This window comes from Triticum urartu, chromosome 3A (genome assembly GCF_056163025.1).
Source record: "Triticum urartu cultivar PI428250 chromosome 3A, HENAU_Tu73, whole genome shotgun sequence".
Lineage (NCBI taxonomy): Eukaryota > Viridiplantae > Streptophyta > Magnoliopsida > Poales > Poaceae > Triticum > Triticum urartu.
The window spans coordinates 566050263-566121448 of NC_141875.1; the positions used below are offsets into that span (position 1 = coordinate 566050263).

General features: G+C 47.1%; 4 protein-coding genes across 4 annotated transcripts; all 4 read left to right on the top strand.

Annotated features, from left to right (window-relative positions):
* The first annotated feature begins 28544 nt into the window (after positions 1–28544).
* Positions 28545–34520, top strand: ZIGA4 (ARF GAP-like zinc finger-containing protein ZIGA4). The gene is made up of 13 exons (XM_087547731.1): positions 28545–28979; positions 29709–29770; positions 30483–30570; positions 30660–30721; positions 30827–30923; positions 31091–31522; positions 31636–32505; positions 32602–32733; positions 32836–32952; positions 33369–33446; positions 33707–33836; positions 33944–33989; positions 34058–34520. Exons 1-13 carry the CDS (start codon positions 28884–28886, stop codon positions 34107–34109), a joined length of 2262 nt encoding a protein of 753 aa, XP_087403857.1. The 5' UTR covers positions 28545–28883; the 3' UTR covers positions 34110–34520.
* A 2184-nt stretch (positions 34521–36704) lies between these two features.
* Positions 36705–41005, top strand: NUFIP (GATA zinc finger protein). The gene is made up of 6 exons (XM_048709001.2): positions 36705–37277; positions 38025–38358; positions 39048–39150; positions 39617–39707; positions 39802–39864; positions 40064–41005. Exons 1-6 carry the CDS (start codon positions 36720–36722, stop codon positions 40775–40777), a joined length of 1863 nt encoding a protein of 620 aa, XP_048564958.1. The 5' UTR covers positions 36705–36719; the 3' UTR covers positions 40778–41005.
* Positions 41006–47365: 6360 nt separating this feature from the next.
* LOC147980552 (ethylene-responsive transcription factor 3-like) lies at positions 47366–47746 on the top strand. The gene has a single exon (XM_087515659.1). It carries the CDS (start codon positions 47366–47368, stop codon positions 47744–47746), a length of 381 nt encoding a protein of 126 aa, XP_087371785.1.
* A 3004-nt stretch (positions 47747–50750) lies between these two features.
* LOC125545231 (uncharacterized) lies at positions 50751–52765 on the top strand. The gene is made up of 3 exons (XM_048709122.2): positions 50751–51310; positions 52100–52177; positions 52426–52765. Exons 1-3 carry the CDS (start codon positions 50758–50760, stop codon positions 52545–52547), a joined length of 753 nt encoding a protein of 250 aa, XP_048565079.2. The 5' UTR covers positions 50751–50757; the 3' UTR covers positions 52548–52765.
* The last annotated feature ends 18421 nt before the right edge of the window (positions 52766–71186 follow it).

The window sequence follows — 71186 nt, forward strand, 5'->3', positions numbered from 1 at the left end:
AGTGCGAGGGCTGCCAGTTCTACTCCAACATGTCGCACAAGCCAGCATCAGCTCTGAGGACCATTCCACTCGTCTGGCCCTTCGCTGTTTGGGGACTGGACATGGTTGGTCCACTGAGAACAGGCAGGAGCGGATTCACACATGTGCTTGTGGCAGTCGACAAGTTCACCAAATGGATTGAAGCCAAGCCTATCAAAAATCTTGCTGCTAGCACTACTATCAGTTTCATCAGAGAGTTGATATTCAGATATGGGGTCCCGCATAGCATCATCACTGACAATGGGTCAAACTTCGATTCAGACAAGTTCAGAGCTTTTTGCGCCCCTCAAGGCACATGAGTCGACTACGCGTCAGTCGCGCATCCCCAGTCAAATGGACAAGCTGAAAGAGCAAATGGTCTGATTCTCAAAGGACTGAAGCCTCGACTGATGCGTGATCTCAAGAACGTAGCAGGCGCCTGGGTCGACGAGCTTCCGTCAGTTTTGTGGGGACTGAGGACCACCCCAAACCGGTCAACTGGGAGAACGCCATTCTTTCGGGTTTACGGAGCTGAAGCCGTCCTACCGAGTGATCTACTTCACAACGCCCCCAGTCGAGCTTTATAACGAAGACGAAGTAGAGAAAGCCCGGCAAGACGCAGTCGACCTCCTAGAGGAGGAGAGGGAAATGGCTATGATCAGATCGACCATCTATCAGCAAGACTTGCGTCGATTCCATGCCAGAAATGTGAAGAGCCGAACCTTCCAAGAAGGAGATTTGGTCCTCCGAGTGGATCAACAGAAACCACGCAAACTTGCTCCTACTTGGGAAGGCCCCTTCATCGTCACCAGAGTCCTCCACAATGGGGCATATCATCTCTACAACGTTGATCGCCGGATCGACGAGCCACGAGCTTGGAATGCGGAACTACTCCGCCCATTTTACACTTGAATTCTCACTCGGATGAGGTGTAATAAGAAAAACTTCTGTAGTTTATTTTTTATCAAAGACAAGAGTGTCCCAGTTCTTCCTGTAATTGCTGTCACTTTTGTTTACGTACGAAATCCCCCAGTGGGTAGCTTAGCTGTGAATCCGTTTCGCCTAAGTTTGCAAAAAAATCCTACCGAGTGGTGAGCCAGACTCCCACTCGGGGGCTTAGCTGCAGCCCAGTGCTCGCCTAAGTATATAAAAATCCTACCGAGTGGTGAGCCAGACTCCCACTCGGAGGCTTAGCTGCAGCCCAGTGCTCGCCTAAGTGTTTGAAAATCCTACCGAGTGGAGAGCAAACCTCCCACTTGGGGGCTTAGCTGCAGTCCAAGCACTCGCCTAAGTATTTGAAAATCCTACCGAGTGGTGAGCCAGACTCCCACTCGAAGGCTTAGCTGCAGCCCAGTGCTCGCCTAAGTGTTTGAAAATCCTACCGAGTGGAGAGCAAACCTCCCACTCGGAGGCTTAGCTGCAGCCCAGTGCTCGCCTAAGTATATAAAAATCCTACCGAGTGGAGAGCAAACCTCCCACTCGGGGGCTTAGCTGCAGTCCAAGTACTCGCCTAAGTATATAAAAATCCTACCGAGTGGAGAGCAAACCTTCCACTCGGGGGCTTAGCTGCAGTCCAAGTACTCGCCTAAGTATATAAAAATCCTACCGAGTGGAGAGCAAACCTTCCACTCGGGGGCTTAGCTGCAGTCCAAGTACTCGCCTAAGTATATAAAAATCCTACCAAGTGGAGAGCAAACCTCCCACTCGGGGGCTTAGCTGCAGTCCAAGTACTCGCCTAAGTATTTGAAAATCCTACCGAGTGGTGAGCCAGACTCCCACTCGGAGGCTTAGCTGCAGCCCAGTGCTCGCCTAGGTGTTTGAAAATCCTACCAAGTGGAGAGCAAACCTCCCACTCGGGGGCTTAGCTGCAGTCCAAGTACTCGCCTAAGTATATAAAAATCCTATCGAGTGGAGAGCAAACCTCCCACTCGGGGGCTTAGCTGCAGTCCAAGTACTCGCCTAAGTATATAAAAATCCTATCGAGTGGAGAGCAAACCTCCCACTCGGGGGCTTAGCTGTAGTCCAAGTACTCGCGTAAGTATTTGAAAATCCTACTGAGTGGTGAGCCAGACTCCCACTCGGAGGCTTAGCTGCAGCCCAGTGCTCGCCTAAGTGTTTGAAAATCCTACCAAGTGGAGAGCAAACCTCCCACTCGGGGGCTTAGCTGCAGTCCAAGTACTCGCCTAAGTATATAAAAATCCTACCGAGTGGAGAGCAAACCTCCCACTCGGGGGCTTAGCTGCAGTCCAAGTACTCGCCTAAGTATTTGAAAATCCTACTGAGTGGTGAGCCAGACTCCCACTCGGAGGCTTAGCTACAGCTCAGTGCTTGCCTAAGTGTTCAAAAATCCTACCGAGTGGAGAGCAAACCTCCCATTCGGAGGCTTAGCTGCAGCCCAGTGCTCGCCTAAGTGTTCAAGATTCCCACCGAGTGGAAAGCAAACCTCCCACTCGGGGGCTTAGCTGCAGCCCAGTGCTCGCCTAAGTTCGAAACACGTCCCAATCCACAAGGACGGCTAGATGCGAATCGACTGCTACCTTTTCCTTCGGAGCTGCACCACAAATACGAAGTTATTTCGAGTGAAGGCCAAGTTCCACTCGGCAGATAATTCCCGAAGATATTCAACGATAAATCAAGTTCAGATAAAACCCAAAGGTCCAAGACCTCAGATCAAAGTACTCGAGCCCTCGGCTCGATAGAGTTTAACGGTTACAGAATCCACTCGGCATTCCAAGGCAAATTTAAAGTGAAGCATAAAAGTTTTTCATTCCTCAAGCGGAGGACTGGAAGGGGCGACGAACTCGTCCAAGTCGATCCCGTCTGCAATACGAGTAGCAGCAGCAATGAAAGTCTCCATGAAGTCTTGAAAGCTGTGCTTCCTGGTATTGGCAATTTGGATGGCGGCCAGCTTTTCTTCTCGCGCCTCCTTGCAATGGACGCGGACCAGAGACAGAGCGACATCAGCACCACATCTAGCAGAAGATTTCTTCCATTCCGCCACTCGACCCGGGACTTCATCCAGTCGAACCATCAGGGACTCGAGGTCGTTCTGAAGCGTCGTTCCAGGCCAGAGTGATGTGTCGATCCGCGACATCGCAACCTTCAGCCGAGCAAGATACTCAACAACGCTGGTAACACGAGACTCCAGTCGGAGCACGTTCATAGCAGCTTCGTCCTTCACGAGAGAATTGGCAGGATCCAAGCCTGGCTCCACTCGGCTGGTTTCCTCTTCGAAGCTCTGGCAGAATTCTGCAAACACGATTCAAGAATAAGACAGTGGCCTTACGCGGGCTTGGTAACTGCAAGACAACCGGGTCGGAATAATTACCTTTGAGCATGACGAACAGCTTCTTGGCGAGTCCACCGAGATAAGCCTCCAGATCGTTTACCTTCCCCGCTAGCTCACCCGCCTGGTCCTGCAGAACCATCTTGTCTTTCTTCAGTCGGCTGACCTCTCGATTAGCTGTCTCGAGAGCAGTTTTCAGTCTGGAGTTCTCCTGTTCAAGAGTTCTGACCGAAGTCAGTTTCTCTTCTGCAAGCTTCGTTTTGCTCGAGGCCTCCTTATGTGCTTCGGCAAGATCTTGATCCTTCTTCTTCAGAGCTTCCTCCAGTTCATCTACAGAACGTCGAGTGAACTCAACATCAAGAATGGGCAAGAAAGGGAAGTCACTCGTTAGGAATGAGAGACCTCGCCAGCCATACCTTTGCTTCGTCTCGCGCCTTCTGCAGGTTCTGTTGAGCGAGCTTCAAGTCAAGGTCGAGCTGGATCTGTTTGTTCTCCAACTCAGTGTAGAGAGCCACAAGTTCACAAGATTTCTGCAAAATTCGGTCGACAGAGGTCCAAGATAAGTTGCTTCCGAGTAACCAAGATACAATGATGACGTTTCTAAGACTACAGCTGAATCAAAAACATTCAACAGTAGTCTCGGGGACTACACCCAGTGGGTGCACTCAGCGTGCCCCCACTGGTTTTGAAAAAAAAATCGACTGCCCGCAGTCGACCGGATACAGTTTCATTCGACATGGCCTGGCCAGACCGAGTGAAGGAGTAAAACTACAGCAACGCAATATAAAGACTACAGTCGACTGCCAGCAGTCCACCGTAGTCTCGGGGACTACACCCAGTGGGTGCACTCAGCGTGCCCCCACTCGACCAAAAAACTTAACAGAAACACCCAGTGGGTGTACAGATTTAAAAGATCTTCGGAAAAGAGATTCTTCAGACAGCATACCCTAACAGAACAAGCAGTGAATCGACTGACCTGGACGTTACTCTGAAGAGCTGAACTCGCGTCATAAGCCGCTTGGCTGGCGTCTCGAACTACCTTGACCTGCTCCATCATGATGCCTGCCTGGCGTATAGCTTCCTTAGCTGCACCCACTTGGTCCTCAGGGACGTGGTGTGTGGCGAAGAGCGAAGGCGGATTTACGGTCGACGTCAAGGGCCACGCACTCGCCAGAGGATTGGCGAAAGTCACAGAAGCCCGGGTGGTATCGCCACCGTCTCGAGCTACGGCCTCAGGCGCCGGAGTGGATTGTGGAGTCTCGCCAGCCGACGCTTTCCTGTTCCGCCTCACTCTCAGCGGCGCTTCGTCCTCGTCGTCAGGAAGGCTAATAACATGAGGAGGAGCTACGAGAAAAATTCAATCAACCAGAGTTATAAGAAATCGTCAGTCGATTCAAAGCAGAACATCAGTAATCATACCAGGGTTGGAAGTAACAGCATCTTCCATCTCTTGATCATCGTCCTTGGCGGAGATCTCGGAAGTAGCAGCACTGCAAGTTTTGAAAGACCGTCAGTCGGCTCAGTGGATCGACCAAGGATCCGTCCACGGTCGACAAAGGAGAACAAGTTCTATCATTACCCAGAAATGGCGGGGACAGTCATCCTCATCTTGGGCAGAGCCTTGGGTGGCTTGGACGGCGCCGCGTGGGGGTGCTTGGGAGCTTTTTCAGTCGGCGCTGGAGAAGAGGTCCGAGGGCGCTTCGACGACTGCCCAACGGGAGCAGTCGCCTTACCATGTTCCCGCGCAGGGTCGTGTGTAAGCTTGGATCGCCTTTCCGAGCGAGGAGGTCCAGCTTCCTCCTCCTCCTCCTCTTCGATGGAGTCGACGCCGTCGTCTCCCTCTCCTTCGCCGTCAGACTCCCACTCCCCCTTTTCGTCTCCGCTTTCGCCTCCGCTTGCCTCCCCTTCCTCGGCCTGCCCCTGTGCTCCGTTGGGTGTCGAGTACATCTCTGTAGTTGCCTGGAGAATAGCAGACAAGTCGAAAGTCAATCGACCGATTCAAAGAGAGCAAATGAAGAAAGCAAGATCTTAGTCGGGAACACAAGGTCAGACCTGGTCCACGTCGTATGAACTGTCAAGCGGGACAACCCTCCTGGCTCCTCGGGGGTTGTCTTTGTTCCCTGTGATGCTCGACAGCCACCCTTCCAGCATCTCGTCGGTGACCTCCTCTGGGTGAACCCGAGTGGTGTCGTCGAGGCCCGAGTACAGCCACATAGGGTGGTCACGAGCCTGAAGCAGTTGGATGCGCCTCCGAAGGAAGACCTCCAGCAAGTCCATGCCGGTCACGCCGTCTCGGACAAGCTGAACCACTCGACCAACCAGCACCTTGACTTGCGCCTTTTCCTCCGGCAGCACTTTCAGAGAAGCAGGCTTTTGAGCTCGGTCCAGAGAGAAAGGGGGAAGACCAGTCGACTGCCCTCGGGTCACCTGGTCTTGGCAATAAAACTAGGTCGACTACCAACCACGGACCGACTCAGGAAAAGTGATAGACGGAAAAGAACTTTTACCCCTCATCTGGATCGCCAGGCCCCCGCATAGCTGGATCACTTGCGTCCGTTCGTCACTCGACTTGGCTTTCTTTACCGATTGGGAACGGCAAGTGAAGATGTGTTTAAAGAGTCCCCAATGAGGGCGGCAACCCAAGAAACTTTCGCACAAGGAAACGAAAGCCGCAAGATACACGATGGAATTGGGAGTGAAATGGTGGAGCTGCGCTCCGAAGAAGTTCAAAAAGCTCCGGAAAAAAGGATGAGGAGGTAGAGAAAATCCGCGATCGATATGGGTGGCGAGGAGGACGCACTCACCGTCACGAGGTTGGGGTTCGACTTCTCCCCCCGGGAGACGCGCAGCTTCATGGGGAATGACTCCCCCCTCGACCATGTCGTCAAGATCTTCCTGCCGAATCACCAAGGGCATCCAGTCGCCCTGGATCCAATCCCTGGGCAGAGCAGTCCTCGAGGAAGATCCGCCCCGAGCAGACTTCTTCCCCTTCCCCTGCACCGCCGCCTTCTTCACACGCTCCAAAGCCGACATCTTGTCCTTCACCATCGTCGCCGGCGAGGCTTGAACAGACCTACAGCGCTAGGGTGGGAGCGGAGGTGGCAGAGGACCTTGCGGGGGGAGAAGGAAAGGCGAGACCACACTGTTGGGGAGCCCCGAGCCGGCAACTTATAAGGATCCGCTTCCGAGTGGCTGACCGGTAGGCCCAGGCGATCCCGTCAAATCCCGCAACAGGCGCGCGTGCAGTACGTGGCGAAAAAGGTGGCACGGAGATCGAGGAGCTTCCATCCTATCCCATCCGATTACTTCGGCCGCCCCCGTCCCGCTCGCTTCCCGAAATTCAAATCCCGCAAAATCCGCGGGCTGCAGAACAACTCATCAAACTGAAGAGCCCACTCGTGCCGGCACTCGGTATTCCACAAGTAAGGAAATTCACTCGACGAGAGACCAAGAATGGATCAAGGTGACCGAAAGAAGTTGACAACGCCATCCGTGACGGTTGATCCAGTACAAGACATTCGTATAACGCCAAGAACCAGTCAGAAGGACCCCCAACTCCTTCCCCACTCGAACCTCGATCCATTCGGGGGCTAATGATGAAGCTATGTACCTAGGGTAGGGGCATGGACCTGTCCTCAGAGCCCTACCCAAGGACATCCCTGGAAGAAGTCGCCTTTCAATCAACTTGAAGGTATCCCACTCGACGGATTCAAGACACTCGACCAGGAAGCTACCACTCGACTACGAAGCCAACCACTCGACTGACAAGAGATCTAAAGTCACTCCGCAAGCAAACGGTCGGCCATTAAGTAGTCTTTATGGTCATCATAGCACTTTAATAGGGACGTTACCAGTAACGCCCGGTCTTAATGTATTTTAACCCTGCATTACTGAGGACCGGAGGGGTCTGGCGAACTCTATATAAGCCACCCCCCTCCTCAGTAGCAGGGGCGGGCACCCCTGTAATTCATACACACATAATCCACTCGACTGCCTCCGGGCACCGAGACGTAGGGCTATTACTTCCTCCGCGAAGGGCCTGAACTCGTACATCCTGGCGTATTTACAACTTCTCCACAGCTGAGATCTAGCCTCTCCATACATACCCCCCTACCTCACTGTCAGAGTTAGAACCACGACAGGCGCCCCCCCCTTCCTTGTCCTATTCGGACTAGGGGGAGGGGGCGCGTGGCCTGCCCTGGCCAGCCCTCCTCTTCTCCCTTAGGGCCCATGTAGGCCCATTAACCCCCGCGGGGGGGGGGGGTCCGGTAACCCCCCGGTATTCCGGTAAAATCCCGATTTCACCCGGCACGATTCCGATATCCAAATATAGGCTTCCAATATATCAATCTTTATGTCTCAACCATTTTGAGACTCCTCGTCATGTCCGTGATCACATACGGGACTCTGAACAACCTTCGGTACATCAAAACACAAAAAACCCTAATTACGATCGTCACCGAACTTTAAGCGTGCAGACCCTACGGGTTCGAGAACTATGTAGACATGACCGAGACACGTCTCCGGTCAATAACCAATAGCGGAACCTGGATGCTCATATTGGTTCCTACATATTCTACGAAGATCTTTATCGGTCAGACCGCATAACAACATACGTTGTTCCATTTGTCATGGTATGTTACTTGCCCGAGATTCGATCGTCGGTATCTCAATACCTAGTTCAATCTCGTTACCGGCAAGTCTCTTTACTCGTTCCGTAATATATCATCCCGCAACTAACCTATTAGTTGCAATGCTTGCAAGGCTTGAGTGATGTGTATTACCGAGAGGGCCCAGAGATACCTCTCCGACAATCGGAGTGACAAATCCTAATGTCGAAATACGCCAACCCAACAAGTAACTTCGGAGACACCTGTAGAGCACCTTTATAATCACCCAGTTACGTTGTGACGTTTCGTAGCACACAAAGTGTTCCTCCGGTAAACGGGAGTTGCATAATCTCATAGTCATAGGAACATGTATAAGTCATGAAGAAAGCAATAGCAACAAACTAAACGATCAAGTGCTAAGTAACGGAATGGGTCAAGTCAATGACATCATTCTCCTAATGATGTGATCCCGTTAATCAAATGACAACTCATGTCTATGGTTAGGAAACATAACCATCTTTGATCAACGAGCTAGTCAAGTAGAGGCATACTAGTGACACTCTATTTGTCTATGTATTCACACATGTATTATGTTTCCGGTTAATACAATTCTAGCATGAATAATAAACATTTATCATGATATAAGGAAATAAATAATAACTTTATTATTGCCTCTACGGCATATTTCCTTCACTAGGCACATATATCCAGTTGGATATGAGTAGACATTTGTTATTATTGTTGACATCAGCCTTGAGGTGAATGAGTTGGGAGGCGAAACTATAAGCCCTTATCTTTCTATGTGTCCGGTTCAAACTTTTTGGTCATGTGTATGCGGGGTGAGTGTTAGCAATCATAGAAGATTAAATGATGGTTGAGTATGTGGACCTGCCAAAAGGCTCCGATACAAGATCCTTCCTGAAAAGATGATGAATTGTAGTTGCAAAGTTGACTGAGAACATAGTTTGTTAGTTTTCAATAAAGTTTATGCTTTTTACTTCGATGTTGTGATGAATATTTACTTATTCATGAGAAGTTATATGATAAAGTTTGTTGTTGTCATAATAACATGCATGCCGCTTCTATGTCCGCATTTTGTTTTTATCTACACCTCTCTCTCTCTCTAAGCATGTGGACATGTTTTTTGATTTTCTGTTTTCGCTTGAGGACAAGCAAGTCTAAGCTTGGGGGAGTTGATAGGTCCATTTTGCATCATGTTTTCATACTGTTATTTATAATGTTTTTATGCGTAATAATGCTTTATGGAGTAATTCTAATGCCTTTTTTCTCGTAATATGCAAGGTTTACACAAAGAGGGAGAATGTCGGCAGCTGGAATTATGAACCTGAAAAATCTATGTCAAAGTTACCTATTCTGCACAACTCCAAATGAGCTGAAAATTACGGAGAATTATTTTGGAATATATAAAAAATACTAGAGCAAATAACTACCGGAGGGGGGCCACCTGGTGAGCACAATACACCAGGGCGCGCTAGGCCTCCCAGGCACGCACCTGGTGGGTTGTGCTCAGCCCAGCCCACCTCCAGTGCCCATCTTCTGGTATATAGGTCATTTTTACCTAGAAAAAAAATAAGGAGAGGACTTTCGGGACGGAGCGCCGTTGTCTCGAGGTGGAACTTGGGCAGGAGCATTTTTGCCCTCCGGTGGAGCAATTCCGCGGGGGGGGGGGGGGGACTTCCCTCCCGAAGGGGAAAATCGAAGCTATCATCATCACCAACAACCCTCTCCTATTTGGGAGGCCAATCTCCAGCAACATCTTCAACACTACCATCCCCTCTCAAACCCTAGTTCATCTCTTGTGTTCAATCTTTGTACCGGAACCTCAGATTGGTACCTGTGGGTGACTAGTAGTGTTGATTACATCTTGTAGTTGATTACTATATTGTTTATTTGGTGGAAGACTATATGTGCAGATCCATTATGCTATTTAATACCCCTTTGATCTTGAGCATGATTATCATTTGTGAGTAATTACTTTTGTTCTTGAGGTCACGGGAGAAACTTTGTTGCTAGTAATCATGTGAACTTGATATGTGTTCAATATTTTGATGATATGTATGTTGTGATTCCCTTAGTGGTGTCATGTGAACGTTGACTACATGAAACTTCACCATCTTTGGGCCTAAGGGAATGCATTGTGGAGTAGTTATTAGATGATGGGTTGCTAGAGTGACAGAACCTTAAACCCTAGTTTATGCGCTATGATACGTCTCCAACGTATCTATAATATTTGATTGTTCCATGCTGTTATATTATCAATCTTGGATGTTTTGTATTCATTTTATAGTCATTTTATATCATTTTTGGTACTAACCTATTGACATAGTGCCAACTGCCAGGTCCTGTTTTTCCATGTTTTTTACATCACAGAAAATCAATATCAGATGGAGTCCAAATGCCACGAAACTTTACGGAGAATTTTTATGCGCCAAAAGGAACACAACAGGCCCTAGCTGCGCCTGGGGGTGCCCCGAGGGGGGCACAACCCACAAGGGCGCGCTAGGAGGCCCAGGTGCGCCCTGGTGGGCTGTGCCCACCTCGGGTGCCCCCCAGACCGCCTCTTTGCTCTATAAATACCCCAAAAGTCCCAGAACCTCAGGGGAGTCGATGAAATATTCATCCAGCCACCGCAGAGTCCAGAACCGCCAGATTCAATCTAGACACCATCTCAAATGGGGTTCACCACCTCCATTGGTGCCTCTCCGATGATGCCTGAGTAGTTCTTTGTAGACCTTTGGGTCCGTAGTTAGTAGCTAGATGGCTTCATCTCTCTCTCTCTCTTGATTCTTAATACAATGGTCTCTTGGAGATCCATATAATGTAAATCTTTTGCGGTGTGTTTGTTGGGATCGATGAACTTTGAGTTTATGATCAGATCTATCTTTTTATATCCATGAAAGTTATTTGAGTTTCTTTGATCTCTTATATGCATGATTGCTTATAGCCTCGTATTTCTTCTCCGATATTTGGGTTTTGTTTGGCCAACTTGATCTATTTATCTTGAAATGGGAAGAGGTGCTTTGTAGTGGGTTCGATCTTACGGTGCTTGATCCCAGTGACAGAAAGGGAAATGACATGTATGTATCGTTGCTACTAAGGATAAAATGATGGGGTCTATCTCTACATAGATAGATCTTGTCTACATCATCTCATCGTTCTTATTGCATTACTTTGTTTCTCCATGAACTTAATACACTAGATGCATGTTGGATAGCGGTCGATGTGTGGAGTAATAGTAGTAGATGCAGGCAGGAGTCGGTCTACTAATCTTGGACGTGGTGCCTATATAATGATCGTTGCATGGATATCGTCATAATTATTTGAGGTTCTATCAATTGCCCAACGGTAATTTGTTTACCCACCGTTGCTATGTTTCTCGAGAGAAGCCACTAGTGAAACCTACGGCCCCGGGGTCTTTCTTCTCATATATTTGCCTTTGCGATATACTTTTCTCTTGCATTTATTTTCAGATCTATTAATCCAAAAACCCAAAAATGCTTTGCCGCAATTTTCCCTTATTTATTTTATTTGGCGTTCGATCTATCAATCTACTACAAATTTATCACACGTCCGTTTGCCTATCTTGAGGCGTCGTACCCCGAAAGGGATTGACAACCCCTTTAACATGTCCGGTTGCGAGGATTTGTTATCTGTGTGCAGGGGATGTTTACGTTGTGTTGCTTGGTTCTCCTACTGGTTCGATAACCTTGGTTTCATATCTGAGGGAAATACCTACCGCCGTTGTTCTGCATCATCCCTTACTCTTTGGGGAAATACTGATGTAGCTTCAAGCGACATCCCACTACTTCGTAAGGGACCGATTTGGATCCAAATATTTAATGATATGGTTAGATTTTATCTTAATACTTTTCTCGTAATTGCGAATGCTTGCGAGGGGGTTAATCATAAGTGGGAGGTTTGTTCAAGTAATAATAGCACCCAAGCACCGGTCCACCCACATATCAAATTATCAAAGTAGCGAACATGAATCGAACAAAAATGATGAAAGTGACTAGATGAAATTCCCGTGTACCCTCAAGAATGTTTTACTTATTATAAGAGACCGTTTTGGCCTGTCCTTTACCACAAAAGGATTGGGCTACCTTGCTTCACTCTATTTACCGTTACTGTTACTTGTCCGTTACAAATTATCTTGCTATCAAACTACCTGTTACCAACTATTTCAGTGCTTGCAGAAAATACCTTGCTGAAAACCACTTGTCATTTCCTTCTGCTCCTCATTGGCTTCGACACTCTTACTTATCGAAAGGACTACGATTGATCCCCTATACTTGTGGGTCATCAACGTGCAGAAGCGCAGAAGTCCAGACATGATCTGTCTAATGGAAACACACCTAGATGAGTTCCCATCAGAGTGTTTACGTCGTCGGACTAAGATGGATCACAAGTAAGTTGTCTGGAGTGATGGCGGGAGTGGCAGTTTGATTCTGTTGTGGAGAAAAGAGGTTGATGTCTCTCTAAGAGACAAAAGGATAATTTATTGACGTGTTTGTGGGTAGTGGAGCTGAAAATCTCTGGAGGTTGACTGGGTTTTATGGTGAACCCAGGTGGAAAGATAAACACAAATCCTGGGAGATATTGAGAGAGCTGAAATCTGATATGCCATGGATGATTATAGGTGACATGAACGAAATTAAGTATTCCTTTGAGAAGGAAGGAGGGAACGAGAGACCAAACCACTTCATGCAGTGTTCAGAGATGTGGTTCTGAATTAATTTGTCAGATCATGGGTTCGTTGGAGACAAGTTTACATGGCATCATGCTTTGATTAGAGAACGGCTGGACCGTGATCTAGTGAATGAGGGATGGAACCAAATGTTCCCAGGTGTAGTTTTGGAACATCTTGAATACTATAAATAGACCACATACCAATTATTATGAACCTCCATGAGGAGATCACACAAGATTCAGTGGGGGAGGCAGTACTTTGATTTGAAGCACGTTGGCTCAAGGAGGAGAGGTTTCGCGATGTAGTTGAGGAAGCATGGCAGTCTTCAGATGGAAACTTGGGACTTGCAGAGAAGCTAGCACTTATCCACAAGCGACTACATGAATGGGATAAAACGGTACTGAAGAAATCATCAAAGAGAATAAAGAATGTTCAGAGGGAACTAGAACAAGTTGCAAAGGATAGCTTGACACATCAGAACGTTCAAAGTTAGAAAGATCTAGCCGAAGAGCTTGAGAGATTGCTACAGATGGAGGAAATCCATTGGGCCCAAAGGAGCCGGATCAACTGGCTCATGTTCGGTGATAAAAATACATCATATTTCCAGAATTTCGCCTCTGCTAGAAGGTTAAGGAATATGATAATTAAATTAAGAGATGATCAAGGTGCATGTTGGAAGGTACTGACCCCGTTTTCCTTGAAAAGGTTAATCCAAGAGTGACAAATGAGGTGAATGAGGCCTTGTTGAAACCTTACATAGTAGATGATGTCAAAAAGCTATTTTTTCAATTGGAGATATGAAGGCTCCGGGGACGGATGGTTTGCACGATGTTTTTTAAGAAGTGTTGGCATATCCTTAGTGAGGCTCTTACTACAGAAGTCTTGAATGCTATGAATAATAAAGTAATCCCATATGGATGGATGATACGGTCATTCTCCTCATCCCCAAGGTCGATGCCCCTGATAGAATCACCCAATACAGAACAATAAGTCTATGTAATGTATTTCCAAAGAAGTGAGTGGGAGCACTATAGAATTTCTTATGAGTATATGTTGTTGACATATTATGGATCAGAAATGACGTAGAATTTCTGGAAAGCATATAGGGTTATTTGGAAAGTGTTTTTCAATGGAAAGCCTGGATCAAGCTACTTGAACATTGAGCATCAAGATCTATAAGGATAGATCAAAACGCTTAATGGTACTTTCAAATGAGCACATACCTTGACATGATCTTGAAGGTGTTCAAGATGGATCAGTCAAAGAAGGAGTTCTTGCCTGAGTTGTAAGGTATGAAGTTAAGACTTAAAGCTCGACCACGGCAGAAGAAAGAGGAAGGATGAAGGTCGTCCCCTATGCTTTTATCATAGGCTCTCTACAGTATGCTATGCTGTGTACCGCACCTGAAGTGTGCCTTGCCATGAGTTAGTCAAGGGGTACAAGAGTGATCCAAGAATGGATCACAGACAACGGTCAAAGTTATCCTTAGTAACTAGTGGACTAAGGAATTTTCTCAATTATGGAGGTGGTAAAAGAGTTCGTCGTAAAGGGTTACGTCGATGCAAACTTTAACACTAATCCAGATTATTCTGAGTAGTAAACTGGATTCGTATAGTAGAACAGTTATTTGGAATAGCTCCAATAGAACGTGGTAGCTGCATCTAGGAGATGCCATAGAGATTTGCGAAGTACATACGGATCTGAATGTTGCAGACCCGTTGACTAAAACCTCTCTCACAAGCAACATGATCAAACCCAGAACTCATTGAGTGTTAATCACATAGTGATGTGAACTAGATTATTAACTCTAGTAAACTCTTTGGATGTTGGTTACATGGCGATGTGACCTGTGAGTGTTGATCACATGGCGATGTGAACTAGATTATTGACTCTAGTGCAAGTGGGAGACTGTTGGAAATATGCCCTAGAGGCAATAATAAATTAGTTATTATTATATTTCCTTGTTCATGATAATCGTTTATTATCCATGCTATAATTGTATTGATAGGAAACTCAGATACATGTGTGGATACATAAACAACACCATGTCCCTAGTAAGCCTCTAGTTGACTAGCTCGTTGATCAATAGATGGTTACGGTTTCCTGACCATGGACATTGGATGTCATTGATAACGGGATCACATCATTAGAAGAATGATGTGATGGACAAGACCCAATCCTAAGCCTAGCACAAGATCATGTAGTTCGTATGCTAAAGCTTTTCTAATGTCAAGTATCATTTCCTTAGACCATGAGATTGTGCAACTCCCGGATACCGTAGGAGTGCTTTGGGTGTGCCAAACGTCACAACGTAACTGGGTGGCTATAAAGGTACACTACGAGTATCTCCGAAAGTGTCTGTTGGGTTGGCACGAATCGAGACTGGGATTTGTCACCCCGTGTAAACGGAGAGGTATCTCTGGGCCCACTCGGTAAGACATCATCATAATGTGCACAATGTGACCAAGGAGTTGATCACGGGATGATGTGTTACGGAACGAGTAAAGAGACTTGCCGGTAACGAGATTGAACAAGGTATCGGGATACCGACGATCGAATCTCGGGCAAGTATCGTACCGCTAGACAAAGGGAATTATATACGGGATTTATTAAGTCCTTGACATCGTGGTTCATCCGATGAGATCATCGTGGAACATGTGGGAGCCAACATGGGTATCCAGATCCCGCTGTTGGTTATTGACCGGACAGTCATCTCGGTCATGTCTGCATGTCTCCCGAACCCGTAGGGTCTACACACTTAAGGTTCGGTGACGCTAGGGTTATAGAGATATTAGTATGCGGTAACCCGAAAGTTGTTCGGAGTCCCGAATGAGATCCCGGACGTCACGAGGAGTTCCGGAATGGTCCGGAGGTAAAGAATTATATATAGAAAGTGCTATTTCGGCCATCGGGACAAGTTTCGGGGTCACCGGTATTGTACCGGGACCACCGGAAGGGTCCCGGGGGTCCACCGGGTGGGGCCACCTGCCCCCGGGGGCCACATGGGCTGTAGGGGGTGCGCCTTGGCCTATATGGGCCAAGGGCACCAGCCCCAAGAGGCCCATGCGCCAAGAGAAGAGGGAAAGGAAGAGTCCTAAAGGGGGAAGACACCTCCGAGGTGCCTTGGGGAGGAGGGACTCCTCCCCTGGCCGCACCCTTCCTTGGAGGAAGGGCCAAGGCTGCGCCTCCCCCCTCTCCCTTGGCCCTGTATATAGTGGGGGGAAGGGAGGGCAACCTAACCTAAGCCCTGGCGCCTCCCTCTCCCTCCCATGACACATCTCCCTCCTCCCGCAGCGCTTGGCGAAGCCCTGTTGGAATCCCGCTACTTCCACCACCACGCCGTCGTGCTGCTGGATCTCCATCAACCTCTCCTCCCCCCTTGCTGGATCAAGAAGGAGGAGACGTCGCTGCTCCGTACGTGTGTTGAACGCGGAGGTGCCGTCCGTTCGGCGCTAGGATCATCGGTGATTTGGATCACGACGAGTACAACTCCATCAACCCCGTTCTCTTGAACGCTTCCGCGCGCGATCTACAAGGGTATGTAGATCCACTCCTCCCTCGTTGCCAGATGACTCCATAGATAGATCTTGGTGACACGTAGGAAAATTTTTGAATTTATGCTACGTTCCCCAACAGTGGCATCATGAGCTAGGTCTATGCGTAGTTTCTATGCACGAGTAGAACACAAAGTAGTTGTGGGCGTTGATTTTGTTCAATATGCTTACCGTTACTAGTCCAATCTTGATTCGGCGGCATTGTGGGATGAAGCGGCCCGGACCGACCTTACACGTACTCTTACGTGAGACTGGTTCCACCGACTGACATGCACTAGTTGCATAAGGTGGCTAGCGGGTGTCCGTCTCTCCCACTTTAGTCGGATCGGATTCGATGAAAAGGGTCCTTATGAAGGGTAAATAGCAATTAGCATATCACGTTGTGGTTTTTGCGTAGGTAAGAAACGTTCTTGCTAGAAACCCATAGCAGCCACGTAAAACATGCAAACAACAATTAGAGGACATCTAACTTGTTTTTGCAGGGGTATGCTATGTGATGCGATATGGCCAAAAGGATGTGATGAATGATATATGTGATGTATGAGATTGATCATGTTCTTGTAATAGGAATCACGACTTGCATGTCGATGAGTATGACAACCGGCAGGAGCCATAGGAGTTGTCTTAATTTATTTATGACCTGCGTGTCAACATAAACGTCATGTAATTACTTTACTTTATTGCTAAAGCGTTAGCCATAGTAGTAGAAGTAATAGATGACGTGACAACTTCAAGAAGACACGATGATGGAGATCATGATGATGGAGATCATGGTGTCATGCCGGTGACGATGATGATCATGGAGCCCCAAGATGGAGATCAAAGGAGCTATATGATATTGGCCATATCATGTCACTATTTGATTGCATGTGATGTTTATCATGTCTATACATCTTATTTTCTTAGAACGACGGTAGTAAATAAGATGACCCCTCATTAAAATTTCAATAAAGTGTTCCCCCTAACTGTGCACCGTTGCGAAAGTTCGTCGTTTCGAAGCACCACGTGATGATCGGGTGTGATAGATTCTTACGTTCGAATATAACGGGTGTTGATGAGCCTAGCATGTACAGACATGGCCTCGGAACACATGCGAAACACTTAGGTTAACTTGACGAGCCTAGCATGTACAGACATGGCCTCGGAACACAAGAGACCGAAAGGTCGAGCATGAGTCGTATGGTAGATACGATCAACATGAAGATGTTCACCGATGTTGACTAGTCCGTCTCACGTGATGATCGGACACGGCCTAGTTGACTCGGATCATGTAATCACTTAGATGACTAGAGGGATGTCTATCTGAGTGGGAGTTCATAAGATGAACTTAATTATCCTGAACATAGTCAAAAGGTCTTCGCAAATTATGTCGTGGCTCATGTTTCTGTTCTACTGTTTAGATATGTTCCTAGAGAAAATTTAGTTGAAAGTTGATAGTAGCAATTATGCGGACTAGGTCCGTAAACTGAGGATTGTCCTCATTGCCTCATAGAAGGCTTATGTCCTTAATGCACCGCTCAGTGTGCTGAACCTCGAACGTCGTCTGTGGATGTTGCGAACATCTGACATACACGTTTTGATGACTACATGATAGTTCAGTGCGTAATGCTAAATGGTTTAGAATTGAGGTACCAAAGACATTTTTGAAACATCGCAGAACATATGAGATGTTCCAAGGACTGAAATTGGGATTTCAGGCTCGTGCCCACGTCAAGAGGTATAAGACCTCCGACGATTTTCTTAGCCTGCAAACTAAGGGAGAAAAGCTCAATTGTTGAGCTTGTGCTCAGATTGTCTGAGTACAACAATCATTTGAATCGAGTGGGAGTTGATCTTCCAGATGAGATAGTGATGTTTCTCTGAAGTCATTACCACCAAGCTGCTAGAGCTTCGTGATGAACTATAATATATCAGGGACATATATGATGATCCTTGAGATATTCGCGATGTTTGACACCACAAAAGTAGAAATCAAGAAGGAGCATCAATTGTTGATGGTTGGTGAAACCACTAGTTTCAAGAAGGGCAAGGGAAAGAAGGGATACTTCATGAAACGGCAAATCAGCTGCTGCTCTAGTGAAGAAACCCAAGGTTGAACCCAAACCCGAGACTAAGTGCTTTTGTAATAAGGGGAACAGCCACTGGAGCAGAATTACCCTAGATACTTGGTAGATGAGAAGGCTGGCAAGGTCGATAGAAGTATATTGGATATACATTGTGTTGATGTGTACTTTACTAGTACTCCTAGTAGCACCAGGGTATTAGATACCGGTTCAGTTGCTAAGTGTTAGTAACTCGAAACAAAAGGCTACGGAATAAACGGAGACTAGCTAAAGGTGAGCTAACGATATGTGTTGGAAGTGTTTCCAGGGTTGATATGATCAAGCATCGCACGCTCCCTCTACCATCGAGATTGGTATTAAAACCTAAATAATTGTTATTTGGTGTTTGAGTTGAGCATAGACATGATTGGATTATGTCTATCGCAATACGGTTATTCATTTAAAGAGAATAATGGTTACTCTGTTTATTTGAATAATACCTTCAAATGGTCTTACACCTGAAATGAATGGTTTATTGAATCTCGATCGTAGTGATACACATGTTCATGCCAAAAGATAGTAATGATAGTACCACCTACTTGTGGCACTGCCACTTAAGTCATATCGGTATAAAACGCATGAAGAAGCTCCATGTTGATGGATCTTTGGGCTCACTCGTTTTTGAAAGGTTTGAGACATGCGAACCATGTCTATTGGTGTATATGCATGAAGAAACTCCATGCAAATGGACCGTTTGGACTCACTTGATTTTGAATCACTTGAGACATGCAAATCATACCACATGGGCAAGATGACTGAAAGCCTCGTTTTCAGTAAAATGGAACTAGAAAGCAACTTGTTGGAAGTAATACATTTTGATGTGTGCAATCCAATGAGTGCTGAGGCATGTAGTGGATATTGTTATGTTCTTACTTCACAGATGATTTGACTAGATGTTGAGTATATTTACTTGATGAATCACGAGTCTGAATTATTGAAAGGTTCAAGTAATTTCAGGGTGAAGTTGAAAGATCATCATGACAAGAGGATAAAATATCTATGATATGATCATAGAGATGAATATCTGAATTACGAGTTTGGCACAGAATTAAGACATTGTGGAAATTGTTTCACAACTAATACAGCCTGGAACACCATAGTGTGATGGTGTGTCCGAACATCATAACTGCACCCTATTGGATATGATGCATACCATGATGTCTCTTATCGAATTACCACGATAGTTTATGGGTTAGGCATTAGAGACAACCACATTCACTTTAAATAGGGCACCACGTAATTCCGATGAGATGACACCATATGAACTATGGTTTAGAGAAACCTAAGCTGTCATTTCTTAGAAGTTTGGGGCTGCGACGCTTATGTGAAAAAGTTTCAGGCTGATAAGCTCGAACCTAAAGCGGATAAATGCATCTTCATAGGACACCCAAAACAGTTGGGTATACCTCCTGTCTCAGATTCGAAAGCAATAAGGGATTGTTTCTAGAATCTGGTCCTTTCTCGAGGAAAAGTTTCTCTCGAAAGAATTGAGTGGGAGGGTGGTGGAGACTTGATGAGGTTATTGAACCGTCTCTTCAACTAGTGTGTGGCAGGGCACAGGAGTTGTTCCTGTGGCACCTACACCAATTGAAGTGGAAGCTTATGATAGTGATCATGAAACTTCAGATCAAGTCACTACCAAACCTCGTGGGATGACAAGGATGCGTACTACTTCAGAGTGGTACGTAATCCTGTCTTGGAAGTCATGTTGCTAGACAACAATGAACCTACGAGCTATGGAGAAGCGATGGTGGGCCTGGATTCCGATAAATGGCTCGAGGCCATAAAATCCGAGAGAGGATCCATGTATGAAAACAAAGTGTAGACTTTGGCAGAACAGCTCGATGGTCGTAAGGCTGTTGAGTGCAGATGGATTTTAAAAGGAAGACGGACAATGATGGTAAATGTCACCATTAAGAAAGCTCGACTTGTCGTTAAGAAGTTTCCGACAAGTTCAAGGAGTTGACTACGGTGAGACTTTCTCACTCGTAGCGATGCTAAGAGTCTGTTGGAATTATATTAGCGATTACTGCATTATTTATGAAATCTTGTAGATAGGATGTCAAAACATTTTTTCCTCGACGATTTTCTTGAGGAAAGGTTGTATGTGATACAACCGGAAGGTTTTTGTCAATCCTGAAAGATGCTAATAAGTATGCAAAGCTCCAGCAATCCTTCTAAGGACTGGAGTAAGCATCTCGGAGTTGGAATGTATGCTTTGATGAGATGATCAAAGATTTTGGGTTTATACAAAGTTTATGAGAAACTTGTATTTCCAAAGAAGTGAGTGGGAGCACTATAGAATTTCTTATGAGTATATGTTGTTGACATATTATGGATCAGAAATGACATAGAATTTCTGGAAAGCATATAGGGTTATTTGGAAAGTGTTTTTCAATGGAAAGCCTGGATCAAGCTACTTGAACATTGAGCATCAAGATCTATAAGGATAGATCAAAACGCTTAATGGTACTTTCAAATGAGCACATACCTTGACATGATCTTGAAGGTGTTCAAGATGGATCAGTCAAAGAAGGAGTTCTTGCCTGAGTTGTAAGGTATGAAGTTAAGACTTAAAGCTCGACCACGGAAGAAGAAAGAGGAAGGATGAAGGTCGTCCCCTATGCTTTTATCATAGGCTCTCTACAGTATGCTATGCTGTGTACCGCACCTGAAGTGTGCCTTGCCATGAGTTAGTCAAGGGGTACAAGAGTGATCCAAGAATGGATCACAGACAGCGGTCAAAGTTATCCTTAGTAACTAGTGGACTAAGGAATTTTCTCAATTATGGAGGTGGTAAAAGAGTTCGTCGTAAAGGGTTACGCCGATGCAAACTTTAACACTAATCCAGATTATTCTGAGTAGTAAACTGGATTCGTATAGTAGAACAGTTATTTGGAATAGCTCCAATAGAACGTGGTAGCTGCATCTAGGAGATGCCATAGAGATTTGCGAAGTACATACGGATCTGAATGTTGCAGACCCGTTGACTAAAACCTCTCTCACAAGCAACATGATCAAACCCAGAACTCATTGAGTGTTAATCACATAGTGATGTGAACTAGATTATTGACTCTAGTAAACTCTTTGGATGTTGGTTACATGGCGATGTGACCTGTGAGTGTTGATCACATGGCGATGTGAACTAGATTATTGACTCTAGTGCAAGTGGGAGACTGTTGGAAATATGCCCTAGAGGCAATAATAAATTAGTTATTATTATATTTCCTTGTTCATGATAATCATTTATTATCCATGCTATAATTGTATTGATAGGAAACTCAGATACATGTGTGGATACATAAACAACACCATGTCCCTAGTAAGCCTCTAGTTGACTAGCTCGTTGATCAATAGATGGTTACGGTTTCCTGACCATGGACATTGGATGTCATTGATAACGGGATCACATCATTAGAAGAATGATTTGATGGACAAGACCCAATCCTAAGCCTAGCACAAGATCATGTAGTTCGTATGCTAAAGCTTTTCTAATGTCAAGTATCATTTCCTTAGACCATGAGATTGTGCAACTCCCGGATACCGTAGGAGTGCTTTGGGTGTGCCAAACGTCACAACGTAACTGGGTGGCTATAAAGGTACACTACGGGTATCTCCGAAAGTGTCTGTTGGGTTGGCACGAATCGAGACTGGGATTTGTCACTCCGTGTAAACGGAGAGGTATCTCTGGGCCCACTCGGTAAGACATCATCATAATGTGCACAATGTGACCAAGGAGTTGATCACGGGATGATGTGTTACGGAACGAGTAAAGAGACTTGCCGGTAACGAGATTGAACAAGGTATCGGGATACCGACGATCGAATCTCGGGCAAGTATCGTACCGCTAGACAAAGGGAATTATATACGGGATTTATTAAGTCCTTGACATCGTGGTTCATCCGATGAGATCATCATGGAACATGTGGGAGCCAACATGGGTATCCAGATCCCGCTGTTGGTTATTGACCGGAGAGTCATCTCGGTCATGTCTGCATGTCTCCCGAACCCGTAGGGTCTACACACTTAAGGTTCGGTGACGCTAGGGTTATAGAGATATTAGTATGCGGTAACCCGAAAGTTGTTCGGAGTCCCGGATGAGATCCCGGACGTCACGAGGAGTTCCGGAATGGTCCGGAGGTAAAGAATTATATATAGAAAGTGCTATTTCGGCCATCGGGACAAGTTTCGGGGTCACCGGTATTGTACCGGGACCACCGGAAGGGTCCCGGGGGTCCACCGGGTGGGGCCACCTGCCCCCGGGGGCCACATGGGCTGTAGGGGGTGCGCCTTGGCCTATATGGGCCAAGGGCACCAGCCCCAAGAGGCCCATGCGCCAAGAGAAGAGGGAAAGGAAGAGTCCTAAAGGGGGAAGGCACCTCCGAGGTGCCTTGGGGAGGAGGGACTCCTCCCCTGGCCGCACCCTTCCTTGGAGGAAGGGCCAAGGCTGCACCTCCCCCCTCTCCCTTGGCCCTATATATAGTGGGGGGAAGGGAGGGCAACCTAACCTAAGCCCTGGCGCCTCCCTCTCCCTCCCATGACACATCTCCCTCCTCCCGCAACGCTTGGCGAAGCCCTGTTGGAATCCCGCTACTTCCACCACCACGCCGTCGTGCTGCTGGATCTCCATCAACCTCTCCTCCCCCCTTGCTGGATCAAGAAGGAGGAGACGTCGCTGCTCCGTACGTGTGTTGAACGCGGAGGTGCCGTCCGTTCGGCGCTAGGATCATCGGTGATTTGGATCACGACGAGTACGACTCCATCAACCCCGTTCTCTTGAACGCTTCTGCGCGCGATCTACAAGGGTATGTAGATCCACTCCTCCCTCGTTGCTATATGACTCCATAGATAGATCTTGGTGACACGTAGGAAAATTTTTGAATTTATGCTACGTTCCCCAACATATCCCACTATCAGAAAATGCTACAGAGGATTTTATTGCTTGGAATCACACAAAATGATTTTCCTTTACAGTCCGATCAATATATTATGTTGAGTGGGAAAACCAATTTGGATCGAGATGTTCGAGTATTCAAAGCACATCTAATATGAACCCAATTTGAGAAACTGTTTGGAAGCTGAAAATACCTAGCAAAGTTAAGATCTTCGTATGGCGGGCGCTGCATGGCTTGACCCGTGGCATGGCTGTGCTGGCTCGACGACATACCAAAGTTTCATCACTATGCCCTGTGTGTCGTTCTGGCCTGGAAGACATCAAACATCTAATTTTCAGTTGTCCAAGAGCAGTTTTAGTTTGGCGTGCACTGGGATTAGATGTCATCATTAAGCAAGCTCTTAGCGTGGATCGTTCTGGCTCAGTAGTACTTGAAGAATTGTTGCGCTGATCGCGGGGGAGCTCATCGGTGCTTGGGCAGCTGGGCCTACATGAGACATTGGCAGTTGGCGCGTGGTACATTTGGTGGGAAAGAAGTGAAGCATGCAAAGGAGAAAGAGTTAAACCCCCAAACAACACAACTTTTGCTATTCATGCGATAACGGGCAACTCGGCAAGAAGACCGGGCAACATCCAAGGCTTGAAGTATACATGGGAGAAGCCAGAACTAGGATCATACAAACTAAACTTTGGTACATATTTTTCCGAGCATGGTACTGGAGCCATTGCTGCGATCGTGTGTAACTGCAGAGGAGAAGCTATGGCAGGTGTGGCGGAACCCTTCACATATGCAGATAGCTCTGCTACGGCAGAAGCTTTAGCCCTTCGCCGGGGTCTTCAATTGATCAACCAAATTGGCTGATCAAATGTGCTGGTTGAATCAGACTGCCTTGAGGTTATCATGGCATGCAAAAGATGATGTGGATATTTTGCCGCCTTACTCTACGATCTTAGCGGATTGCTTTCTCTATGCCCATGAGTGAATTCAATCCGTTTTTAGCACTGCCCAACGGAAGCTAATGGCTTGGCACATTTCTTAATATGATGCTTTATGCTTCATATTACTATCTAATGATATGTTGCCATCCTATGATGTCTGAGTAGATTTTTGTTGTCCTATCGATAATTGGTAAATTGCTATGGTTGATTTAATTTGCTTGTGGTTATGTTGATGTCCTTTGGTGCCCATCATATAAGCGCGCGTGTGGATCACACCATAGGGTTAGTTGTATATTGATAGGACTATGCATTGGAGGGCAAGGGTGACAGAAGCTTCTTCCTAAACATAGAAATTTACATATGGGATTGAAGGGGGACCAATATATATCTTAATGTTATGGTTGGGTTTTTACCTTAATGATCGTTAGTAGTTGCGAATGCTTGTTAATAGTTCCAATCATAAGTGCATAGAGTTTCAAGTAAGGGATGACATGCTAGCAGTGGCCTCTCCCACATAAAAACTTGCTATCGGTCTAGTAACGTAGTCAATTGCTAAGGGACAATTCCGCAGATCCTACCACCACTAATCCACACTCATTTTACTAAATTGTTTCTTTAAACATCACCTAACTTTTATTTCCACGTTCTTTATTATCTCGCAAACCTATCCTACCACACATACAAAGTACTTCTAGTCTTATTTCTTGTTCTAGGTAAAGCAAACGTTAAGTGTGCGTAGAGTTGTATCGGTGGTCGATAGAATTTGAGGGAATATTCGTTCTACCTTTAGCTGCTCATTGGGTTCGACACTCTTATTTATCAAAAACGACTACAAACGATCCCCTATACTTGTGGGTTATCACCTATCCATAAAACAACAACCGAACAAGGTACACCGTCAGTGGCGGAGCTGCAATACTGAACCTAGGCAGACCAGTACAAAGCAAAAGCCCACTTTTTTCCTCTCATAGTCTAGTCTGGCCTTAATACCTCACTGTTTTAGCTAATTAAGGTCTGGGCGGGCCATGGCCTATTTGGGCTGGATGTAGTTCGCATCCAGCGTACACGGCCGAATGATGCAAGATGATGAAGCAACCTTCTTACAAAGCCAATCTTAGGGTAATCGGATCAAGCAAAATGCACGCGATTACGCGACAACATAGGAAGATTAGAGTACAACGACATGCCACATCCTGAAACACCTAAGCTTCACGATAACACCCTCAAGAGAGAGCACGACACAAACCGTCGCTGCTGCTCAGTCCACCAGACAAAGATTCATCTATGCACAACGTCCGATCACCCATTACTTATCAGTCACTGCAACCACACTCCTTACTTCTAGATCTTCGTTTTCATACAACTCCATACAATGTTCATGTCATCTACGTACATAAAACAAACTAGCTACCATAATTCTACTCGTCGTCATGGATATGTTGATGACCTTCTTGGCGAAGCCACTGAACTTGTGGTTGTTGTTTGCGGGGTGAATTTCGGCGCCTCCTCCTCCTCGTCTGCGACTGCGAAGACTTGTTCCGGCTTCACATCAGCCTCGTGGAAAAAGCGGCAATTTGTCGCCACCTTCATCTCGAACTGGATGGAGCCGAGGATCGCATGTTCCTCTGTTGCCTCATCCGCTTGCAAGCTCGACCTCCTCCAACGCATCCTCCATGCCAAATCTACCATGCTTGGCGCCTCCCCCTTTCATCTCCTGCACCACTCCTGCTCCAACGATACCTCCACCTTCTCCTACTTTGGCTCTTCCCAAGAGTTTGGAGGCATTGTGCCTGGCTCGATGTGCCTGGACGGTGCTATAAAGACCTGAATCTGTTAGGATCCAAGTCTGCATACTTATTGTGCTATCCCTAGATTGTAACTAGCACAGATAGTGACAAGAGTAGATATCAGTAAAATATACATCATTTACTACAAAACAATGGATCTAGGATTACATATACATACCATTGGCACAATTTAGTGTTGTCACATTACATCGAGAAAATAGATAATTCTAAGTTAGGACTCCATCAACGTCATTGGGCTCGTTGAGTGTAGACTCATGACCCTTCACCTCTTAATACATTTGTCATCTGCACATGACAAGTGATGATGCGTAGGTGGAATGTACTTGCACGTTGCAAAAAATATATTATAACAGAGTATATATATGCAAGGTAAGTCAAAGAATTCCTAAGGGTTTTGTTTGTCGTTAAGCCAATTTTCACAGGCACTAAAATTTGCAAACTTTTTTAAAATGTAAATATTTATTAATATATAGGGTTAGAGTGAAACACTTGGGTAGATATACCAAGGCTCAATCCCCAACATGGATAAAATCATACTTAGGGCTGAAGTGAAATACACCATTGTGTTAAATCCCCAACCTAGAACCCTTATGCTTCTTCAGTTCAAGTCCTTAGCTACTCAAATTTCCCATAACGAAGGGCGCGGTTAGTCAATTAGGTTTGACTCTATAGAGTTTGTACATGTTTCCCACATGATACAATCAATCCAATTTTTTTGCTATGCACTTTGGTGCATGACTGTGAGGAGATTGTGATGCCGCCTTTCCAAAGCGTCATCCTCCACTTAGTCCTACTCCACCCCTTTCCGTGCCAATTAAGGCCCCTCTTCGATGGCGGTATCAAAGTAATGGATTTCGGTAAGAAAAACTAAGGCAGATCCAAAATAGCATGCGGCTATACTGGAAGTTACTTCACATTTTAACTTGGAAGATCTCGACTTGCTGCGGTCCTCACCAAAATCTATGTGCATGTCCTTAGTCGAGTGCAATTACTCAAGTGTGCAATCCCCCTCCCCCTCTCCGGTCGGGCGCAATCACTTGGTGTGCAAGACTCCAGTTGGGCGCAATCACTTATAGACCTTCCATCGATCCATTTTTCCCAGAGAGTAGAAATAAACAAAACATGTTTTGTTTCAAAAAAATATCATAATACAATGCTCCACAAAGAGCAAGTTTAAAGGTTTTTAACAAGTTTCGCTTTTCAATCCATTCCTTTCTATAAACGTGGCCAAGCATAAGCATAAATATAAGCTTGACCTAGGGCTTTAACTAGCAATCTATTACTTTGTAAATTTTTGGTAAAATACTATACATGTTACAGGCACGCGAGGCGCATCTCCACCCGGATATTCGCTCGACGCTCTGGGGTTAGCAATTTTAGTAGGTTACCTTAGTGTTGACCATGGAGGCCGACAGCCAACGACGTCAGAGCGGACTGTTGCACGGACGACGTCGTGGTAGCAGCGTGGGCGGGAGGGAGAGGGAGGAATACGGATCGGTGACCTCTCAGCAGATTTATGGGTTTCCTTGTGGGTCTCATCAGTCGGTCCGATGTGGTGGGCGCATCCAGGCGTCCTCATATCCACCTCATATATGGTTTGTATTAAGGGGTGACAGGCAATTCAAACGTTTGAGCTAGGTTTAAGGGGTGTGGTTGGGTGCTAGTTTTAGGACACTTTTATGTACGATTGTAATGATCTATCACGTGTGATTGTAGGCAGTATTATGTTGATTCATTGATTGTAAATTGTTAAATAAAACTATAGAAATATTATTTTCCACGTAGGAGCTCAGGATATTATAAAGAATCTATCATCATCCATCATATGTCTTCCTGCAAAAAAAAATCATCCGTAATAATATGTCTAATCAGATGTGACATGTGTATATACAGTGACAATGATTGATTGCAATTTGTCTGGGACACAATTATTATGATATATCCATTACGATCTTCTTAGTATTCGTTACAAAGACCTATTATTTCTGTATACTAATGAACTGTAACATTATACCGGTGAGGATGGATAATATTATGGTGGTGAATGCTCTTCGGCTGAATGAATGTCGATCTATGGCGGCTGGTCCTGTGTTGGAAGATTTTCAAGCAACATCGGTTTCAGTTTTGTCTGGTCAGGCCGGCGGCCTGGTTTTTAAACCTGGTGTGGATGGATGCACCTACTAGTTTTATTGCTAAATTCTTACCAGATGATATAAGTGTTATTTGATTATTAACAAAGCTATGAAGGCCTTTTCGTCGATTCTTTTTATAGAGACTGTCTACTAAGTTAACCGTTGACGCCGCACCGATCGTACCCCCAACACTGTGTCGGTGCGTCTGAGCTCTCTGAAGCGTCCCCGTCCGGATGTCCATGCTTGTTCATTTCATTCGTTCCGCAGTACCCGAAGCCCCATTTACGCATCATCAACTCAACTAAACAAAGGAGGGACGAGACACCAGCCTGGTGCATCTGCATTTGAAAAAGAGGATCGCATCAGACCGTTGCTTAGCACGGGGGCACACTCCGCCCGTTTTATTCCATTCCACGAAACCAGTCGCCACCCCCACGCTCCCGTCCCCGCCCGGCTCGATAAAAACAAGCAATCAAAGGTTCCGCTAAGCCTTTCCTAATCCTAAGCCGAAAAGGAAAAGGGGTTTCCGAACCCGTCGGCTCGCAGCCAGCCAGCCAGCCACTAATCCCCAACGCCTTTTCCCCGCTCCGCCTCCCCCATCTCTCTCTAGAAGACTCATCGCCGCGGCCGCCATTCCCGTCCGCCTCCTCCTCCTCCCCTCCAGTAAACCCTAGCCGCCGAACCCCCAGCCCCCCGCGCCAGCGCCCGAATCCGTCGCCCCGCTCGCCGATTCCGGGCCGGCCCGCCGTGGGCTCTCCGTTTCCGCCGATTTTTTCTTTCCGGGCAAACATTTTTTCCGGGGGGATTTCCGCCTTCACCCGGTGGAGACATGGGGAGCCGGAGGGAGGAGGAGAGGAACGAGAAGATCATCCGCGGCCTCATGAAGCTGCCGCCCAACCGCAAGTGCATCAACTGCAACAGTGTGGTACTGCCCTCCTCCTCCTCCTCCACTTGTTTATCGCGCCGCCGTTTAGCTGATTGACGCGTCTGTCCCGTTTCGCTTCGCGGATCGTTGACCCCGAGACTGTGATTGAGGTTCGGTGATTTAGCTCGGATTTACGGAATTTGCTGTCTCTGCTGCGGATTATTTGTTCCCTCGCGTGTGTTGTGTTTAAGCTGCGGCTGTCGGGTTGGGGATGGCAAGGATTGCACTGTTACCTACCTATATCATTTTGCTTTAGATGGTTAGATGCTTGGCCGATCAATAGGGTAATTACCTTGATGGGTTGCATAAACTGTTAAATTTGTTGCCATTGGAGTAATCTAGGATTGCTGGTTTGGTCTGTTAATTCAGAACTCTTTTTGGTCTGCCGAGATCCTCGTCACTTCTGTGCGCAGTTGCCGTTCATTTGTTTGCTAGTGTAGTTGCTTAGTTGGCTAAAAGTGCTGATAGTTTGCTGCTTTTAATGTCACTAGAAGCAATTTGTGTCGCTCTTGCGTATTTTTCAAGTTGTAGATTTGCTTACTATTTTTGTAAGGATGGCCGCTTAGTTGACTGAAAGGTCTCTACATTGCTTAACTTTTGTTGAATCCCACCTTTGTAATCTTGCGTTAAATATAATGAGGTTACTGTATTTACTTAACTCTCTGAATCATGCTAGATGCTGTTATATTGACATTTCTTTGAATCGCACTAATGTTTATTTTGGTGTAGGGGCCACAATATGTATGCACCAATTTCTGGACCTTTACATGCTTGTCATGTAGTGGGATACAGTGAGTATCTTACAACTTTGGGGATTTTCTTTGCCGCTTCAGTTCTTCCTTTTATTCTTTGGCCTTATATCTCACGTTTAGTTTTAGTTATATGCCAAATTCTCTGCAGAAAATTGTGATGTGGTATTTGATACTACCTCGCTCGCAAATAGATTACTTCCTAGAAAGTGTGCAATCGAACTCTTCTAACTTTGATGACTAATATATACAATATCATATAGATTGGTAAGTTGAAAATAGTATCATTAGTTTTGTCGTGAACAATACTTTCATGATATAATTTTTGTACAAAAAGTAATGGTCGTAGATGCATATTGGAGACCATTTCTTTACAGAGGGGGTATTTATGAACGGAGCATACTTTATGATACAAAGGAGTAGATACTCTTTGTTGTCGTGAAATAGTTAACAATCCAATATCACAATGTCTCACACTATTCCACTCTATTCTTACTGCATATGTGCATATGGAATTTTCCATATAAGACTCTAGGGCATGAGGTCATTTCATGATTATCATGAGATGGTCTCTAGATTAGCTAATTTCTCAAACTGAACATCCCACTAGTCTCCTGAGATAGCCGCATGTAGCCACTTCGCCATTTGCTGAAATAGATGATGAAGTTATGCTGTCTTGTTAAGCTATCCCCAGTTACTGCATTTCCCTGTCGTGCCCTTAATAGTAATTTTTATTCTGTGTTTGATATAACAGCCGTGAGTTCACTCACCGTGTTAAATCAGTGTCAATGTCTAAATTCACTACCCAAGAAGTGCGGGCTCTTGAACAGGGTGGTAACCAGGTAACTGTGCTCAGAACTGTTCTACCGTTCCCATCTCGAGTTACTTGCTCAACTTTATGACTTACATCAGAGTTGGTAACTAACTGCAGCGAGCACGTGATATCTACCTAAAAGATTGGGATTGGCAGCGAATGAGATTGCCTGACAACAGGTGAGTTTGTTTCATTCTTAAGTTCCTTTTAGTCATGTCCTGCATTCTGTGCTATGAAAAACTGCTATATTTCCTCTTATGCTACCAAGTAACTTTCTGTTTCAGCAAACCAGATAGGATAAGGGAATTTATCAGAACTGTTTATGTAGACAAGAAGTATGCTGGTGCGAAGTCCACCGACAAACCAGCCACTGATAGTGAGGTAATGAGTTAGTAAAATCTAAAGAGTGATGGTCTTTAATTCTGGACATATAAGTGCCGAATTTCCCCTCATCTAACAGTTGAACATTTCTAACACTGTTCGTGCTGCAATCCTTTTCATTATTAGCCACACATATGTGCTAACTATACATTCTAATTTTTCAACAGAGTGTAAAGGGCAACGAAAGTGAAACAAGAAGACCTGACTCCTATCATTCATACTCGCAAAGCCCACCTTATGATTTTCAGTATGAGGATAGACGATATGGTAAGCAAGTTAACACGCTTGCTCGGAGGCCTTCGGATAGGGCACTCTTTGATGGGAAACTCGGCAGCCTATTGTACAGTCCTGGTCGTTCCAAGGATCAGATGCATGAAGATCGATTTGCTAATGAGAGTCACGGATCAAGATTTTCTGACTTTTCAGCCTCAAGCACCAGTGACTTTAGAAATGATGTGCTTTCTCCTAGCTCTCAGGATACAGGGTACAGCAGCCCTTCTGTTCACCATTCAAGAAATGTATCAGCTGAAAATCCTCAATCCCAAAGACATCCAAATGCAGTTTCACAAATAGACTCTAATGGAGGTCGTCGTTCACAGGTTATTGATCCTCCCATCTGCATCTTCACTTTGCAGTAAAATTACCTATTCACTTGTGCAATTCTTGAAGTAGATTGGGTAAGACATAAAATATATCTTCTTCATATGTGCAGCGAACAGCTTCTTCTGGGAGTTTTGGATCGTTTGATGGTAGCTCACCATCTAATAAATCAGTTGATTCAGGTGTCCTACCTGATGCACCTACAGAAAGGCCAGTGCCCTCTGCTGCAAACCATCAGAGTGGGGCATCTTCTGTAGCTCATTCTACACAACCGAATGCCTTGCAGCAGAGTGCGAATTCTTCAGCCAGCCAAATTGCCCCCCAAGAATCTCTGCGGCATTTGCCTGTTTCAGCCCAATCACAACCACAACCAACGGCTTTCACTAATCAAGACCTCTTTGACATGTCAACATTGCCGCAACCCGTTGTTTATGCTCCACCAATAGATTTGTTTGCCGGCTTTAATCAACAGACTGCATCAGTTCTTAATGGTCATTCTGATGTTGTTAAAGAAGCTGTGCATAATGGTGTGGTTCAGAAGGTTGTCACAACTTCATCGTCTGTATCAGCAGAAGCAGTCCCCACATCTCATCCTGTGCACCAAGATCTCTTCAGTCTGTCAATAGCGCAGGACCCAGCAACTTCCTCTTACCCTCCGTCAGTGGATCTGTTTGCTGGCTTTGACCAACAGCTGCCACCTACGTCTAGTGTTCATCATATTACACCAGCAGCTCCATTGCCTGCTAATGAAGGGTGGGCATTCTTCGACACACCTCAATATGGTTCGTCAACTTCTGTTTCAAATGTGCAAGCTCAGGTGCCTGCTGCATTGCCAAGTGTTGTTGCCAAAGCAATTGATCGATCAACATTGCCAAATTCACCACCAAGTGCCATCATGTCACAAACATCTCCGCCTACTATGGACCAGTGGAGTTTAAATGCTGAAGAGGTGAAGATCCCTGTCTCCAAGGAAAACTCCCAGGTACTTCAGCATTCGGTATATAAAGCTGTGAAGCTTGCTGCAGCTTTACTTTTACTGAGCTAAATATGAATTTTGATTTCCTTGGTTGCTTCCTAGGACTGGAATGCCTTTGGTGAATCCACTGGGAACATGCCTAATAATGTGTTTGCATTCAATGATATGCCTCAAGTAGCACCTCATCAATTTGCCATACCCAGTGTTCCATACATGGAATCCAGAACTTCGCAGGTGTGTGTAACTGGCGTTTTGATCACTTTAAAAAGCTGAAAAAAACATATTTCTTTATTTCTCAAAGAAGGCTGGACTGAACAGTTTGAACCATTCTTTTAGGACTTGCCTAGGGGTGAGCCTGAAAGGTCAACTCCTGGGGATATATTCCCTGGCTTCAATGTCTCTCCTGGTGTCCTGGCTGAGCCATCATTTCCTGCACCACTTCAACCCCAACTGGTATGTGTTCTCCATGATTGAAGGTTCTCTCCTCATGCTTCCCTGACATTCGTTCCATATGATTGGAAGCTAGCTTACATGGATCTATATGTGGGATGGTTTGACATATGATATGTATTTTGTGTTTCCCCATGATCTAATTTACTGCGGTACTTGCTAAAATGTAAGTTCTATTAAGGTGATACGAGGCCTTACAGTTCTCTAGCTCTTACTGCGTGTGTATCGAGGCATGCTACATGCCTTCTCCTGCCTTTGCATGCTTGGATTGTGACTGCTTTCATGTATGTATACAAATTGTTGGTGTAGGAAAGATTTGCGATGTTGTATTTGCTTTATTTGCCTGTCATGGGGCTACTGGACAACTTGAGCCATTTTACCCCAGTTCTTTTTAACTGATCTTTTGAATCTGGTTTCAGGGCATGGTGTCTCATGCTGGAAAATCAACAAATCCGTTTGACATGGCATTTGAGTCTGATGTTGAAGCCAACGACATGGTGTGTAACTGTACTGCTACTTTCTGGTTTGCACTTATAACTGTTATAACATGGACTACTAATAGTTCCTTTTGTTTGTAAACACATTGTAAGCTTTAGAATAAACCGTTGCTGACTAACACACGATATCCTTTTACATTCTTCTCTTATTGGCTGCTACTTCAGAATGCAGTTGTTTCAGTACTGCCAAAACCCTGTCACAAGGGAAACCTCTGTTTCTTTGTGTTCTTATTTATCATCTTTTTTATTCCTCTTTTCAGTTTATGGATTTGACCTCACTACAAGCAACATTGCCGGATACTCATCTTCCCGCAGAATACTCCGTCAACTTAGCAGAGCCATGGATGTCTCAGAATTCTACCGTGCCATATATTCCTTCTGCATCTCAGGGTAATCCGCCTCTTCACGCCAAATTGGTCGTCAAGCAGAAGTACACAAGTAGACGAACACACTAACTCTCATTGTTAATATACATTATCTTTCTTTGTTGAATCCAGGAGGGTTGTCGTACATCCCGGGGCAAGTACAAGACTCCCATATGCTGTAAGCTCCCCCGAAACCTGTTCTTATAGTTTGTAAGACCTTATGTTTTACATGATGCCCTGTAACAGGAACTCAGCACAGCAAGGACAGTTTCCACCAAGAAATCCATTTGATGAATGAGAGTTGCTGGTGAAGAACGACGCTGATGATGAACAGATGAGGAGAGCCGATTTGCACTGCTCGGAACCCAAAAGGACCATCGGGTGTACTATATGCTTGAAACCAGAAACAGCACAGTAGATATCTTTCGATTTCACTGTCTCACTCTCAGCTTTCCTGTATATTGCTAGAAAGGAATGTGCAGAATTCTATATGGCCGGTGCGCTGGAGTCTTTTCACCTGAAGCAAAGCTGCTGTGTCCTTCAGCTCTGTTGTATATTGGTGTGTGGCGGTTTTGTGAAAACCATGAGTCTGCTTTTATTTTCCACAGTCTGTCATTTGCCCGTGGTTTGGGTCTGTGTTCTATTTGAATCAAAATAGGATATTATTGACTCATTTTCAGAAGCAGGGGATCATCCGCATTCTCCGGTCCTTCGTGATCTTTATCTTTAAGCAAAAGTACGGTGGCTCGTCAACTGACTGAATTTGTTGTGAGATGTTACTTGAATTGGTGCTAGCTTGCCTTGTTCATCACATCTCCCTCATTAATGCATTTATACTCCCTCCGTTCCGAAATATAAGTCTTTTTAGACATTTCAAATGGATTACAACATACGGATGTATGTAAACATAGTTTAGAGTGTAGATTCACTCATTTTGCTCTGTATGTGGTCATCTGTTGGAATCTCTAGAAAGACTTATATTTGGGAACGAAGGGAGTACATGTTAATCATATGGATACTATTAAAATGGAGCTATTGCCTTGTTCATCTCATCTCCATGCCGCTGTTCACCCTTCTTCCGCCATCACCCCTCATCATGCACGTGCCCCTCGGGCTGTAGTCGTTGTTATTGAACCCTTGAATCGATCCGAAGAACCTGACACTAAAGCTTGTCGTTGTGTATGCACAACGAGAAAACCTAACCTCACCGTCCCAAGGAGCTGGCAGGAATATGTGCTGGATCTATGTCTAATTGGTCCCGAGAGAGAAACTTGAAGAGAATCGAAGCCCGAAAGACTAACTCAAAGAAGAAGGGTCGCCATTTGTCCAAGCGTCGGTCTTGTGAGAATTAAAACAATAACCTATCTACTAGCTGGAGCCAAGTTATTACTTCCCGACACTGACGTCTAAGCAACCAAAGAGAATGGATCACTTCTATTCTTTTGGAAATCATTTATATCTTCTCTAAACACTCTTATATTTCCTTACGAAGGGAGTACCATGTAAACAAGATGCCAAAGACGACAAAGCTCACGAGTCACGATGATATGAGAAAATTCTTTACATAACACTGTCTTAAACTTTGCTTCCCTATTTAATATCAATAATTTTTTTCTTCCTTACCCAACACTAAGGCTAAAATTTATGCCTTTTATAACATTTTCATTATTTCCATTAGCACATACCATTACTCCATTAGACACTTGCCAGTTCTGTTTAGTGGACAAAACTGCCCCTGCCCGCACGAAAAAAAAAGAGGCCGAGCCGGCAGCTCTCTCCCGACCACAACTCGTCCTTGTCTTTTCCTCCTCTTCTCCTAACCCTAGCTACCGGTGGCGGCGCCAATCCTCCTAGCAGCGGCGACACCAATGCTCCTGGAGGCGTCGGGGACTGCGCGATAGGCTGGGGGAGATGGAGGGCGACTACGTTGCGAGGGCAGCCAAGGAGCGGCTTCAAATGGCCGGCACAGGGGTTGCAACATCCTCCTCTTCCACACCCGACCAGCCCCCATCCTTGTCTCCGCCCTAGCCGCCCCTCCCAGCCCCGACCATCATGTGATCTGCGCCGGCCGAAGCAAGCTGATCAACAGCGACCTCAAGGTAAAATTGCTTCTTTGGTCAAGTGAAAAAAATGTTGCTTCTTTGGTCAAGTGAAAAATATTGGACACAAGTTGCACCAGGGGTAAAAATGTCTTTCCAGGTGTCGTTTAACACCCTTAGTAGGCAAAATGGATGGAAGCGTCACAAAGGGAGCACATTTTATACTTGGTGTTATATAATGAAGAAATAGTTTTACGGTGTCAGATAGGGATTTTTTAAGACAATATTAAATAAGGAATTCTCTCATGATATATTGATAGCTATACATAGTTACATACGCAAGAGCCAGATCAAAATACGAAAGTACCTTTGTACGAAGAGGTTTGATTACTAATAAAATGAGTGGAAGAGCTGCTCGATCAAAGACATTCTCTCAAGTAGCAAAGGCATGTGCTCCTGGTGTGAAAGTAAAATAAAAAAATTCAAAAAATTATGAATTTTTTTTTGTGGCATACTTCCGCAAATGTTTGTTGTGCATGCAAAATTTTATCATGAAATCACATTGTGAAAGTCATGCAAAAAAAACAAAATCAGAGCTTCAAAATGCTTTTGTAAGTAACATTTTCAGAGCATCGATTTTGTTTTTTAACCTTGAGGTCAAAACGATAAAAAAAACTCCTAGTTGGAGCACAAAACGATCACACGACGTTTTTTTTTTTGTAAGCAGAAGAGAACTAAGGAGCGCACGAACGGTCAGACAGACAGACAGCTCTAACTAGTCTCCTCGCCGGACGCCCCCCTCCCCTCGCCCCTAAAACCCTACCCAAAATCTTTCCCCACCCGCCTCCCCCCTCCCCCTCTCCGTCGCCATGCGCCCCTTCCACCCTCCCCGCCCCAGCGCCGCCCAGCCCCACCACCCGCGGCCCGGCGACCCCGGCCAGCCCCCGCCCCACGCCCTCCCCATGCACCAGCAGCAGATGAGCCCCGCCGCCTTCCCCGGCTTCGGCGCCGCCAACCCCATGGCGGCGGTGGCGGCGGCCAACCCCTTCCTCGCGATGCAACTCTTCGGCCAGGCGCAGCAGCTCCAGAACCTCGGCTACCTCGCCGCCGCCGCGCTCCAGCAGCAGCAGCACCAACAACAACACCACCACCAACCGCAACAGCAGCAAAATCCCTTCTTGCCGGGAGGCTTCCCGCCGAACCCCAATCAGTTCGGGGCCTTCTCTGGCCCTCAGGCCGGCTTCAACGGCGGCGGCGTGTTCCGGCCTGGTGGTGCTGGGTTGGCCGGGCCTCGGCCGCCCCTGCCGATGATGGGCGCTGCCTGGAATGGTGGCAGCGGCGGCAGCGGTGTCGGGGTGAACGGCCCGCCGAGGCCTGCGCTGAACGTTGATGGGAAAGATCGGAACAGTAGTGGAGGGGTCGGTCAGGTTGGTGAATCATTTGCTGCATAATAACACTACGCTTTTAGCCTTTAGGATCATATCAGCGCACTGTAGCGGTTATTGAATTTTTTTTACTCCATTCTTCTTCTTTTTTCGATCAGTAAATAGTTGTGATTGTCCTTTTTGTTGCAATTTCCCCCACTAGCGGCATATTTCACTGGGATAGCTGATCAGCTGTCATGTCTTTCAGAGTGATGTTCTCTATGGGTGTTAGCAGGACCATTTAGGATCAGGACACCGTGATGGCATTCTGATAATGATGAATGGCAATGCTGTATTGTTTGGCTACCCAAGCATGATGTTTCAGTATACAAGTATTTTTTGACTGCGCCCAAATAGTTAGTGTACTGCCTGCCACACACCAGGGAATTTTCTATTGGAGTATTGGTATCTCTTGTTTACAGTATCTGTGCCTATGGGCACAACTAAGCTCCATTCTGAATGCCATTCTGCTTTTTTGGGGGCACAAATTTGTCCTTCTCAAACTTTCTTACTTCTCATAAATGTGTGAAAAGTGCTTTTGTGATTGTTTTGGAACGTATATCCGTGAACATATCGGTTAATATTACTGTTGCTGTTATGAATTGGTAATATGATCGCTATATCATCACATACCTCTCACGAGCAGACCTCGGCTTACAACTTTTGTTGTTGTTACTTAGATGTACTGGTCCCTGTTAATGTACAGCACAGGTCTGTGATCTAATTGATGTTTCTCTTAATTTGTCACAGGTAAACCAAACTAATAACAAATCAGATGGCATCTCTCATGTTGCCTCTGAAAATGGTGTGAGGAATAATGCAGCAGATCAGAAATCCCGATTTAACCCTGGAAGAGATGGTAAGGATGGAAGGCAGTTTGGTCCATCTGGTGGAAGAGGGAGAGGAGATAGTAGGGGTGGAGGGCAATTCAATCCATCTGGTGGAAGGGGGAGAGGAGATAGTAGGGGTGGAGGGCAATTCAGTCCATCTGGTGGAAGGGGAAGAGGAGATGGTAGGGATGGACGGTTTAGCCCATCTGGTGGCAGGGGGAGAGGGAGAAATTTTAATCAAGGCCGTGGAAGAGGTACCGTTCTATGCTTATGGCATACAAACAGAACTTACCCTGTGTCACCTCATGCTTTGGAACATGCATAGGGGGCCGTGTTAATCAGAATTAAGCAGGGCTGCAGGAGCGTCCATAAGTCTAATTGCATGATAACTCATTTCTACAATGCATTGTTTTCCCACTAAAAAAAGTAGAACCTGCATGATCGTCAGTTAGCCTTGAACTCTTAACTTGTGATGCGTTTGACATAATGTGTAGCTTCATTTTAAGTGCTTATAACTGCAAGGAAAGTAGGAAGCAAAGGAACAATGAAATCTTTGAACAGAAGGCATGCGGTTACTTGTACATAAGGTTAAAGAGGAGGCTAAGTGCCCTCTGGTCAATTGGATTGACTCTTTAGCTTAAGGTCCCATGTATATGTCTTGCTGTGTAGTCTAGTCCACTGCGTTCCTTGTACATATCGTGTGTAAATTGTAATTTTCCTGTCAGGGCCTCCCCTACAGAATCTTGAAAAAAAAACTGCAAGGAAAGTACAAATGAATATGCTGCAGTTCACATCTTATCTGCCACAGTTGTGTATAACTTTGTGCTATTTTATGATATACATCGAGTCACGAATTTGATCACCTTAGCTACATGATAGAAGAGCATGCCATACAATATCATTAGTATTCTAACTACCATGAGTTACTTTATCATCTTTTCAGGAAGAAATGACTGGAGAGAAGGAAAATGTAATTTTACAAGTAGTGACAGTCCAATATCAGGAGATTGTCACATTGACAGCCCAGCATCTGAAGGAGTTCGAAAGTATGTCATGCTGAATGCTGATATATTTTTCATATACATAAGTGTATAATTGGTATTGAAAACGAGTTTCATTACATGTTTTGGTATCTGCATCTCTCCTGGTCTGTGTATAGTAGAAAACTGTCTTCATCATTTCTAGTGCTAACTACCAACTAGCTTGTGGTAACAAATTTCTGTTACTCAGCTAGATGCCCACATTTCTGTCTAACCACCAGACATTTCATGTCACTTTGTTCTAAATTATTAAAACATGTTCGTGGTCGTCTGGCAAATGATTGAATCCTTGTATGTTGTTCTAGCAAAAATAAAAGTTCATCGACTAAAGTAACAGAATTGAACAAGCCGACCTAAACTTTTTGACGCCTATATTTTGTTGTTAACTTGTTATTTGTTGTTCTTCAGTTCACATGTTCTTAGACTATCTCATTTGTTACCAATTTTGTATTGATTTAGTATATACTTGCAGGCGCCCTCCTATCATTTATGACAAAAAAGAAGTTAAACAGTGGGTTCAAGCACGCAAGAAAAACTACCCTACAAGTGCCAACATAAACAAGGTCAATGTTTATATATTTATGTTTTTTATTAGTTCTGAGCAACTTTATGTCAACATGGAAGAAGCATTGACTGACTGCTGACCTTATAATACAGAAGTTGTGTCAGAGTCAATTGGATGAGCAAAAGAAAGATGAAGAGGCCCAAATGCGCCGCCGGGTAAGCCGCTCTAGTACTATGGTTCATGTATGTCTTCTCTAGATTTTAAACGGAAGAAGAATTGATCTATTTAAGTGGTTCTCTTTACTACGTATGAAAGACTTCAGGTTTATATGTCTAAATATTCAGACGACGCTGTTCCAATATTTCCATCTACTACACGCGTTAATCTTGAATACTCTTGTTTCATTTGGTGCAGGAACTCAAGGAAGTTATAGCAAAGCAGAAGGAATTGGGTTTGGAACTCCCTGAACTACCACCTGGCTATCTGTCTGACACTGAGGGTCAACCCAGGGGACGTCAAGGCAATGAAAAGGAAAGTAATTGGAAGACTCGACAGGGGGGTGGTCGTTTTGGAAACCGAGGGCGTGGCCGTGGTCGGGGCCGTGGCCGTGACAATAAGCGACAGAGGTCCGACGACAGAGAAGATTTTCAGTCTAAAAGACCGAGGGAGAGGAACAACAATAGTCGTCGTCATGATGGTGGTGCGATGACCAAGAGTAGGGAACCAACCCTCTTGCAGAAGCTTCTTAACTCTGATATCAAGAGGGACAGGCACAGGCTTCTGCACACGTTCAAATTCATGGCCTTGAACAATTTCTTCAAGGACTGGCCTGCTAAGCCGCTGGAGTTCCCTATTGTCAAGGTGGACCAGATAGAGCTTGGAAGTGATATTGACGAGGAAGACTCAGATGATGACTTGCCGGATGCCGAGACGGCCAAGGACTGCAGCCTCGGTTTGAAGGAAAACGGTGATCAGCCGGAATCGAGCTCCAGCGATGAGGAGGATGAAAGTGAGGACGGCGACGAAGCTGACGACAAGGGTGCTGATACTGAAATAACCGAAAAGGTTTCAGATGAGGATTCCGACGCAGAGCAATGCGAAGAAGGTTTCTCAGATTTCTCAGCCTGAGTTTCTTGACTAGAACCCAAGTATGTGACCGTGTTTTGCATGTATAGTTACAGAATATTTGTAAGCCTCCTCACAACTTTATCCTGTTGCCGTGAGCTATGATTTCGTTGTAATGCTTCTGAATGGTAAAATGATATCGTTGTTGCAAGAAACAGCAGGCACATGTGATGTACTTGTAAGGGTATCATTTGTGCACTTTTGGCTTTTTACATGCAGTCGATGCCCTAATGTTGTTTTCTCTCTGCATCTCTGTCCGAGCCAAACAGTGCGCAGGAAAAACAGCATAGGCCCAGTTAAGTACTTTCTGAAAAAGATGCCATACAGAAAAAAAAATCTCATACAGAAAATTGTAGAGAAACATAATTTACAACTTGCCATGTTTTAATTTATAAAAATGTCATGCTATATAATACTCCCTCCATCAAGTTAGTACAAAGTTGAGACACTTATTTTGAGATGGAGGGAGTTTGAAACTGCCATCAACTACTTTATAAATATAAATTACAGATTGAAAGGAAAATTAGAAGAAAGTTTCTACTAGAAACACATCTAGACCATGATCATGGAAAATCATAGAAAATACTTACGCAGAAAATACCCCCTACCTAACCCCCAACCCCCCATCCAAAACAAGGATTGGAAGACATCTAGACTTGGCATGATTTAATGAACAATTTTTGTATGCAAATTTGCCATGTGTATGATGAAAAAATTATGTAAAAGTTGCATGTGAACATTTCTCATGGTAAAGAAAACATTTAAAAAATATATTTACCATGCTGGTTGTAATAAAATTGCCATGGTAACACTAAAAAAATGTAATGGAAGTCTTTAGACTGTGATTGAAATGAAGTTGACATGAGAGATTTTTTTAGAAAATTAGTGAAAAAGGAAAAAAAGAAATCCTTCTTTTTTTAGAAAATTGCTCTAACCCTGCTTATTTTGTTGTGTTGTTGAACTAAAATTTTCATGGCTGTGAAAAGAAGTTGCCATAGTCCAGGGAAAAATAAATTGCCCTGGCTCTGAACAATAAATTTGCCATGTCTGTAAAAATCAATTTTTCATGGTCTCTCAATGCAATTTGCCATGCCCCCCAAAAGTTTGAATTTTAAAAATAAATGTAAAAACAAATTTGCCATAGAATATTCAAATAATTTGCCATGGTATACACGAAAGAATTTATCAAAAATTCTAATTTGCCATGGTATGTACAATAAATTTGCCATGCTATGAACAATAAATTTGCCATGCCCAAAAAAAAGTATCAAAAAGAATTTGCCATGATAAGTTCAATAAAAATGCTGTGGAACTTACTACACGTTTGCCATGGGATGTGATTTTTTGCCATAGTATATCCAAAGTAAAAATGTCATGGAATTTCAAATAATTTGCCATGTTATACACAAAAGAGCACTGTTGGGCTAGGAACAACGAGAGGGAGCGCCTTCAGAAGACGAAAAAAGAAAGAAAAAAATAGCCCAATTCTAGTGTCGGCGGGCAACGACGTGGTGTCGGCCTTCGTGCGTGGTGATCATTGAAGGTAAAGAACGCAGCGAGAACGGCACCGAAGTAGAAGCGGCCGTGCAAGGGGAAGATAATTTTTTGCAACTTGCCGCGGCCGTTCAAATTTGAGAGCCACAAAGGATTCTTCTCAAAAAATTGCAACTTGCTGCGGCCGTGAGATCAGCTATTGTTTTAGGAACGAAACAAATGAACCTGTTTGATTCTCTTGGCAATCCTCCGTATCCGCTCGTCCCCCCGGCCAATAAGAAATTGTTGTGAACAGTTTTTGCATCACATACATTTTTCAACCCAGTTTGATTGAACAAAAACAGGCTCTAATACGCTGCAAGTTGTTTAGTTGTCTGCATCTAGTGTTTCTGTATTAGGTAATACATAAGTATATTTTGTTTGGTTGCCTGCATTGGTCCAAGCGGCACATAAACATGACGTTTGGTTGCATACGACGTACATGTTGTGCTTACCTTGTATTTTAGTTGGTCAGTTTACTCACAATGATCACACCCAGCACACCAACGCCACAACACAACAATGACGATGAATTGGGCGAAGATGATGAAGTTCTTCAGCTTCAGCGCAAACTGACGATCTACCTTGACACCTCCAACTTTGCCATCGTCAACACTGTTGCCTCCCTGCTTTCGCACCCAGTCGAAGTAAGCTTGTTCTGTTGCCTGCCTACTCTTCAACCCTCTATGGCTATTGTTGCTATATGTGCCACTTGTGCACTGACTTCTTTCCATGAACTGTAAACCCCTAGCAAATCAATGAAGTACACAAGTAGCAAGCAAAGTAGCACACAAACAATAACGGAGCAGAAGAGAAGAAGTAAAGCATGCATGATCATACGACATAGCAAGTTCTACCTAGCACTACTTTGGTGTTAACCTACCACCACATTCAAAAGAGGATGTCGTTCTACCACCGCAAGTTCACCATCAGCGTGAGGGGTTAGTATATACCACCTCACCAAAATATACAGACCATCAAATAGTTTTTCAGCCCTAGCTACACAAAATGTACGTCGTCATCGTCATTGCCATCGTCGTCGTCGTCGCCACCACCATCGCCGTCGGGGATCATGCACGCTCATAGGCAGCACTACTCTAGCAGTAGTGCTTGCCCAGCCAGCTCCTGAAGCACAACACCTTGTGAGCGTCTGCGATGGCAACGAACCCAACACCCTGGGCCTTGTTGTCAAGCAGGTGGCTGAGAGCTGCCATGAGAGCCTCATAGTCGAGGGGCTTGCACTCCCTGATGGCTGTTGCCACCTCCTTCACCGCCTCAGTCATGCTGCAAAAGACATTGATCTCCTCCTTCATCAGGCTTCCTCTCTTCCTCTTCCTATCATGGACGGGGTCAAATGGCTTGTTAAAGGGCTTCACGAAGGGCTTGTCAGGGCCATCAAGGACCTCGACGTCCAGGGTCCCAGGGAAGTTTGGCATGGGAGAACCAAGAGGCTCCCCCGAGCCCATGGCATGCTTCCTAGTTGCCAGCCCGAAAGAGAAGATGTGCTGCATCTGGTTGTAGTTTTGTATGGGTGTTTTGAGAAACTCAACGTCCCTTGGGTGGTCCTAAGAATGAAACACAAGTGTTGTTAGTTGCGATTAAGACTGGTCAATGGTGGACAATATGAAAGGAAGAGGGCTGTGAGCTAACCGCGACATGGTCGGTGTAGTGCTCTGCTTCCAGAACTATGGAGTAAGTGTTCTCATCCCATGAGGGGCCGATAAGGTCTCTCAGCTTGGACACTTGGATCCATCGACATCTCCACTTTCTCAGGTGGTTGTACATCTGGTGGCAGACACCTCCTGGCCACAGAACTCGAACACCTGCTTCGCAACGGTGTTCAAGTGCACCTCCTTGAAGCCCTTGTCAGTTCTAACTCCACTAGAGATGAGCTCACACATCTTGTTCAGCACGAACGTGGACATGAACGACTGCCACTTCATGTTGTTCGACCTACTATCTTTCTTTGCCTTTGTTGTTGCTACCTTGAGTGCAACGGCAGCAGCAACAGTAGCAGGAGTTGCCTCAACGAGCACTACTGGCACATAGAGGGAATCAGACGCGAACACCTCTAAATCAGGTGCCATCTCGGACATAGGCTGTGAGTCCTCGACAAACGATGGAGCAAACTGGCTGTCGGACAGGACAAGGGTCTGACTAAGATCTTGTGTTTGCGTGGTCATGTCCTACAATTGTAGCACGATTGACAATAAGTATAGCACACAACATACCAGACAATCCATGAAAGAAGGAGCATACATGTACACGGTTCATCACTATCATAGCAAGCACATACTTCATCACTATCATACTAAGGCCAACTCCACCGCGCGACCCCAAACAGACGTCCATTTTGTCTGGATTCTGTCCGTTTGGGTAGGGATTTGGGGTCGTGTCCGGGCGTGTCCTGAGATGCGGTGGTCGTGCGCCCAGCGCGCGGACGCATCCCGACCGCATCCTGTTCGCATGCATTTTTCTTTGCAAGTCCTTAACTTTTTTTCATCATTCATTTTTGGTACATGACAATACATCATCACATTTTGACTAGTAAAGCAAGGCCAAAGAAAATAAGAACAATAAGAATACATTTTAGAAGATAGCCAACTTCCATAACTGCCCCCTTGAGTTGGGTTAGGGCCTTCTCGATGCACTCATTGCTGATCTGTGGAGGAGGCTCGATCTGGCATCCTCCTTTCTTCTTCAAGCCAGAAATAGATGTTGCTTTCTCAGACCTAGTCTCGTGTCTAGCCTCTAATCTAGCAACAAGTGCACTTGTCTCATTTACAACCTCTATGCTAGCTAAAAGTGCACAAACATGTACTAAATTTCACTCTATCAATATATCGATGTACTCTTCTTCCCAATACCAAAACTTGCATCCATTCTACACAACAAAATTTGAAGTTAGCACAACTAGTCAAATCTAGAGCACAAACCGAAGCTAAAAAAAGCGCATACCCCATCGTTTAAGCACTTGATGAACACCCATCCGGGATGTTCCGGCGTTGTAGACACGCGGCGCACGACCATCCTTGGGCAGTGGTCGCACTTAATGAGTGGCAACGGTGCGCCGGCGAGCTTTTGGGCAAGCACCGAGCCCGGCCGGCCGCCATTTGTGTATCTGCCGGCGGACCACCGACGGTGTAGATCTGAGCGGCTAGAGGAGGAGCCACTGCCTGCATGTGGCCTTGCGGCCCTGCCAGGGCCTTCCGACAAGGTGCCCGGCCAGTCCATGGCGCGGCCAGGCCTCCCACAACCGGCCGAGCTCAAGACCGACCGGATCCGCCCCAAAACCGGCCGGCGGGTGCGCAAACCAGGTGGCCATGGTTGGGTAGCTCGGCGGCGCCGAGGGGAAGGGGTTGGGCGAGTTTGCGTCCAAACTGCACGACTGCAATGGCAGCGGCGGCGGCGGCAGTGAGGGGAAGAGTGGGGAAGAGTGGAGGGGGTGCCGCCGGAGGGAGGGAAGAGGGCGGATAGAAAAAGGCCCGTCTTGTGCCACCGACGGGCGAGCCAGGGGAGGACACGCGCAAACGACCCGCACGTCTGCGTGGTGTCCGTTTCACCCCAAAAGCGGTGCAAACTTGGGCCGCGGATGGGTCGAAAGCGGACACAAAGCGGACAAAAGTCCGTTTGCCCCCGCGCGCTGGGCCGCCTTTTTTGTCCCTTTTATCCCAAACGGACGGGGCCGGACAGAATAGGGTCGCGCGGTGGAGTTGGCCTAAGTACATATGGTTCATCGCTATCATACTAAGCATACCGGACAATCTATAAGCACGAACATACATCTACAACAAACAACATGCTACAAATGGACCACCAATAGCTACAAATCACGTATCTAAGCACGAATCAACACAAGCACAAGGTTCAACTTCAAACTCTACTACTAATCTAGCCTACCACATGCTTGAGCATCTAGCCCTACCACAAATTGCAACTGCAGCATAGCAATCAACCATAACAGCTCACAGATTAGACCACTAATCAACCTTGCATCTAAATCAAACCCTATCTACAGCTCAGATCTAGCTAGAAGGAACAGAGAGAAAGGGGGGTTGAACTCACAGAGGCCATGGCTGCAGCTTGAGGACGAGGGAGGGACAGTCGTAGAAGATCAACGCCGGCCGGTGAAGGAGCGCCGACGCCGTGGACCGCCGACCGATGAAGATGCGCTGCTTACCTGCTCGTCGGTGCCGATGCGCGTCGGCGGGAAAGCTCGAACGGAGGAAGAATGGTGGCGGGAGTTGGGTGGTGAGGGAGGGGGCTAAATGGGGGTCAACTCGGCGGGAGGTGAGCCGAAATCCTCCCGCTGGTTTTTTGGCGACGCGGGCGAGCTCGCGCCATCTCCCGGGTCGCACGAGGAGAGAAACGCGCCGCCCTCCTCTGCCTCGCCCGAGTCAAGCTCGCGAGCAACTACCGATTCAGACGTTTTTCCTGGGCCTGGCCTGGACGTGCTTTAAGTTCCGTGCGATGCGGGCTGCACAGTAAACGCAGGCAACCAATCGGGTCAAATTCTTCCTACGCGGGCCAGACTAGGCCACATGCATGCACCGTAAAATAATACCTGGACACACCGGAGCTGTGCCAGGGAACCCGCCTGCGGCTGTAGCGTAGTGGAGGTCACGAGTTCACCACCCACCAACCTTACCAAGAGTGAAGTAGAGGCAGTGGCGGAGCCAGAACTTTTGTGAAGCCTGGGCGAGTTTAAGCCTAAGATCAACTCCAATGAGTCGACCCAAATGGATGGCGTTTTTGTCGCTTTTTGTTCGTTTGAGTCGGCCGCTTGCCCGCCGTCCGCCCTCTTTTAGTTTTGGGTCGGAAGTGCGCCCAATGGGCCGACCCATTTCATGACCGCACGCGTTTACGATCATGCCGTCGCCCTGGTTTTGACGCTCTAGCGCGCGGGAAAGGTTCGCGCGCGCGGGGAAAGCGGCCGCTGGTTTTGGCGCTCCACCGCGCGGGAAAGGTTCGCGCGCGCGCCGCAGCCGGTGCTCGGTATAAAGAAGGTGCTCCCTCTACACTCTGTCCGCCGCCTACTCTCGCCGCCTCTGCGTCACCATGTCGATCCGCCGCCTGGGCGCTTCGGATTTTCACGGAGTCCGCGAGCGCCGCTCCGGCGCCTTCTCCTCCGAGACCCGGTTTCGCGAGAAACGTCTCATGCTCGGCAGCTTCGACACCGCAAAGGAGGCGGCCCGCACGCACGACGCGGCAGCGTGGCGCCTCCTGAGGCCTCGTCGGGATATGAATTTTCCCAACGTGTCGAGCCAGCGGGCGCAGGATCTGACGCCTCTCCCACGGCTTTTCACCAACGAGGATCGTCGTGTCCACCAGAGGCGGCAACGTCGCCTCGCCATCGCAGAGAAGGACGTGGAAGCCTTGGTGGTGTGGCGAGGAGGCTTCCGGCAGGACATCGTCGACGAGCGCCAGTTCTACAAGTAATTGAGGTTGGAGAGGGACGCGAGGAGGAGGGAGCGAGCCGCCTATCGGGAGGACAAGCGTTCGCGGAAGCAGGCAGCTCAATTGAAACTGAAGCTACGACAAACATCGGGTTGGGACTTTGAAGACGAGCAGCTTGCTGACGCCTACATTCAGACGTCGGAGGAGGACATTACCGAGTCGGAGTCAGAAAGCGACGAGTAGTTGTCTTTTTCTTTTATCTGTATACGTTAGAACTATCTATGTATCCATTTTAATCTGAAAATATGGCCGGCGGCGTCGGCGACGTAGCAGGCGGGCGAGGGTGTGAATCCAATGTGCCACCGACCAGCGGGCCCGGTGAGGAAAGAGGGCGAGTGCGCGTGCGTCCGTCTTGTGTCCGCGCCGACACAAATCAGGCTCAAAAATGAACCGGGAATGGGTCGGCAGGCGGATGAAAGCGGACGCGCGTCCGTTTGGGTCGGCGCGTTGGGCCGGCTTTTTTGTCCGCGCCGACCCAAACGGACGGCCGCGGACGAAATGGGTCGCCCCATTGAAGTTTCTCTAAGTGTCTAATAAAAAACCAGAAACGAGTGTTCAGATACATAATATATGAAATAGTATCAAACTTTCAAATCACAAATCCACATTAATAATGTAGTGAAAATATAACCATATTAATCACACAAATGTAATTTGACAGTGAAATAATATATAATATACCAAAATTTAGTTTCATAAACCAAAATATACTTGATACTTGATACCTGAAGTGATAGAACCGGGGCCACATAGAACCAAACTCATCATATTACTCACAAAAATATAGCTGTCCAAATTATCATCCAAACATCCTAGCAGAGACAAGATGACCAAAAAAATGGATTTTAATATTCACATAAATCAAGTGTTGTGATTTGCGAATATATTCAAGAAAAACACGAGGCAATACAAGATGGTGGTTGTGGCTCTACTTCTATTTGTGGTTGCACACCATGCACACTTTCTGCCAAAACCTCCTCATCTCTCAAATTTAATGATTTAAAATTTGGATTTAATATTTATATGTAGAACAAATCCCTAAACAAGAACTAAACTCATAAATTGATAATCATCCCTGAGGACCAATTTTCCTTGCCGTGACCTCAAAATTTAAGCCCTAATAAGTCTATAAATCTCACCTAATTCTGATGAAGGGGACAAGTAGGCCATGATGCAAAGCATTCCTCAGAGTCTCGGATGGATTAGCTCCAGCTCCGCCCGCTGCCGGCCGCGCGCCTAGGCTGCCGGTCTGTCTCCGTCTCCGATGAACCGAGGATGCGGCCGTCTCGAGCGAACAGAAATTAATCGAACGGAGCGGGGAGGTGGAGGCGTGGAGTGATGGACCGATCGTTTCCTTCTCATCTCTAGTAAAAAATAAGATCAAACGAGTAAGCTTATCTCACGTAGGTACGTAGCCCGTTAGCTTGTACGTACGTTTTTTTTTGCTTAATAATTAATTAATAGTATTTGATCAGAGAGGATCGAAACGGAAGCCCATTGGCCCAGCTACCTACTGTCCGGGTAAACCACCATACGAGGAGTAATTTGCCTCATTATGACAGTGCCATCGTAGTATGTCGCGTATCTTGTGAGCCCGGGCACTAGCCGGGCGCTGGCTCCGCCCATGAGCAGAGGTCACCAGCGTGCAGTGGCAGTGCATAGCCATCTTCAGTGCAACCCGACCACAGCATTGCCTCGTTCCTGAACAGAAAGCACCCGGCCTTTTCCTGCTAGCGGTAGCTCCTGAATGCCGTGATGCTACATATGAACACCCGTCGCCGCCGCCGCCGCCGTGTCGTCGCGGCCACAGAGTCCGAAACCTTCGTTTTTATCGTTATACAGCGACGTCCACATGCTCATCCATCCATCCGCCCGTCCCCCCAGCCCATGGACGGCGACGCCCCATCAATGCGGCCAGAGGAGGCAGACCCATCCGACCTCCTCCGAGCCCCCAACTGATTTTTGGAGCACACTAATGGCCGGGCGGCCCCGAATCGCGGCCCCGCCCTGTCCTTCTCCCTCCCAGCCTGTTGCGTGGCGCAGCCGGCCGCATTCATGCCGCGGCATGGCATTCAAGGTAGATTCACGCACACACACATGGTCATGGATCGTGGGTCGCGTCCATCGCCGGTTCCAGGTTTCGATTTTCCAAGCTGCTTCGCCCGCCGCAGCGATGGGTGGCGCGCGATGGTACCGCACGTGCTACAGTTACGGTGCGGCTGCCTGCCGCATTCATATCGGCATTCATTCGTGGCGAGCAGCAGCCTGTCCCAGCCAGCAACGGCGAGCCTGTAGCGGTGGTGGTGGTGGTACTGCGCCGGAGATCGGGCCGGGTCAGGATGGGCGACGTACTGGACGGACCCGAGCACCGCCCCGATGGTTTTGGTACGTAGTACAACTGTTGGATTTGACCGGCCTTAAACCTAGCCGAGCAAACGGTATCTCGCCCGTAACGGCAACAGCGGCTGGCTCTGTCCATGACTGCACCTCCGTGCACACCGGCAGATCCGGCGCGGAATTGGGCGCTTCGACGGGTCATCGTCGGCCATCAGTACTGTGTGTTCATCCCGTAACAGTATGACTGTATGAGATCACTATGTAATGTGTTTTCAGTCTCGGACAGCACGGCACGCCGCGGTACGACGCGTCTAATCTATCGTCCCATATCTGCACAGTGCACAGACATCAGACATGTACGTTTGAATTCACTTCAAATTAACAGCCTGGCTGGGTGTGTGTGGTTTTGCATTAGTTAGCCCATCTAATAATCAATCAATATGACAAAGGATGTGCCTAGGTCTCAGTCAACTGAAACTTAACCAAGTCTTAGTAAAGTGACATGACATATAAAAAAACGAAAAGCTAAAAAAAAAGCACGAACCTTCAGATAAGATCCGACGAATACAGCATCGAACCGAGACTTTAGCAACCCTATATGACAAATTCCACAATAAAAATAGCACTGCCCGTGGTAGCAAATCACCGGAACGGGCATGCACGCAGCTCGACCGACCGGTCCATTTCGGCGCACCGCCGCAGCACCCACAACGGGCGGCGGCCCTATTTCCCGCTATATATACTCGCGCGCACACATCGGTCATACGTACTCGACGCTGCCTCCAGTCCATAGTCACACACCACCACCACCTTCCCCCCAAGCGAGCAAACACTTAATCATGGCGACTCTGCGGCGGTGCTCCGGGCTGCTGCTCGCGGTGGTGGCGGTGGCGCTGGCGGCGGGGATGGCGGCGGCGCAGGGGCCGGCCGGCGCGCCGGCGCCGGCGGCCGGGTTCAGCTCGGAGTGCATGACCGCGGTGCTTAACATGTCCGACTGCCTGCCGTACGTGGAGAGCGGGAGCAAGACGCGGCACCCGGACACGGCCTGCTGCCCGGAGCTGGACGGCCTGCTGCAGTCCAACCCCGTCTGCCTCTGCCAGCTGCTCGCCGGCGGCGCCGACTCCTACGGCATCAGCGTCGACTACAAGCGCGCCATGGCGCTGCCCGGCGTCTGCCGCCTCACCGCGCCGCCCCTCAGCGCCTGCGCAGGTAATGTATCCTTCGCTTCTTTTCTGCCGGCGCCTTCCTCCATACTGTCTCGTACTACTTCCTCTGTACCGAAATACTTGTATTTCGGAGAACTGCTCCCAACTACAGAGGTAGTACCACACATTTCGTGCTTATACTGTACATCGACGAAGGGCAAAAGTATTTACAAGGCTCACTGATCTGTCTACGCAGAAAAGAGATTTCATCTTCAAGCGGGTGATAATAGAATATGGAAAATCGTCAATTATTTACCCATGCCAATCTGTAGTTCTGTACTCAACCAGGAGTAGCCTAGTGAAAGAGTACTAGGGTCTAGTAATAACCTTGTCAGCGTATTATTTGTCCAACCTAATGGCACTACTCACTCTTTTCCGGTTTATAGGGCTTATCTCAAAATTTTAGTTTTCTCATTTTATAAGTCTCAAGGTTGTTCTCCATCACATGTTCAGATTGCAAGATGCAATAAATCATTGCATGCAAGTATTAAGAGAAAATCGATCAATGCATGTACTTTATGCATGCATGCATTACAATTAATGCATTGATAAACACAACTTTTAAGAAAACAAACGTATTAATTGAGTGATTTTGCAAACTACAAAAATTATTTCATCACTAACCATCTACCTTGATTGGTGAGATTTGCGAATTAAGCCATATAAACCGGAAAGGAGCTAGTATGATTTAGCAATCGAATTTCATCGAATTATCCTCGCAGAAAAGAACACATTGAATTCTGGATGTACTACAGTATCAGTCTTACTTATTAACAGAGACATGAAAATGCAGCTTTTGGAGTCCCCGTGGGGCCTTCTTCGGCGCCATTAACAGGAGTCTCTCCATCCGCTACAGGGCCACAGATGCCTGGTAAGTCAGCCATTACTACTCTGCTTCGCCTTGGTTCTTCAGTCCTTTTTACTTTAGCAACTACTCTCTCCGTTTGGAATTACTTGTCGCAGAAATGGATGTATCTAGATGTATTTTAGTTCTAGATACATCCATAACGGAGATAAATAATTCCGAACGGATAGAGTATTACTATTACTAGTGCTCTTTTTTACCTCAAAGAATTGCTCTTACCATGCGTTCTGTTTATAATCTTGTGCCTCCTGCAGAGAACCCGCCATCCGCAACGCCGTCCAAGTCCAAGTCCCACGCCCCGGGCCGCCTCACCGGCCGCGGCCTAGTCGCCCTCGCCGCGCTGCCGCTGACGATCACGGCCGCCGCCATGTTCTAGGGCAGCAAGAGTTCGCGGACGTGTGGCGTTGTGCCGGTCTCACACGCTTGGCCCGACGAGATCACATTCTTCTCCATTCTTGCCTCACATTCTCTACTGGTGTACACGAGAGATTATTTTTCTGGTTGATCCATTCCTTGTCGCAATTACTTTACCTGTGTGTAATCTGCTAGAGACGGTTGACAGTCTGTGTATTACGTAGCTTTGCATTGCTGCTACCACATTTGATTCTTTATATATATATATATATATATATATATATATATATATATATATATATATATATATCATCGCCAATTTTCGTACTACGCCGTGGTCTACCTGGGTCCTGAATGGGATCACGTGAAGTGCTGGCTGATTTGAGCATTGATGATACGGGAGGGGACTTGGGGGAATGGTGTTGTGCGGTGTGGGGGAAGAAGCATTGGGATCGCCGTCGGGGGACGGTGGGCAAAGCCATCATGACACCGGCACCGACGGATCTACTATCAGCGCTGTTTGATTCATCAATGCTAAGATTCGTCCCCATTCAATTCCTCAACGGTTGCCCTGCCATCTACTATTACCAACCACTTCACTAAATACTCAAAAACTAGATGGAGGGAGGGGCATGAAATATAATTTGGGACACGCATATGGGCTGATAGATAATTTGGATCGGACAGCTAATTTGGGACACACACATTTAGAGCATCTCTACCGATCCCTAAAACCGGTTAAAGAAGTAAAAAAAAGAAAATCGATTTTAAGGGTTTATTAAACCGAATCTAGCCTATCCCTGCTAGCTATTTATTTGTCTAAGCACACCGTAGTACTAGTACTGTCATCGCCTGACCGCAACATACCGCCGCCGGTGTGCTGCATTGCAGGTGTCAACGAAATGCATGAGCCAAATGTAAGCTATAGAAAGTTACGTTTACTAAATCATTAATAACATGCATTGTCGTGTCCGTCCATTTTAAATATTGTGTGACCGTGTTAGAAATGTAAAACACGCAGTTCCTAAACAAAATGAAAGTTTTATAATTTTCATTGGGCTGGTTGATCGCGTGTGTCACCATGTCCATTCATTTATCGGACAGAATAATAGAAATTTATGCAACTACTACGGAGAGTAATTAACAATATGTAGTATCATCAAATAGCTTCATACCACACGTGGTTTCTTTGCATCAGACAACAATGTTGCCAAATGGTGGAATAATCTTCATGAGTGGACTGACTAATGGAATAGAACCCACAGACATACAATTTCTTGGATATGCCTGTTGCGAGGTTTGTGACAAAAACATAGTTTTGCATGAAGGTAAAACTAATGAATCAAATACATTTGAGTAGAGTTTTGTATAAGTGGGAATATAAGCATCATGCCAAATTAGTCTTCCTCCAAGTGCACATAAATTTGGTTGTACAATGAGATTCCAGAGTCATTACAGTACCGATAACTCAAAAGACCATCTTACTTCCACAATGCTTGTACTGTATAATACTTGTACAAGTATTTCCTGTTGCTCCACCTGCCCGTAGCATCGACTGGCATTAATGCCCAATTAACCTCTCAATCAATCACTCTTAGCGATTGAACTTAACATCCGACGTGCGCCGTACAACCGAACGAACCGAGGTCGCATTGTCCATCGCCTCCGTGCAACCTAACGGACAGAGGAGGTGTTGTCCGTCTCGTCGCGTCACTGGAAACACAACGTAGTCGCCATGGCAGTCCAAGCCCCCGCATCAGTCGAGGCGCCGCCACGTGAGGCTGCCAAGGAACGAAAGCAAGGTCATGACTCGCGAGCATTCAGTGTTCTAGGTTTTTCAGTTTTCTATCACGCAGGAGCCTGGTACAGGCTCCGTAGGCCCAATTCAATCAGAGATGCCAACAAAAAAACACGAGAGCAGCGGCCCGATAAGGCTAGCATTCGTTCGGCTGGGAATGAACGTGGACGTCCGATCGACGCACGGTTAAGAGACAATCATATGGCCAGGAAAGTAGATCAAACTAAGATCGAATGGATACAAATGCTAATGACCTGAGAGGGTAGGAAAATACTCATTTTTAATGTACTCCGTATTTAAATGTGTTCGGCTAGGAACCCATTTTTTTAGCAGAGCAAATATAAGAAGTTAAGCCATATAATGGGCCGTTTGAGGGGCTAAATTATAATGCTTTGTCTAGAGATGCTCTAAGCCATGTAAGTTAGCCCTTCATATGCCTCCTCAAACTTTAACTACTTAAATTTGAGGAGTTAAAAAACGTGATTCCTAATTGAACTCTTAATTTTAACTCCCTAAAACCATTTTCACACAAATCAAACATAGATAGCACAACTTGATTCAAACTACATTGCATAACACAAGTTTAAACATAAATAACACAATGCGATTCAAACTATGTTGCATAACATGGATTTAAAATAGGTGATTCAAATGAAATGAAAAACAAAAATACCTAATATTCTTCCTTGAATCAAACATAAGCAGGCGCATTCTTGTACAACTCGAGGACCCGCTCGACGACGAGCTTCAGATGATTCCGTCAGAGCTCGGCCATGCATGCCTCGTTGGCGTGCCGCGTCAATTGGCTCAAAGGCCTCTGATTCTCCTGCACCTCATGATAGGAGACTACTTAGCGGGTCGATGGCGACAAATTGCCGCTACTGAAGGGGGGTTTATCTTCGCCCGACTGTCGTGGAGGCGGATAGCTTGCATGTCGTAGGCCCTCGATGCCTGCTCCGCCGACAGTAAGGAGCCGATCCAATACCGGTGGCATGTCACGCCTCGAAACATGGGCCGAATGTAACAACCACCACACGTTTATAAGCTTTGGTTTATAAACACATGGCGGCGGTTACGTCCTGTTGGGGAACACAGTATTTCAAAAAATTTACCTACGATCACGCAAGATCTATCTAGGAGATGCATAGCAACGAGCGGGGAGACTATGTCTACATACCCTCGTAGACCGAAAGCGGAAGCATTTGGTAACGCGGTTGATGTAGTCGAACGTCTTCGTGGTCCAACCAATCCAAGTATCGAACGTACGGCACCTCCGCGATCAGCACACGTTCAGCTCGATGACGTCCCTCGAACTCTTGATCCAGTTGAGGCCGAGGGAGAGTTCCGTCAGCACGACGGCGTGGCGACGGTGATGATGAAGTTACCAGCGTAGGGCTTCGCCTAAGCACTACGGCAATATTGAAAGTGCTAGTGATCGAGTAGAGGGGGGGGGTGAATAGGCGATTTTTATGAAAGTCTTCAAAACATGGAAGTTTCGAAGATAAACGATAGTAATAAACCTATTACCATGCAGCGGAAGGTAGACTACACTAGGCAAACCATAGTCAAGTATTCAATGGAGTTAAAGCACAATGACTAATAGCAGCTAGGCAGTAAAGATCAGGTAGGAAGATATTGTGAAGCCAATCAGAACAAGCAGTCACTCAGTGAAGACAAAAGATAAAGCAATCATACAATGACTTCACAAGGACCAACAGTAAGTAAAGGGAAGGGAAGGATGAAACCGGTGACTCGTTGAAGACAATGATTTGTTGGACTAGTTCTAGTTGCTGTGACAACTGTACATCTGGTTAGGGAGGCTGAGATTCAACTCAGAAGACCTCGTCTTCACCTTATTCCCCTTGAGCTAAGGACACCCAGTCCTCGCCCAATCACTCTGGTAAGTCTTCAAGGTAGACTTCCAAACCTTCACAGACTTCATTCACCGGCGATCCACAATGACTCTTGGATGCTCAGAACGCGACGCCTAACCGGCTGGAGGATTCACAATCCTCAAGTGTAATAAGTCTTCAGATCACACAGACAGGAAGACTTAAGTGATGCCTAACACTCTTTGGCTCTGGGTGTTTAGGGCTTTATCCTCGCAAGGAATTCTCTCTCAAAGGCTTCGAGGTGGGTTGCTCTCAAACGACAAAAGCCGTGCACTAACTCTGAGCAGCCAACCGTTTATGGTTGTAGGGGGTGGGCTATTTATAGTCACTAGGCAACCCGACCTGATTTGTCCGAAATGACCCTTGGTCACTAAGGAACTGACACGTGTTCCAACGGTCAGATTTCAAACACACACGACAACTTTACTTGGGCTACAAGCAAAGCTGACTTATCCAACTCTGGACAAGATTTGCTCTCATAGTCTTCACTCGAAGACATAGGATTTGGTTAAGCATCACTTCAGTCATTCTGACTGGTTCACTTGGACCCCACTTAATAGTGCGGTGGTTCCTATGACTCAACAAAGAAAAACACAGAACGACGAAACTGCTAAGTCTTCACGCTCCATAGTCTTCACGCGATGTCTTCTCTTGTCATAGTCTTCAATGTGAATGTCTTCACATACCACCTTTGACTTAAATGTGTTCATACATTTTTAGGGGTCATCTCTGGTAGGAAAACCAAATCAATGAGGGACTTCTACCTATGTTATCCTGCAATTCTCACAAACACATTAGTCCCTCAACTAGGTTTGTCGTCAATACTCCAAAACCAACCAGGGGTGGCACTAGATGCACTTACAATCTCCCCCTTTTTGGTGATTGATGACAAACTAGTTGAAGTTTTCAACGGGGAATAAAAAATGTGAAATTGTAAAGGATAGGGTATTGTCTTCATAAGTGGCAAAGGCTCCCCCTGAAGATGTGCATATAAGTAATTTGCTTTTGGTATGCAAATGCACATGGCAGGTTGTACTTGTGGAGATCCTCTTCAACTTATGATGACAAGTCATTATGCAAGATATGATGTAACGAAGATAATGACATGCATAATGAAAAATGGACGTCTGCAGAATGATCTAAGTGCCGAATTTATCGTCACACATGTGGAATTTATCATCGCATCACAGAATAGCAAATAAGTAGCAGACAACCATCGAGTTTAAGTGTTACAACTCAAAGAAACAAATGTATCGAAAACGAGAGTTGTAAGCACTTGGCAAAAGTAGCAAAAAGTAAATTAACCACCCATATGGACCCGCTTGAAGACTATCAACTCATATTCTTCTCCCCCTTTTGTCAGTGAGGACCAAAAAGGTTTGAAGACATAGAGCGCCTACTCGTTCCCATGAAGTGCAGGCGAGGCAGCAGGGTCGTCGTTGAGATCCGGTGGTGCAGTATCGACACGCGCTGAAGTTGGAGGAGGTGAAGTTGCATCATCTTGGTCATCGATGACTCTGGCATTTATGGTCGCAGCTGAGGACGAGTATCAGAGTCTTCAAGTGAGGGAGTCCGACGCAAGCGAGCATTTCTGGGAGGAGTTGAGTCAAACTTGAAGCGTTCGGTGAAGTCATCGTCATGCAGATCAGCTTCAGCACTGAGTAGAGTCAAACTCTTCCAGGACCTCCGACAGGTTTCATGAGTGACAAAGGCATTCTTGGTGGCAAGATTGTGAATGCGGTTGACATCCACCAAGAGGCTTTGCATCTGACGCTTAAGCCAGTCGTGATATTTGTCCTGTTTCTGATGCAGCGCGACTAGAAGCTCTCGGTCATTTAGGACACGAGATCGTCGTCGAGGCCTTTGCGCTATGGTGCTACCAGTGGCATCAGTTTGAGCACGAGGGGCACGTGTGTTTCCAACAAGGGGATAAACACGAGACACTGCTGGAATTCCTTCAATGGGCTGGGTGAAGCTTTGGTGATCAGCATTGTGAAGATAAATGGGATCCTTAGCAGGCTCTGGATAAATGGCTTCAACTGGCAGATCAACCTCGGGCAAGAATATAAGATGATTGCATGCAGACGGCTGTTAGTTGAAAGCTGAGTGACGCTTTATCAGACGCATGACCCATGGAGCATAGAATTTCAACCCAAAGATGTCAGAGCCAGACGCATCCAACTGCCTGATGAAGAAGTCTTGAGCATTGAAGCTGATGCCATTAAAGATATAGAAAACCGAAGTCTTCATTGCTCCTTCAAGCTTCGCTGTAGATGAGTGTCCTTTGACAGGCCATAGAGTCTTCATGATGATGTGGTAAATGGTGCGAGGCAAGTACTCTAGGTCTTCAACAAAGAACTCAGATGGGTATTCAGCATCATGAGGCAGAGGCTTCATCATGCTCAGCATTTGACTCATGTTGGGTTCTGGCTTCTGAAAGATGCTTTCCAAGGCATTTTGATGTTGTTGACAACCTGGTTCATAATATTCACCAGGAGTGTGCATGCCTGTGAGCTCAATGATATCAAGAGCTTTAGCTTCATGATGGACATTGCCTGTCATCCACTCAAGGACCCAAGTCTTCGGATCCCTGTTGTAGCCTCGAATATGAAGAGTGGCATAGAATTGAAGCAGTAATTCTTTGTTCCAGTGCTCCTTGTCAGTGACGAACTGCAATAGACCAGCATCTCTGAAACAATCCAATGCTTCTTCAAGGCAGGGCAGTCCAGCTATAGTTTCAGAGTCGAGGCGCATATGTGGAAATATGTGCCCTTGATTGTATAGGACACAGGAATAGTAGCTGCGCTGCTGATAGCTCCAGAACCTATCTGAGGAAATGCGCGGTCTTGTATAGGGGTTCTTGGAGCTGTTGAAGAAGGTATTATGTGACACGAAGCCATTTGCATTGAAAACCCCAGGTGAAGTGGCAGTGCCTGGGAATCGTGGAAGTCTTGGCTTGGGCTTTTGGACTTGAGGCCTGTGCTCGACGTGGTACTCAAATTGTGGACTAGCAGCAGGCGGAGGAGTCAGAATGGGCCATCGAACCATAATTGGCTGACCACGATCAAATGCCAGCTCCATTGTGTGAGGTCTTGGAGGGGGAACAGGGGCATTGACATTGGCTTCATGGGCTTCAGGGGCCACATGTGCTTCAGGTACTTGGACCTCAGGTGCTGCAGCATTGACTTCAGGTGTTGCAGCATTGACTTCTGGTGCCTCGTTGGCTTCTGGCATCTCATTGGCTTCCGGCACCGTATTGGCGTCAACCATGACAACGTCATTGACGTCAGCAGTGATGTTGGTGGCTACTTCAGGGTTGTTAACCTCCACTTCAGAAGCTGGAGGGTCAGTCACATTCTCCTCGAGAACAACATCTTGGTGAGACGGGGGTGTAGCAACTCTTGAAACTCTTGGGGCTTCTTCTTCATCTTCTTCTTCATCGACTGATGCAGCCGGAACATCTTCAGCCATTTTGGCTTCGGATTCAGACACGTGCATTGTGGGAGTGACTTGGGGCCTTGGTCCTTTGCGAAGCCTGCGTAATGCGGGCGACGCTTGTGGAGATGGAGTGTGCTGGGCCTCAAAGTTATCAGCATCTTGCACTGATGGGGTAGCTTGTGGTTGGGGAGAGCTTGGAGTGTCTAGCCTCTGTGGGTGATCAGCCCACGATGCATCCTGAGCAGTTGGCGTCAGAGGATGACCAATGCTGATGAGTTCGCTATGCGTAAGCACAGGCAATGATACCAATTGGTGCTCGATCTGAGGAAGGACTTCATCATCTTCAACATTGTCATGGTGACCAATGTCTTCAGTAGCGGTGGGGTCAACTGCTGGAATGTCTTCAGCTTCAGGAGCCTCTGTGGAAGCAGGCTCATGAATTACCATCCATCATTGTTGATGCGAAGAGGCAGGATGAGCAACCGAGATGGGCTCAACAATAAGGGGCTCTGTGGGAGTAGCCCGATCTTTCTTGGTTTTGCGCTTCTTCTTGGAGGGAGCGACATCAGAAGCTTTAGGATGTTTCCTTTTTCTGGCTTCAGCCTCGGCAGCCCTTGTCTCTTTAATTCTGAAGCCACTATGGGGACCTTAGGCTTCGAGCCTGTCATACTGGCTGGGAAGACAATGGGATGTGCTTCCTGCCTTGTTGCTTCGGGTTCGGCCGCAGCTGGCTTCTTCTTCTTCTTCTTCTTCTTCTTTGCAGCCATCCTGGGATCGATGCCAGGACGCCCAAGAGCCTTGCGCTTTTCAGCTTCATTGTAGGCTTGCACGCACTTGTCAGCCAGACTCTTCATGCGCTCACGAGAACCTTTAGCTTCTTCGCGTTTCTTGAGAAAGGCTTCCTTGAGCTCGTGCATCATAATCTTGAAGTTCTTGACATCTTGCATGCTGAGCTTGGCCATGTGCTTCTTGAACTGAGCTTTCTCATAGTCGATTTTTTGCTTCAGTTCAACGATGCGTTGAGCTAGAGCTAGCTCAGAAGCAATGGCGCCAGTGAAAGCGACGCTGAGGCCAATTGGAAGTTGCAGATCATCAAAGCTGAGATTGGGGTTTCAAACCACTCATCAATGAAGTTGTGAATGATTGCCACGTCAAAGAGAGGCAAATCATTGAAGATTTCTGCTTCTTCCTTGCTCTTAATCAGTTGCTCAAGAGCGTCATCTACAAGATCTTCATCGCTGGACAGATCAATGGCGTCATTGCGCAGAATAGCAGCAGCAGTCAGTTCTTGGCTGGTGGGTTGCAAGGGCATCTTCACTCTCGAGGGCTTCGAGATGCGTGACAAATCTTCAGACTGCACACTGTGTTCAGGAGGTACAGTGGCTAGAGGCTTCGCCTGGAAGATTTTTGGTGCAGGAGCAGGTTTTGAAGCTTTAGGCTTCTTCAGTTTCTTTGGCTTCGGCGGTGCAGGCACTTCATCAGATTCAGCGTCATCTGCAGGCTCATCCATGGCTGTCCCTTGAACCATGATATGAGTGAGGAGATCTTCCAGGTTGTAGAAGGGCCCAACAAGATTGGGTTCAGCTTCGTGTGTGCCATCAGCACGAGGAGCAGAGGGGCCTGGATTGAAGTCTAAGCCTCGTGACTTCTTATTCTCTTTGGCCGAGTTCTTGGCAAACTGAAGGTTGCGCTTGAACAGATTATCATCGCGGCACCACAGTAATGAAGATGGGTCTGCATCCGCAGGCTGCGGTCCACGGACCATGCAAGGATAGAATCCTGGTTCAATGGCTTCAGCTCTGGACTTGGGTTGAAGATTTCTGTATAGAATGTCTCCCCATGGTCGTTTGATGGCATTCTTCTCAGCATACTCCTGGGTCACGAACTTGTACTTGAACCACTGTTCTGCCCAATATCTTCGAATCCATTGGATTCGAGTTTTTCGCTGATTGTAGTCCTCCTCTGGATCTGTCTTGTACAGCTCATAGAGGTCAGGAGGCAAATCTCTTGAGGTGTTGCCACGACGCTGTCTGCCACCCTTTCTTGTAGGTTTCTCTGGTGCCATGAACTTCAAACTGAATGGCTTCAACATGTTCAAAGGTTTCAAAGGCTTCCGCTTGCTGGTCAAACAGGAACTGGCTTCGGGAGAATTTATATGATGCTGTAAGAATTCTGCAAATGAATGCAGACTATGAGAATCAAGGGATTCTCCCACGGACATGTACCTGTGACAGCATTAAGGTGCGAGGGAAGGGGAAGAGGTCATATGCATTCTCAGAAGATTTTGAAGATAAATCAGTTTAGAAGACATTGACCTCATAGTGCGAAGACATTCACTCACAGATAGAGAGTTGGTTCCAGATTTGTATGAATCCACGAATAAGTACAAGTGAGGAATCTAACTACTTTGTGAAGCATAAGTGAACATACTAGGCATATTATGAGATGCAGTATGAAATAGATCCAACTTGTGTGAACAGAAACTGCTTGTGGTAGAAAGTGATGAATCTATAGGATCAAATGGGCCGTTGTCGGTGTCAAAACCGGCGGATCTCGGGTAGGGGGTCCCGAACTGTGCGTCTAGGCCGGATGGTAACAGGAGGCAAGGGACACGAAGTTTTACCCAGGTTTGGGCCCTCTCGATGGAGGTAAAATCCTACGTCCTGCTTGATTAATATTGATGATATGGGTAGTACAAGAGTAGATCTACCACGAGATCAGAGAGGCTAAACCCTAGAAGCTAGCCTATGGTATGATTGTGTATGAATGTGTCGTCCTACGGACTAAAACCCTCCGGTTTATATAGACACTGGATAGGGTTAGGGTTACATAGAGTCGGTTACAATGGTAGGAGATCTACACGTATCCGTATCGCCAAGCTTGCCTTCCACGCCAAGGAAAGTCCCTTCCGGACACGGGACGAAGTCTTCAATCTTGTATCTTCATAGTCCAGGAGTCCGGCTGAAGGTATAGTCCGGCCATCCGGACACCCCCTATTCCAGGACTTCCTCAGTAGCCCCTGAACCAGGCTTCAATGACGACGAGTCCGGCGCGCAGATTGTCTTCTGCATTGCAAGGAGGATTCCTCCTCCAAGCACTTCATAGAAGATTTTGAACACAAAGATAGTGTCCCGCTCTGCAAAATAAGTTTCCACATATTGCCATAGAGAGAATAATATTTACACAAATCTAATCTGCTGACGTATTCCATAGTGTGACATCACGCCACGGCCAAGCCTTTATTCGAATCGTTTTACTGTCCCATCTCAGCATGTTATGCGAGGCGGTTTCCCTGGCACGTCTTGTTAAAGCAGAGATCGTGTCCCCTTATTCCGGGATTCTCATCAATACGGGCGTGGGTAACCCAACCGCTTCTAGGACTCCTAGACTATAGGCAAGTCCAAATGGCCACGGAGAGGACACTTGATATTCACCCTCTTTATAAAGGGACAGGGTTTTTACTTTTTCCCTCCCGTGCTCAATCGAATCCTTCCCCCACCTCAAGTTCAAACACCCAAGGTTCAGGTCAGGTGCTCCGAACCCTCAATCATATCCGTATCTAGCCTTCAAGGCCGATGGATGCCTTCCTCCGTCACGGAAGAAGACATCAAAAAGTTGAGGGAGGCCAGATATCTGACCGCCGAGGTTTTGCATCGGCTGCCCGCCCGAGGGCAGGCCGTCCCCTCCCCCGAACCCAACGAGAACGTTGTGTTCGTCTCCCACTTCCTCCGAGGTCTAGGCCTTGCTCTGGATCCTTCCGTTAGGGGTTTGATGTATTATTACGGGCTAGATTTCCATGATCTAGCTCCGGACTCCTTTCTCCATATCACGACATTTATTGTCGTGTGCGAGGCCTTCCTCCGGGTTACCCCTTACTTTGGCCTGTGGCTCAAGACCTTTGAAGTAAAGCCGAAGATGATCGAGGGGCAACATGCAGCGTGCGGAGGTGCCTCAATACGCAAGATGACGGGAGCCCCCTGGCCCAAAGGTTCCATTCCAGAGGTGTCTGAATTGTGGCAACAGGAGTGGTTCTACACCACGGCTCCTAGAAGTGCCAAGTGGGCGGCCGCCCTTGTTTTCCGCTCGAGCCCTCCACCACAACTGATGTCATGGATCAGCAGAGGTCTGAGTTGGGGTCTAGCCAAGGACGTGCCTATTCTGCAAAGCCGCATTCGAGATCTCTCCAATGGAGATTTTAGTTTGGTTGCGGTAATACAAGTTATGTTGGTTCGTCAAGTCCAGCCTTGCAAACGCCGGCCCCTTCGCTTGTGGGAGTTCAATCCTGAAGGACCGCGTGTCATTCAAAATTTCCTCGGCCTGACGCACGAGGAGATGTAAAAGTCATTCTTTGGACCTCAGGTAGAGTGTCCGGAAATCACCGAGGACATGGGCCTGAGCAGTAACCGCGCCGCCGAACAGGTAAGGAATCTTCCGGCCGAACATACTATCTCTTATTTGTTACGAAGTTATCTCTGAGAGTTTGCTTTTTGACCAGGACTAGCTAACAAAGGAGAAGTTGATTCGGTGTCCGGCCCCCTCCCTGAGGGTTTGGAAAATCCGGTACTGGAAAAGATGCTCCAGGTTGCACCCTGCCCGGAGCCCTTGAAGGAAGATACCGGAGAGGATAATACGGGCGGGCGCGGGCCCCCAACGCTGCCCATTCTAACCGAGGGAGTGAGCGTCTCCATGAAGGAAGATGACCGGAGGAGGAAAAGGACTGCGCCCGGGGATTCGGAAGCCGAAGCTTCCAAACGGGAGAAGAAGTCTCCCACAGAGGGTCCTACCTCGGGGGGTGCTTTTGCCGCACTAAGTCCGCGGGGTGATCAATCCTCCAGCGAGTCGTAAGTGACCCGAAATACTTTAATAGTACAGGTATGCCATCTTTTTCTTCTGAGAAAATAACCACCGCATATATCTTTGCAGTTCGGGCCTTAGCCCCTCTCAAATGAGTTTGTCTTCGGGGGATCTTCTTCCAGAGATGATGGAGAGCGAAACGCCTCCTCCGGACTCCTCCGCTCCAGAAGCGGGCGACCCTGAAGTGTCATCGCGGAGGGCCTCTCCGAATCCGGTGAGGCCAGAAGATAATCCCATTGACCCCCGAAGCTCCCAGTGTCCGGCTCCCGAAGAGAACAGATAAAAGAGTCCGACACCGTCTGGTGCGCGATCGGATGTTCTGAGGGAGTTGGTGGGGCGAGCGACCATCTTAGATGAACACCGTATGCTGATGAATACGGTGATGGAGAGAATCTTGTCCTCCGAAAGCGGATTGCATAAAGCTTTTATGAGTCTACTGACAGGCTTTGAGGTACGTAAAATAATGTATAATAGTCCTGCACATGCTAGGTGTGCCCTATGTAGATAGTAGCCCCTGAGGCTCTGGTGGTCGTCGGAAACGACGACAAACAGAGGATCATATTCCCAGGTAATAATTATACTGCCTCTACGTGCAGGTGATGGAAGCTCCGGTGGCTAGCCGGACTAGCGAGTTTGCCTATTTAAAACGGCAGTTAGATGCGGCAGACGCCGACATCGAGCTTGTTAACAAAAGGCTTGACGAGGCACAGGGTAAGTGTCATTATCTGGTAAACGCCACATAGGAAGAGCAGCATGATCCCAATATCTTTAATATGTTGTGACTGCAGATGGAGCTGCCACTGTTGAAGCCTTGCAGGTAGAACTTGCCCGAGCCAAGGAACAAGCGAGGTTGGGTAATGCGGCTGCTTTGAAGGCGGCCGAAGAGTTGCAAGCCGAGAAGGCCGCGCATGGCGAGAGCCGAGATAAGATGGCCAAGATGGCCATAGAATTAAAAGCCGCCGCCGACCGTTGCCGGGTTCTTGAAAAGGAAAACCAGGCGAAGGCATCGGACCTTGAGAAGGCTGCTGCGACGAGAAAAGACCTCCGCTCTGCTATGAGGGCAAAGAAGGAGGAGCCGTGGGAAGCCGGGGATATTGTAGCTGGGAAATCCTTTATGTTGCGGAGGAAGTTCGGAGATCCACGGTATGCCCCTCTGGATCGGTTGTGGAGTTCGGAGGATGTGTATATGAATTTGGCGGCGAGCGCTGCCGATGCGGTCAAGTACTTACAGGGTCAAACGGACCGTGAAGTGGACCAGCTGTTTTGGACACAATTCCATTCTCCCGAGTGTCCACTTTCATTGACTGACCAATTAGCCGAATGGGCCGAACTGAATAGGTTGTCCGGACGCGCCATGAGGTCTGTTGTGGATCAGCTATGGCCGGAAAGGCTGAAACCGAACAACTATTTCAGCTTAGTGCAGCAGTTCCTTGACGTGGTGCCACGCATCAATGCGATGAAGAGGTCGGCGTGCATAGAGGGCTCACGGATGGCCTTTGCCCGTGTTAAAGCATGCTGGGCGAAGATGGATGCCACCACTGTTGCAGCGCGGGATTCGGTGATAGGCCGAATGGCTGCTGAGCACTACTTTGAAGAAGTTCTTGAGGGTGCTCGTTTGATAGAGACCCAGTGCTCAAAAAATATTATGTTTGAGTGATATGTAATATCATTGTAAGCGAAAATGCTTTTATAAAGTTTTATAAGGCTATTTTTATACTTTTGCCTGAAAGTAATATGATGCCTCCCGGGCGGCCGTTTATGTATACATGTGTATAACCTGAAAGATTGCAGCCGTCGGCTTCAACCCCCACGCATAAATGCGGAGGTGCTCGCAAAAACACGCGTTCACACTTAACCCAACGTCTTGGTCCTATTAAGGAGGTGATAGCGGAGCGAGCGAGGCAACCAGACTATAATGCTTTAGCACTTTCACTTAGCCATAGGAGTTTGACAGTGGGGCTACTAGATAGCCCCTGGTGGCTCTGCACTCTCCCAATCCCGGGGTGCGTACATGCCTGGCCGGAAAGCGGCCCTTCGTTAAGGCGGAGGAATTCTATCATTCCAACAGGTCATTGAGTGGTTGACCAGTCTCACGCTATATCATGACAGTCACTTTTCGGCTTTCTCTACTGAGGTGCTCGCCCGGATGAACCAGGGCACAATCGCAGTAGTTCTCCTGGTGCTACCTTAGCCGGTAAAGCGGAACGTAAGGCACCAAAACACAGGAGCCGGGCAAACCCAACATTTGACCAAAGACAATGATTCGGAGCTGATGCATATAGGGCCAAACTCGCGACGCCGAACACTCCCTAAGGTATTCGGTCTTTGTGGTATAAACCGGGCCTGAATAATGGCCTTTGTAAGAAGCCCCTTGTGTCCAGGTACGTGCATTGTTCTGGCGTGGCCACATGCCAAGAAGTCAGCATCCTTCTCAACGGTGGATATGTATCAACAAGAGACAGTAAAAAAGGTTTACGCAGGGTCTTAATCTAAAAAGAATCCTTGGAGCGGGTCCCTGCTGCACGTCTGCGCCTGTGTCTCCGTTGTGCCGTATCCTGGACGGGTGTAGCACGATGATCGTCTGTAAAAGAGAGGAATTTAGGTGAAAAAGTTGTCGTGCAAAAAGATAGTTTTTAAAGAAACCATGTATAATTCAAGATGAGAAAAGATTGCCACTTGTCTGCGCGCGTTGAGCCCCTTGCAAATAGGGGTGTGACCGTTTATTCGGTATAAATAGCAGTGCCGGACTTGGTTAGTTGTGTCTGGGGTCTTGACGACCTATTGGATGCTTTCGGTGGTCCTGGCGCCTTTAGTGTGCGGCTGCCAAGGCAGCCGCACTCTCTTCGGCGCGTAGAAATCGCTTGACATTTCCGTTCATTGAAATGATGCCACGTGGACCGGGCATCTTGAGTGTGAGGGAGGCGTAGTGTGGTATTGCATTAAAGCGAGTGAAAGCTTCGCGTCCGAGCAGTGCTTGATAGCCACTTCGGAATGGAGCGATGTGGAAGGTTAAATGCTCGCGACGGAAGTTATCGGGGGAGCCGAATATAACTTGTAGTAGTAGGGAGCCTGTACAGCGAGCCCCTAGGCCTGGCGTTACTCCTTTAAAGGTAGTATTGCTATGGCGAATTTTTGTTGGGTCTACCCCCATCCCGCGGATTGTATCCTGATATATTAGGTTTAGATTGCTGCCACCGTCCATCAATACTCGTGTGAAGTGATATCCGCCAATTACTGGGTCTAATACCAGGGGAGCCCATCCTATACGCTGGATACTTGCTGAGTAATCGTGATGGTCGAAAGTGATCGGTTGAGACGACCAGTGGCAGGACTTCGCGGTGACAGGCACTTGGGTATATTTCCCTGGGAGTGCCGCATTGTTTCCTTTGATCACGTCTAACACGTTTACTGTTTTGACTTCTGGTGGAAATTTCTTTTGTTCCCCAGTGTCTTGCTTGGGAGGCTCGTCCTCGTCTTCACTTGGTGTATCCTCCCCCTTGTGTACGGCGTTGAGCTTGCCGGACTGCTTGAAGACCCAACAATCTCTGTGGGTATGATTAGCAGGTTTACCAGGGGTACTATGGACCTGATATACTTGGTCCAGAATTTTGTTGAGGCTGGACAGTTCATCCCTGGTGCCTTTAGAGGGCGGCTTTTGCTGACCTGGCCAAGAGCTTTTGAATCCGGCGTTTACTGCCGTGCCCTTCGTGTTGTCGTCTTTATTCCGGCGTTTATTATTGCTGTTGCGCCGTGATTTCCCGTTTCCATCTCTAACTTCAGATGTACTGGGGTCGCTGGTGCTGCATCTGGCTAGCCAGCTATCCTCACCCACGCAAAAGCGGGTCATGAGGTTTGTTAATGCGGCCATCGTTCTCGGCTTATTTTGGCCGAGGTGTCTGGCGAGCCATTCGTCACGGACGCTATGCTTAAAAGCTGCCAAGGCTTCGGCGTCCGGACAGTCGACAATCTGGTTCTTTTTAGTAAGAAACCTGTTCCAAAGCTTTCGGGCTGACTCTCCGGGCTGTTGAGTTATATGACTCAAATCGTCCGCATCCGGAGGTCGGACATAAGTCCCTTGAAAATTTGCCCGAAAGGCGTCTTCGAGCTCTTCCCAACTTCCAATGGAGCTTTCGGGGAGGCCTTTAAGCCAGTGACGAGCTAGCCCTTTGAGCTTGAGGGGTAAGTACTTGATGGCGTGGAGATCATCTCCTCGAGCCATATGGATATGGAGGATGTAGTCCTCAATCCAAACCCCAGGGTCTGTTGTTCCATCGTATGCCTCTATGTTTATGGGTTTGAATCCCTCTGGGAATTCGTGGTCCAGCACCTCATCGGTGAAACACAGGGGGTGTGCGGCACCCCTGTAGCTGGGTGTGCCGCTTTGTTCGGATGTTTGTTGTATTGCATTGTATGCTGGGGCGCACTTGCGTGGTCCATAGATGGATCTTGTTGCGCCGTCCTTTGGGTGCGAGCCCTCGCCTGGGTCGCGTGTTATATTGTGAGTGGCGTTGTATGCCGCCCTGTGCTGGTAGAGGGGTCGTCTATCTGGCCAGGTGGCTGCTTTGATGTTTGGTTGTGGAGGGTCTGAGGCCTCCTCATCGAATTCGGGTAGCAGCTTCCGCTTTGGGTAGCTCTTGGAGGGGCGATTGTCGCCGTACCTCATTGCTGTGTTGAGTATTTTACTCCATCTGATTTGGAGTGTGTCTTACGCAACCCTGAGCCTTTGCTTCTGCTTTTTGAGACTCCTCGCGGTGGCAACAAGCCTTTTACGGGCATTCTGCTGCTCCGGATGCCTGTCCGGCGTTATATCGTCCGGACTATTATCCTTGATAGAATTTGTTTGTTCGGTTTGATTATCCGGATTGCCGTTGTCTGGCAGCGGTTCGCCATGCTCCAGCGCTGGGTCTGTGTGATCGTTATTTCTGTCGAGGCGGGATTTGGGGCGGCGCTTGCGTCGCCGCTTTGACTGCTTCTCGAGGGAACAAGCCTTCGGTGCGTCCTTCTGCTCCTCGTTGTCATCTTTTGGTGCGTCCACCATGTATACGTCATATGACGAGGTGGCTTTCCAGGGCTCAATAGGCGCTGGTTCTTCATCGTCTCCTGCGTCATCGTCCCTACCGTCGATATCTTCGGAGTCGAAGTCGAGCATATCGGTTAAATCATCGACAGTGCTATAAGGTGGGTGGTGGGTGGGCTTTGAATTTCTTCATTGTCCGTATCCCAACCTTGCTAACCGTAGCTCGGCCAGGGCTCTCCTGATAGAGAGAGAGACTTTAGTGTCTTCAGAATATTGCTGAAAGGCGAGTGCTGTCGTGGTTCTAAGTCTGACAATAGTGTAGGGGGGTAAGTATGGAGAGGCAAGGTCTTAGCTATGGAGAAGTTGTAAGGACGCAAGGTTTACGAGTTCAGGCCCTTCTCGGAGGAAGTAATAGCCCTACGTCTCGGAGCCCGGAGGCGGTCGACTGGATTATGTGGGAATGAGTTACAGAGGTGCGAACCCTTGTCTCGGAGGAGGGGGTGGCTTATATAGAGTGCGCCAGGACCCCGGCCAGCCCACGTTACGAAGGGTTCAATGTACATCAAGGCAGGGCGTTACTGGTAACGCTAGTAATAAAGTGCTGTGATGACCATAAAAGCTACTTAATGACCGACCGTTAGAGTGCGGAGTGACTTTAGGCCTCCAGGCCGTCGAGTGATTGCTTCTTGGTCGAGTGATTGCTTCTTGGTCGGGTGTCTTCGAGTCTGTCGAGTGGAACGCCTCAAAGTCGATTGAAAGGTGATTTCTTCTAGAGATGTCCTTGGGTAGGGCAACTAGGACAGGTCCATGACCCTACCCTAGGTACATAGCTTCATCATTAGCCCCCGAATGGATCGAGGTTTGAGTGGGAAAGGAGTTGAGAACTTCTCCGACTCATTTTTCATGCCGTGAGCATATCTTGTTTCGGATCAACGGACCTAAGTGATGGCGGCAACTTGCTCTTCAGTCGCCTTGATCCATTCTTAATTCTTCGTCGAGTGAGTTTCCTTGTTTGTAAGGCTCTGAGTGGTGGTGTGGAGGAGATCTTTGGTCTGACAAGTTGTTTGCTGCCCGCGGATTTCGTGGGATCCAAATTTTGGGAAGCACGCGGGACGGGGGAGGCCGCAGTAATCAGATGGGATAGAGCGGAGCTGCCTCGATCCCCGCGCCACCTTTTTCGCCACGTATCGCTCGCGCGGTCATTACGGAATTTGACAGAGCCATCTGGGCCTACCTGTCAGCCACTCAGAATCGGCCTCATATAAGGCGTTGGACCGGAGTCCCCCGAACAGTGCACCCCATTACTTCTTCTCCTCCTCACGCCTCTCCGCTGCGCTCGCTCTCGCCCTAGCGCCACCGCGCCACACGCGTCTCGCCGGCGACAATGGTGAAGGAGAAGACAGCGGCTCTGGAGCGGGCGAAGAAGGCGACGGCGAGGTCGAAGGGGAAGGCGACGAGCCGGGGCGGATCTTCCTCGCGGACTGGCCTGCCGAAGGGTTGGATTCAGGGCGACTGGATCCACTCGAGGATCTCCCAAGAAGACCTCAACGACCTGGCTGAGGGAGGGCTGATCCCCTACGACTCGGCACGGCTTCCGGGGAGGGAATCCGAGCTGCAACCCCGGGAGGGTGAGCGCGTTCTTCTTGCCACCCACGTCGACCG

Excerpts from the sequence above, each read along its gene's own strand:
- LOC125545231 (XM_048709122.2), top strand. The coding sequence starts at position 50,758 with ATGCACGCAGCTCGACCGACCGGTCCATTTCGGCGCACCGCCGCAGCA. Across the intron at positions 51,311-52,099 it reads GCCCCTCAGCGCCTGCGCAG|CTTTTGGAGTCCCCGTGGGG; the intron begins GTAATGTATCCT and ends ATGAAAATGCAG. Across the intron at positions 52,178-52,425 it reads TACAGGGCCACAGATGCCTG|AGAACCCGCCATCCGCAACG; the intron begins GTAAGTCAGCCA and ends TGCCTCCTGCAG.
- NUFIP (XM_048709001.2), top strand. The coding sequence starts at position 36,720 with ATGCGCCCCTTCCACCCTCCCCGCCCCAGCGCCGCCCAGCCCCACCAC. Across the intron at positions 38,359-39,047 it reads TAATCAAGGCCGTGGAAGAG|GAAGAAATGACTGGAGAGAA; the intron begins GTACCGTTCTAT and ends TCATCTTTTCAG. Across the intron at positions 39,708-39,801 it reads CAAGTGCCAACATAAACAAG|AAGTTGTGTCAGAGTCAATT; the intron begins GTCAATGTTTAT and ends CTTATAATACAG.
- ZIGA4 (XM_087547731.1), top strand. The coding sequence starts at position 28,884 with ATGGGGAGCCGGAGGGAGGAGGAGAGGAACGAGAAGATCATCCGCGGC. Across the intron at positions 32,506-32,601 it reads TCTCCAAGGAAAACTCCCAG|GACTGGAATGCCTTTGGTGA; the intron begins GTACTTCAGCAT and ends GTTGCTTCCTAG. Across the intron at positions 32,953-33,368 it reads CACCACTTCAACCCCAACTG|GGCATGGTGTCTCATGCTGG; the intron begins GTATGTGTTCTC and ends ATCTGGTTTCAG.
- LOC147980552 (XM_087515659.1), top strand. The coding sequence starts at position 47,366 with ATGTCGATCCGCCGCCTGGGCGCTTCGGATTTTCACGGAGTCCGCGAG.